At 44.7% G+C, this 72089-nt stretch overlaps 1 protein-coding gene and 2 pseudogenes across 1 annotated transcript; 1 reads left to right on the top strand and 2 right to left on the bottom strand.

Annotated features, from left to right (window-relative positions):
- Positions 1 to 8049: 8049 nt before the first annotated feature.
- On the top strand, positions 8050 to 9016 carry LOC144273831 (olfactory receptor-like protein OLF3; annotated as a pseudogene).
- A 5640-nt stretch (positions 9017 to 14656) lies between these two features.
- On the bottom strand, positions 14657 to 15595 carry LOC144273529 (olfactory receptor 5V1-like). The gene has a single exon (XM_077832159.1). It carries the CDS (start codon positions 15593 to 15595, stop codon positions 14657 to 14659), a length of 939 nt encoding a protein of 312 aa, XP_077688285.1.
- A 21394-nt stretch (positions 15596 to 36989) lies between these two features.
- LOC144273830 (olfactory receptor 11A1-like) lies at positions 36990 to 53164 on the bottom strand (annotated as a pseudogene).
- Positions 53165 to 72089: the final 18925 nt, after the last annotated feature.

The following is a 72089-nucleotide window of genomic DNA, read 5'->3' as shown; positions in this document are numbered from 1 at the left end:
CGTCCCCAGAGGCCCAGCAGAGCTCTGATAAATCTGGGTTTGAAGACTGTAGCCAGGAGAGAGATGCCCAGATGCTGAAGGGGTAAGTCCTTCTGTTTCCTTGAACAACAGATAATGTCTCAAGTTACGATTCATAACAGGTCCCAGCAGAGCATCCCAGTTGGCTGCTTTTTTACTCCCCTAGCTTTGTGCAAGTTGTACCTTTAGGCTTGCTGAGAAGACGAGAAAGAGATCGGTTTACATGCCCCTCTCAACGAGCATTCTTTCTTTCTTTTTCTTTCTTTTCTTGCTCTCAGAGATGGTAGTGCAGTCCCTGGAATTGGGCACTGAACTGGGAGCCATGAGATTGGGATTCTTTCTGTTCCTCCACTATTATTTTGCTGTGAGACTCTGAGCAAGTTACTTTAATTTGGCATGTTTGGTTACCCATCTGTATAATACAACAATCTGTGTGGTGGGATAGGTGGAGGTTCCAGACTGAGACTGTAGCCCCATTGTGCTGGGTGCTGTACATGCACGCTATAGAAAAATGTCAGGCTGGAAGATGCCTTGGAAGATCATCTAGCCCAGGCCCGAGTGCTGAGGCAGGACATGTGCACCTAGACCAGCCTTGACAGGTGTTTGTCCAACCTATTCTTCAAAACCTCCAGTGATGGGGATTCCAAAATCTCCCTTGAAAGCCTGTTCCAGAGCTTAACTATCTTTACAGTAAGAAAGTTTTTTCCTAATATCCAACCTAAATCTCCCTTGCTGCTCATTAAGCCTATTACTTCAGATCCTTTGAAAGTAGGACAAGAAGAACAATTGATCCGCGTCCTCTTTACAACAGCCTCTAATGTATTTGAAGACTGTTATTGGGTCCCTCCTCAGTCTTTTCTCAAGACTAAACATGCCCCGTTTATTTATCCATTTGACATAGGTCAGGGTTTCTAAACCTTTTACAATTTGTGTTGCTCTCCTCTGGACTCTCCCTAACTTACCCGTGTTACCTAAAGTGTGACGCCGAGAACCGCACCCAGTGTTCCAGCTGAGGTCTCATCAGGGCCAAGCAGAGCCAGACAGTTACCTCCTTTTGTCTTCCAGGTAGCACTCCTGTTAACACACCCCAGAACTGTTTGCCATTTTTGCAACGGCATCATAGCAGACAGTAGGAGACAGTCCCCGCTCCAAAAAGCGTACTGTCCAAATAGACAAGACAGACAAAGGATGGCAGGGAGAACAGATGGGAAGTGGCCAAGGTACCAAAGCAGACTATAGGTAAAGCCAAAAATAGAACACGTCTTTGCAGCGTGCCACAGCCATGGGACCATGCACAGATGGCACTAACCCACCATTGTAAAGTGCATTGTTCTTTGTGAGAGAACAGTGCTACAGAGCAGGTAACTGGGGTGCTCCCGGGGGCACCTTGCTGCCACCTGACTCTAGCTTTTGGAAGCCTCATCTGTTCTCGCCAGGGCTTGGTTCCCCATCCCCTCCAGTCATGTGCAATATAAACACTCCCCTCCAGGCCCTTTCTCCCTCACTACAGGTCAGCAATAAGCACACACCACCTCTTCAGCCCTCTGAGCATCCCTGTGCAGTGACCAGCCTCTCTTCCTCTGGATACCCACAGAATTCACAGACCTGCTGCTCCCAGAGAAACAGCAAACCCCAGCTTGCTAGTTTCCCTTCCCCATTCAACACACAGCACTTAGATATAGTTATCGTGAAAACGAGCAAGAACTTATTTAGCAAAGAGTAGAGGTTTAAATGATAGCAAGTAGAAGTCGTGGGAAGGGTTACATGCGCAATAAAATCATAACTTAACTCCTACAACCTAGCCTTACCTATCTAGTTACTGTCAGGTCTTACAGTATTGCTCACCAGCATTTTTCAGTCAGCTAGGTAGTGACCCTTTTTGCCCGAAATAAACCAGGCTCTCCTCTTTTCCCCTCAGTGAAGAATACTGTCTCTCTCTCTCCTTACATCTCCAGATATATCATCACAGTCCTTAGACCTTCATTCCTAAACTAGTTCCCTGCTGCGGTGGCTTCCATTCTGTAGATGTCACAATTTTATGTCAATTTTGCAACCTTGATTATGTGGTGGCTTTGTCTGGAAAAAGACTTCCTCCGTGAGCTAGTGATCTGCTTGTGACCTTGATCATTTTCAATCTGTTCCCCTGTGCCACCATTTGTCTGGCTTCTCTATTTGGACTGCACACCCTTTGGAGCAAGGACTTATCCTAGCATATGCCATGGTACACACCAGACACTCCTACTCCCTGCCTGAACAGAATCTATTCAAGCCCTGTCATCTCCTGGTGACCTGCTTTTAACGTCAAGGCTGAAGAGCATAATTTCCAGAATAGACACAGAACTTCTCAAATATTATCCAGATAACCCAGTAAGCTACTGGATCTCAGTAGAGACTTTACATGTCCCCCTTTGGTTTATTGTTATGGAAATACCAGACCCCCGGGATCCTGTAAACTGCTACACCCCCGTTATGCTATCTGTTTGTTGGAATCCAAAGGTCCCTGGGCCACAGTAACCATTAGTGATGTCCTTCTATAGAAACTGGGGTAACCTCTTAAATTTAACCTAACTATTGGTCTGAATCTTACTGTGTGGCAGACAGTTCCACAAGAAAGTCCCATTAGCAAAATAAAGGCGCCAGACAGTCCTGTTAGCAGAAAGTCTGTCCCGTTAGCAGAAGAAAGGTGCCAGGCAGTGTGATCAAGGGTAGCAGAAGCAGGCTTTGTCCCTGTGTCAGCTAACGACATAGCCAACCTCCATTTCTCTCCCCCCAGATGACGTCTCCCACTTGGACTCCAAGAGCAAATGAGACCAGCCTGATGTACTTCATTTTCCTCAGGTTTTCTCACCACTGGGACATGCAGATTCTCCTCTTCTCTCTGTTTGTCACGATCTACCTTTTGACCATAGTGGGGAACAGTCTCATTCTTCTCTTCATGGTAGTGGACCTGGCCCTCCACACTCCCATGTATTTCTTTATCAGGAACTTGTCCTTCCTGGAGATCTTCTACACCTCAGTCACCAAGATGCTGTCCAACCTCCTCTCGGAGGATCGATCCATCTCCTTTGCCAGCTGTGCAACATAGCTGTATTTCCTTCACTTCTTTGGTACAGTCGAGTGTTTCCTTCTTGTTTCCATGTACTACGACCATTACCTGGCAATCTGCAACCCACTGCACTACACAGCCAAAATGACCAAGGGGGTGTACATTGGGCTGACACTGATCTGCTGGCTGTGTGGCATCTTCATCCCACTGGGAAACACAGCTGGGTTATTCAGCCTGCCATTCTGTGGGTCTAATCAGATTGACTTTTTCTTCTGTGACTTTCCTCCAGTGCTAAAGCTGTATCATAAATATAAAGGGAAGGGTAACCACCTTTCTGTATACATTCTGTATAAAATCCCTCCTGGCCAGAGGCAAAATCCTTTCACCTGTAAAGGGTTAAGAAACTAAGGTAACCCCGCTGGCACCTGATCCAAAATGGCCAATGAGGGGACAAGATTCTTTCAAATCTGGAGGTGGGGGCAAAGAGTTTTGTCTGTCTGTGTGATACCTTTGCCGGGAACAGATCAAGGATGCAAGCCTTCCAACTCCTGTAAAGTTAGTAAGTAATCTAGCTAGAAAATGTGTTAGATTTTCTTTTGTTTTTTGGCTTGTAAAATTCGCTGTACTGGAGGGAATGTATATTCATGTTTTTCTGTCTTTTTGTAACTTAAGGTTTTGCCTAGGGGGATTCTCTATGTTTTGAATCTGATTACCCTGTAAGGTATTTACCATCCTGATTTTACACAGGTGATTCTTTTACCTTTTCTTTAATTAAAATTCTTCTTTTAAGAACCTGATTGAGTTTTCATTGTTCTTAAGATCCAAGGGTTTGGGTCTGTGTTCACCTGTACCAATTGGTGAGGATTTTCTTATCAAGCCTTCCCCAGGAAAGGGGGTGTAGGGCTTGGGGGGATATTTTGGGGAAGACATCTCCAAGTGGTCTCTTTCCCTGTTCTTTGTTTAAATCGCTTGGTGGTGGCAGCATACTGTTCAGCCTATTTAGGCTGAGATTTTTTTTTAATTTCACCTGTGGTTGTCCATATCACAGCCATTTTGATGGAAATTGGGCATTCAAATTGCTTAGGCACCTTTCAAAAGCTGAGCCTTAGATAGCTTTTGGCCAGGGACTGTGTCTGTAGACAATCTGAGACAGTGGAGCTCTGATCCCTTAGCATGGTGGGACCCGTTAAAAGTTCCTGCAACACAAATAATAAATCATAACAATCTGCAGGGTGATGAAATGATTAGTCTGTATTTTCCAAGCATTCCAGGTGTAAAAGGTTTGGGGCTGTGATCAAGGACACTGTCCTCTGTCATTTGATTCCCCCCATATTCGGGGAAACAAGACTTGGTACATTTTTTGGAAATAAACAGGATTGCACCAAAGAGAGCAGACTGCAGCATCAATACCTCCTAACTGAAAGAACCTGCAAGACCCTGAGTTTTTGGCTGTCCACTCAGGACAAAAGGGGTAACATTATAGTGGAGAGCAAGGATCCAGCTTGGAAGCATTCTTTCCAGGAGGGGAGGTGGAGAAGCAGAAAGAGAGAGGGGACAGCTATCTCTCACTCCCACCCCGTCTCTCAAAATGAAAAACAGGTTCAATTTACAGTTCACAAAACATTATCGCTTTTTCACCATTCCTCTGCCCTCTCCTGGCCCCTTCGTACCCAGCTCTGCCTTTCCCATGTCCTTTCCCTTATCTCTGAGCGCTGCACACGCATCACCCCGCACTTCACTCAGACCCTCATTTGCTGACCGACTCAGTTCCCCCTGCCAAACCCAGTAGGTATTGCCCACCCTAAATGCTCTAACAACATGAGTCAGATGGCCTCAAAACTCATGAGGCTGATTTAAAAAAATATGTCTGTGGGTTGATTTTATAACAGCAATAAACACTGGTGCACATTTTTGATCATGTCAACTCTGCATCTTACACCAAACATTCCAGGCACCCGGGAATAAGTCAGTAATTTATTTCTTTGCCTATTCATGCTAAAAGAAGTCTCAAGGGAAGTAGAGCTCCTCGCAGACGGTGTCAGATATAAATTCTCTTGCCCATTTTCTTTGTGCACGGATGCATGTTTGGGAAGCTGATTAACTTGGGGGTTGAGGTTCCAATGTGTTTGTCTGGAGCTCTAGTCCTACAGTATCTGCCCACCATCCCTACAGCAGGGAATATATCTTTTTTTTTTACTAGAACACAATACAGTTCATTCTAACTCAACCTGAAAGACAGGAGGAAGTATATCCCTCTAGATTTCTCCCTAAACATCTGTATCTAAGCCACACATATGACAACTGAGAAATTTGTTTCCATCTCACCATTGCAACAGTCCTCATCAACAAAGATGACCACCAGTGCCAGTTTTATTGCAACCCCAAGAACTGTTTTACTGGGATAAATCCAGATACCAGAGGTAAGAAATATTGACGTCTTCTCTGGGGCAATGGATATTTTGCTGCATTTCCTTAAAATGTGTGCCTTGTATAACTATATTTATTTTATTTCTAGGAGTGGTGATAGGAACCCCGGTCATAGACCAATGCCCTATTGTGCTAGAATTGTATAACAGGGGAAGAATTTTTAAAAAAGCCCGGGGAATTTAGGCACTCATGTTCCATTGAATTTCTTCCAGAGTTGGATGCTTAACTCCCTTCACTTCCTCTGAAAATCACAGCCTACAAACTGAATTTTTAATTGTAATATTTGGAAGCTCAAAGGTTGTGTTAGATGGCAAAAGACTGCCATGATCCTAAAATAATAATTGAGCTAAAACACCCTAAAAATTCCTACAACACAGATTCTGTTCTCTCTTTCATACCTGGAGCTCTGTCAAATTCTTTCTCTCCTTCAGAGGAATTCTTCCCATGCCAGGTCAGTTCCACTGAATACCACTGAGTTCCTGCAGTGAAGGCACCCTCCTTTTCAGATGAGCAGGATGGACTGGGCAGGAGCTAGCCTAGCTAAACAGTGCCTATGAAAATCACTGGTGACATTCTGTCTGGCGAGGGTACTAATAAGGGACTTAGAAAACTTGGGTTCCCGCCTCTGCTCTCCTGTAGATTTGTCAGGTGCTTGGCTAGCTGATTCTTACTTATGTGCTCGGAATCTAACTAATCACCACATTTGGGCCTGAGAAGAAATTTCCCCCTCAGGTCAGATTGACTGTCATTTGGGAATTTCACTTTCCTCTGCAACGTGTGGGTGCAGGTCGTTTACTGGGATCCTCTCGTTATATCTCCTTTAATAGTTCCCTGCCATTTCAGGGGCCTTGGGCATGGGGGCACCTTGGTCCCTCCTTTTTTCTACCTAGTCTCCCAAAGGCTGTGATAAGAACATAAGAATGGCCATACTTGGTCAGACCAAAGGTCCATCTAGCCCAGTATCCTGTCTTCTGACAGTGGCCAATGCCGGGTTCCCCAGGGGGAATGAACAGACTAGGTAATCATCAAGTGATCCACACCCTGCCGACCACTCCCAGTTTCTGGCAAACAAGAGGCTAGGGACACCCTTCCCACCCTGGCTAAGAGCCATTGATGGACCTATCCGCCATGAATTTATCTAGTTCTTTTTTGAACCCTGTTATAGTCTTGGCCTTCACAACATTCTCTGACAAAGAGTTCCACAGGTTGACTGTGCATTGTGTGAAGAAATACTTCCTTTTATTTATTTTAAGCCTGCTGCCTATTAACTTCATTTGGTGACCCCTAGTTCTTGTGTTATGAGAAGGAGTAAATAGCACTTCTTTATTTACTTTCTCCACAGCAATCATGATTTTATAGACCTCTATCATATTCCCCGCCCCCACTAGTCATCTCTTTTCCAAGCTGAAAAGTCCCAGTCTTATTAATCTCCCCTCATACGGAAGCCATTCCATACCCCTAATCATTTTTGTTGTCCTTTTCTGACCTTTTCAATTCCAATATTCTTTTTTGAGATGGGGTGACCACATCCGCAAGCAGTAATCAAAATGTGGGTGCACCATGGATTTATAGACAGGCATTATGATATTTTCTGTCTTATTATCTATCCCTTTCCTAATGATTTCCCTAATGATACTTTGGTCTAATTCTGTCATTGGGTTTAGTGTGTGGGTGCTGGGTGGTGCTGGTGTCCTGTGATCAGCAGGAGGTCAGACCAGATGATCTGGTGGTCCCTTCTGGCCTTAAACTCTATGACCTCATGCCCCTGGACATGTCACTTATCCTCTCTGGGTATGTCTACACTGCACTCTAAGCCCAAGTTCTATTCTGATTTGAGCCCCATCCCAGCTTCCATCCGCTTCCAAACCAGTCTGATTCAGCTCAGTAAGCACTCATAACCTGGGTCCTAGGCATCTGCTAGGGTGGGTGGGTCAGAGCATTAAGTCCTGCCATGACTCAGGACCAAGCCCTGTCATTTTGCAAGGTGAACGCAGCTCAAGCCAAAGTCCCGAGTCAGAAGGTCTATGCAGTGCCCTATGGATGCACTGGCATGGATGTGAGACCCTACTCTGGCCACTGTAAACCCAGGCTTACAATGCAGTGTGTACGCCCAAGCATGAGCTTGGAAACAATGATTCCATGAGATGTGGTCCACAGATCCGGGTTTGCAATGCACTTAGACATACCCTGAGTACCTCAGTTTCCCACCTGTACAATGCGGATAATAGCACTGCCCTGCCTCACAGGTGTGGAGGATCCATTCCTCAAAGATGAAGAGGTGCTCCAATGCTGTGGTAATGGGTGGGGGGTGGGGCTGATCAGTACCTTCGACTTTTTTGCGGTGGTGTTGTAGCTGTGTTGGTCCCAGGAAATGAGAGAGACAAGGTGTGTGAGGTCATTTTTTTTTTAATTGGGCCCACTTCTATTGGAGTAGCTTGAAAGCTTATCTCTCTCACCAACAGGAGCTGGCTCAATAAAAGAGATCAACTCACCCACCTTGTCTCTCGGATAGCTAATTATGTTTATTCGTTTTTTTCCCCTTTACTCCCTCAGACAAAATGAACAGGACTGGAGAAGGCTACCAAACTTCTATACCCCAGGAGTTCATCCTGTTGGGACTCTCCAGTCATCCAGAGGTCCGGCTGGCTCTGTTTGTGGTGTTCCTCGCTCTCTACCTGTTGACCCTGCTTGGGAAGCTCCTCACCATTCTCCTGGTTGGGTCGACCCTCTCCTCCACACCCTCATGTATTTTTTTCTCACCAACCTGTCTCTCCTGGAGGTCAGCTATACTTCGAGCTTCCTGCCCCAGATGCTGGCCCACCTCCTGGCAGAGCACAGAGACATCTCGTTGGCCCGTTGCATGGCCCAGATGTACCTCTTCCTCGCCTTTGGCATAAAGGAGTGCTTCCTCCTCACTGTTATGTCATATGACAGGTACGTCACCGTCTGCCTCCCACTGCACTACCCGCTACTCATGGTCAAGAGGGGTGCATTGCCATGGTGGCCACTTCCTGGGCAGGCGGTTTCCTAGTTTCCGTCATCAACACCGCGTCCACCTTCCAGCTGTCTTTCTGCAGGCAGCGGGAGATAGACCATTTCCTCTGTGAAATGCCAGCCATGGTGAGTTTGGCCTGTGCTGGGAAGGACCAGGCATAAATAATCATGTCCGTGAGCTGTGTATTCACTCTAGACTGCCCACTTTCCTTAGTAGTCCTCTCTTACGCTCGCATCCTTGGCACTGTCTTGAACATCCCCTCCACTGCAGGAAGGCATAAAGCCTTTTTCACCTGCTCTTCCCACTTGGTTGTGGTCAGCCTGTTCTTTGGGACAGCAATTTCGGTGTACCTGAGACCCAGGTCTAGCTTCTCCTTCCTGGGGAAGCTCAAAACAAGCTCTGTCTTCTACATCACTGTCACCCCAGTGCTCAACCCCCTCATATACAGCCTGAGGAACAAGGAGGCGATATGCACCCTGAGGAAAATGGTGGGTAAGGATGTAGGGGTACAGGCCTTGCCTGAACAATGAAAGAAAACAGACGTAAGGAAACAGGTTAACAATGGACAAAGCAGGAATTCACAAGTGGCCTTGTAAATAATATGTACCTCATAGATAAAGAAATAGTAAGAAGAAGAGTAAATGTGTGATCTGCTTGCAGCTGCAGCTTTGCTTACTAGCACATTTTCTAGTGCATAGATAGTTCACGATCCATCCAGGAATCGGTCCACACAATTAGTAAGCCAATCATGAAGTCTGTGATGTAATGTAGAATGTAATGCACATGTGTTAGTCTGTTTTAGAATATGTATATAATCTGATATACAATTATGTCCTTTGGAGTTGTGGTGCACCTAACCCACCCCTATACCTGAACCTGATCACCTCAGGTGTAGCTTTATGAAATGCCACTAAAGACACCTCAATGCTGTGTCCAGATTTGAACCGAGTTTTTTGGATTCTAGAGAACTGGATAAACTGTTCCCCTCCAGAACTGGATAAGATGTTCTGGATAAACTGAGGGAATGGACAAGGAGTTAGAGGGAATCCCAACAGTATGGAGGTAGAGGTCTCTGTTATTCCAGATACTGACAGTGAGTGACAGATAATTGGACCGTCTCGTTTGGAATCCAGACTTCTGCTCTGCTGCATCAGAACAATGGTCCATCCATCCCTGCATCCCTTCTGCACAGGGGACCAGAACAATTGTCCCTCTAGTCCTGTAATCTTTCTATTTTCTGGACCAGATCAATAGTCCATCCATTCCTTTATCCCTTCTACAGTCTGGACCAGAACAATTGTCCATCTAGTCCTGTATCCCATCTACATACTTGATCAGATTAATGGTTGATCCACTCCTTTATGTTTTCTGTTAATAGAAAAAAAAAACATTGATTCATCCTGTCCCTATGCACTGCATCTGATCAATGGTCCATCTGTTCCTATATTCATACTACATACCTGCTTCAGAACCAGTTGTCCATCTAGTCTTGGTTTCTTCCTATGTAACAGATCAGAATGGCCCCAGTCTCTCTGAATCCTTTCTAAATGTGGGGTTAGACAGCTGGTCCCTCTAGTCCTGTATCCCTTCTAGATACTAAATTAGACCAAAGGTCCCTTCTGTTCAGAGATTTTTCTCCAGGCATTCAACATTTACAAGGGTTGTTACACATACAAACAAATCAAAACACATCATTTGAGCCATGCTGGAGGCATGTGTTCGACTAGTTCTTTTCACTGCCAGTTGGGAAGGGGAAAAGGGACAGTAGCAGATGATTCAGAGGAACTGAAAGGCTGGAAAGTCTGCTCAATTGCTGCTATTACATGACTGTGTGTGGACTCAGTTACAATATCTCCAGTGCTCTCCATGCCACAGCTCAGAAAATGTACCAATTCACTGTTTTCAGGAGCTGTCAAGGTTCCTTCCCACTCTGAACTCTAGGGTACAGGTGTGGGAACCTGCATGAAAGACCCCCTAAGCTTATTCTTACCAGCTTAGGTTAAAAACTTCCCTAAGGTACAAACTTTGCCTTGTCCTTGAACCGTATGCTGCCAACACCAAGCGTCTTACACAAAGACCAGGGAAAGAGCCCACTTGGAGACGTTTTCCCCCAAAATATCCCACCAAGTCCTACACTCCCTTTCCTGGGGAAGGCTTGATAATAAGATCCTCATCAATTGGTACAGGTGAACACAGACCCAAACCATTGGATCTTAAGAACAATGAAAAATCAATCAGGTTCTTAAAAGAAGAATTTTAATTAAAGAAAAAGTAAAAGAATCACCTGTGTAAAATCAGGATGGTAAATACCTTACAGGGTAATCAGATTCAAAACATAGAGAATCCCTCTAGGCAAAACCTTAAGTTACAAAAAGACACAAAAACAGGAATATACATTCCCTCCAGCACAGCTTATTTTACCAGCCATTAAACAAAAGAAAATATAATAAATTTTCTAGCTAGATTACTTACTAACTTTACAGGAGTTGGAAGGCTTGCATCCTTGATCTGCAAAAGCATCACACAGACAGACCAAACCCTTTGTTCCCCGCCCCACCTCCAGATCTGAAAGAATCTTGACCCCTCATTGGCCATTTTGGGTCAGGTGCCAGCAGGATTACCTTAGCTTTTTAACCCTTTACAGGTGAAAGGATTTTGCCTCTGGCCAGGAGGGATTTTATACAGAATGTATACAGAAAGGCGGTTACCCTTCCCTTCATATTTATGACAGGAGCCCTTTGTTACTGGAGACAAACTCATATTGCAGGATGTATAGATCTGATATGGGGCACACGGTGGACGTTAAAAACAGTGAGCTACTAGACAGGGCACTAGACTGGAACGTAAATGTAAAACTGCAAAATTGTTCACTCAGCTTTTTTCAAAGAAAATGTAGATTCAGCAACTCTGAATCATTTTTCAAATTTGTGTTGTTGTCACCAAATTGTTTCGGGGGGAAAACACACAAAACAAATGCCAATTTTTTTACTTTCTTGTTTGTTTTATTTTACTTTGATGTCTATTATATTAATTTTATATCATATTTATGTACTCTATTTAATATTATACACAGACAATATTTAAGAGTGTTAAATATTATAACACTATAATCAAAACCAAATTATTTTCCGTATCTAAACTAAACAACTTGGCAAAACTTTTCTATGCTTCTGGATCAATTTGGGTGTCACGATCACTTCACATGCACTGATTAATGAACCAACTATCCTGCCATGGACAGTGCTCTGGGACCCTCTCATGCCTGCTATGGGACCTTTAATGTGTCTGTAGCATCAGGGATTGTTTTTTTCCCCATTTCAAAATGTCTCTTATTCTCTCTGAGATATACATTAATTTTATAGAGCCGTCATTTCTTTAACACCTTTTACATTTAAATCAAAGTTCATCACTGGTTTCTCATTTACATGTATATCTATATTCTTGTCAAAATCTAAACATAGAGATATAAGCCATGTCTCTGCTGCTGCCCGTCTTACCACAGCTAATTAAGCTCACACGAGCTTGATGAGAGCTAGCATAAGCATGTGTACACGAGCAGGGGAAACACACCCCTACCTCATCATGTAGACATATCCAAAAGGGACCCAATAGACCCAAAGCCAAAAGGGATCACTGTGGTCATCTAGCCTGACCTCCAACTTCCCTGAATTAATTTCTCTTTGAACTAGAGCAGAGCTTTTAGAAAAACGTCCTGTCTTGATTTAAAAATTGTCAGTGATGGAGAATCTACCTTAACCCTTGGTAACGTGTTCCAATGGCTAATTACCCTTACTGTTAAAAATGCACACCTCAGTTCCAGTCTGAATTTGTCTAGCTTCAACTTCCAGTCATTGGATCTTGTCTGAACTTTGTAGGCTATATTGAAGGTATTTATAGACTCTCATCAATTCATCCCTTACGGCTCTCTTGGATATGCTAAATAGATTGAGCTATTTGAGTCCATTGCCATAAGGCAGGTATTCTAGACTTTTGTCACCCCCCAATCTCCTCCCTTCAGCACAGCATCCCTAGCGCCATTGTGGAACATTGAGGTCCTCCCTGATAGTGTGCAGAGACAATCCCATTCTGAGTCCACCCCACACACACACACAGTCACTGCAGCACATTGGCTCCTAGTGGCAGGGTGGGACATGACGGTCAGCATTGACTCAAAGGGGAGAGTGCCCTCAAAGGAGTCAACCACACTCTGCACTCTCTCCAGTCCTTGGGTTGTTCTTTGAGTGTTCCCCATTCAAGAACTCACATAGACCATCCTTGCTTGGTGAGATATCTGATGGTAACACTATGAAGAAAGAAAAGGAGTACTTGTGGTACCTTAGAGACTAACAAATTTATTAGAGCATAAGCTTTCGTGAGCTACAGCTCACTTCATCATGAAAGCTTATGCTCTAATAAATTTGTTAGTCTCTAAGGTGCCACAAGTACTCCTTTTCTTTTTACTGATACAGACTACATGGCTGCTACTCTGTAACCTGTCACTGTGAAGAAAGAGATGCTTTGTGAGAATCCATTGCTGTTCTTTTATTGCTTCGTTTTGCCGGTTCTCCGGGATACGCCCCTGGGAAGATTGGAATTAGAATACAAATGGAATAAATATCTCCCAACTTATTCCCAAATACTTGTGCTGATCTTCCTGGTCACACTGTGAGCTTTGCCAGAAGTCATTTCTCTTCTCTGTGCCTGACCCCTTCCTGCCCCCCACCCCTGTATAAAATAGAAGTAATAATACTTATGCATCTCCCAGGAATAACAATATTTATAGTGATCCCATGAGAGAGATCACTGAGCAGGGTCAGCCTGGGTAAGTACTTGGATGGGAGACCATCCAGGTGCAGCTAAAGGATTGTGAAGTTCAATTAGTGTCTGTTAAATTCTTTGAGATCCTAAGACAAAAGCTGCTTTACGAAGCAAAAAGTATTATAATTCTTTTGGGATCTTAACTTTTCTCATTCTGAAAAGTAGGGTTTCTCATGCTCAAACTGTTCCCTTGAGGTGTATAGTGGAATCATATAAAGCTCTAGGATGTCCTAATAACTTTATTCTACAAAAGGGTTTAGGGGCAAAACCACACACTATATTCCAGTGTAAACTGGACACCCAAATCCCTTTAAGCAGCTTTGACAATCTCCCCCAAGGTCTCCATCTTGCTCAGTTATCCTGGTTCTCTCTGCCTTACTTGCAAGATGGTCAGAAGGGAAACATCCATGAATCGCAAAGGGGAAGGTATCGGACTGGTCACCCATATAAGAATTCAGCTGCCAACCTGTGCAGTGTTTGCCTCCATCCCACATCTGCAAAATATGGAAAATAATGCCTCCCTTGTATATTTAGGCTGAGATTTGTAAACTCATTTTAATGGGAATTGACATTCAAGTCTCTCTCTGTTTTTAAAATCTCAGACTCTATCTTGCAAAGGACCTATCACAATGGGTTCCCTTGATCTCAACTAAGGCCAGTAGGATGTAATAATTTGCTAGACAGTGAAATGATTACTTTGTGTTTTCCCAGAGACATTGAATTAGGCGACCCTACAGTATTCTGTGTGGGTAATGCAATGAGAAACCAGCCAGCTCGACAACTGACTGAACTTGGGGACAAAGAGGGGGATCTAACTTACTAGGTAGGAAAGGTAACCATTGGTAAGTGTAGACCCAGGTTCATATTTTGTGTTGCTTTTTAACCATTTGTTTCCACCACTCCCTTCTTTAATCCTTATCCTTTCTTACAATAAACCTCCTTTTGGTTTATTGTAAGCACTCACAAGTGCTGTTTGCAAGAGCACAGGTTTAAGGTAAAATTGGTAAACTGGGATACGTGGCATATTTGGGGGTAGATGATCAGGAATTTCTGTAAGTAGCCAGTGTCAGAGGAATGCTTCAATGGGGATGAGAGACTGGCGTGCACCTGTTGGTAACCTGCAAGTTGAAGTTAGAGCTGATGTAGCCCAGAAGAGAGTGCTTGAGTGGTAGAAAGGCTGGTAGTATCAGACATATCACATGAAAGACTCCCTCTAACCCCCTGCCTTCAGTAATGAGGTGACCAACCATCCTGAGTACCCATAAAACTGTCACAACTCCAGGGAAGACAAGGGAGCGATGTTGCCATTAAACCAGAGTAAACAAGGAGAGGATTGGGCTGTGTTCCTCTATTCACATCTTGAGAAGAAATATATTTGAGGTTATGACCCTCCTCAGGGCTCTATTGATATCTCTGCTTCTCAGGCTGTAGATAATGGGGTTTAATGTGGGTGTCACAACAGAGTAGAGCAGGGCCAGGAATTTGTCACTCTCCGGGGCATAGCTGGACCTGGGGCGCAGGTACATGGCGCTGGCAGAGCCGTAGAACAGAGTGATGACTATGAGGTGAGAGGAGCAGGTGGAGAAGGCTTTGTGTCTGCCCTGGGCCGATGTGATCTTCAGGACGGTGGAGATGATGTGCATATAGGACCCCAGGATCAACAAAGAAGGGATCAGCGCGATTAACATCCCAGCTACAAAGACGGCAATTTCGTTCCTGGCGGTGTCTCCGCAGGCCAGGGTCAAGAGGGGAGGAATGTCACAGAAGAAATGGTTGATCCGGTTGTCCCCACAGAAGGGCAGGGTGAGGACAAATGAGGTCTGACCCAAAGAGAGCAGCAAACCGCTGACCCAGGCGCCAACCAACAGCTGGACACACAGGCTCTTGTTCATGAGGACCACGTACCGCAGAGGGTTACAGATGGCCAAGACGCGGTCGTACGCCATGGCAGCAAGGAGGAAGCATTCGGTGGTCCCTAGAGAAAGAAGGAAGTACAATTGGGCAGCACAGCCTGTGAAAGAGATCGTTCTGTCCTGAGAAAGCAAGTTCTCCAGCATCTTGGGGACAGTGACCGTGGTGTAGCAGATGTCAACCAAGGACAGGTTGGAGATGAAATAGTACATGGGGGTGTGAAGAGCTGGGTCAAGCCAAACTGTGGCACCAATGAGGATATTCCCCAACAACGACACCATGTACATGATGAAAGTCACCATAAAGAGCAAGTTCTGAAGCTCTGGATGAATGGAAAACCCCACCATCACAAACTCTGTAGTTTGGTTTTTAGCTTCCATGTGCCTGGAGAGAGAAACAAAACTGGGAAAAAATAATGAACACAAACTCTCTTATCCAGTACCACACTGAGTGATTGATGATTATCCTGATGATGATGTTGTTTATAGTGTGCATACAACATTCTAGGAACATTTCACCAACATTAAAAAAATTGTTCCAGTTCACAGGTTTTGTAAAGGGAAACCATGACTCATCAATCTATTAGAAATCTTGAGGGTGTCAAAAATATGTGGATAAGGGTGAGCCAATGGATATAGCATACCTGGAATGTCAGAAAGCTTTTGACAATTTCCCACACCAAAGGCTTTTAAGCAAAGTAAGCAGTCATGGGATAAGAGGGAAGGTCCTCTCCTGGATCAGTAACTGGTTAAAAGACAGGAAATAAAAGGGTAGGAATAAATGGTAGGAATAAATCTCTCCTTATATGGAAGCTGTTGCATACCCCTTATCATTTTTGTTGCCCTTCTCTGTACAGTTTGCAATTCTAATATATCTTTTTTTTTTCAGAGGGAGTGACCAGAACTGTGTTAGGGGGCTTATTCCTTCACCCACTTATTTCCCTGGTCCTTCTCTCATGAACAGAGAGCAACAATACCCAAAGTCCAAAGGTGCAAACAATTCGATGTTTTTTGGGGTGAACTTCCAGCAAGCATGATTCCAGTTTCCTTCCTTAGTATCTCCCTTCCCAGCTCCTACACCACAGAGCCTTACACCTGTGTCCCTGTTCCTATTCCTGCCCTTAGCCAAACATGATTCCAATTTCCTTATCCCCATTCCCTGTTCCCATTTCCCCCTTTAGCAAAACATGATTCCAATTTCCCCACCCCCATTCCCTGTTCCCATTGCCCCCCCAGCCACCCACCCACTCTGACTGACTGCAGACTATATAGTAAAACTTGAGTTCTGCTTAGCTATACCTTAACCAATCATTTTCCTGAAATTTAACTAACCAATCCTAACATATTGTAACATGATTATGTAACCAATTATATCCCACCACCTTAATTAGTTTACACCCAGCAAAATTAATTATACAGCAGACAGAAACAATCACAGAACCAGACAGAGATTATACAGACAAACAATAGCAAAGTGGGAACTATAATGACAAAACAATACAGAAGTGAGGATTTCACATCCCAGCTATTGATAAGTGAGTTCTTGCCAGACAGGATGCTATCAAACTAAGTTTCCTTTTACATTTTCCCGGCACTTCCCTTTCTCTGGAGGCGATAGGCATTATCAGGACAGGATTGTATTCCTAACAGCCCAATAGCACCTGATTTCAATGTGACTAGTTTGGAATGTGAGGCTGTGACCTGTCGCTTTCCAGCTTATGGCTGCCTCTGCTGCTTAGCCAAAGGCCTTAGCCTAAGCACAGGGCCTCAGACTGTCACAGTAAGAGAAGGACCTTACACCGGCAGACAGTGATTTTGATTCTTTCTTTTATACCTCTAGAACTAGCTAAGTGGTAAGAATACACCTAAATTCTTAGAGTACAGGCATTTACCGACAGGCCTGAATATCTATATCCTAACAAACTGCACACAGTATTCAAGGATTCTGGATGTACCATGGATTTATGTAGTGGCATTATGATATTTTCTATCCCTTTCCTAATGGTTCCTAACATTCTGTTAGCTTTTTAAACTACCGCTGCACACAGAGTGGATGTTTTCAGAGAACTAGTCACAAGGACACTAAGATCTTTCTTGAGTGGTAACAGCTAATTTAGGTCCCATCATTTTGTATGTAAAGTAGGGATTATGTTTTCCAATGTACTTTGCACTTATCAGCATTGAATTTCATCTGCCATTTTGCTGCCCAGTCACCAAGTTTTGTGAGATCCCTTTGCAACTCTTCCCAGTCACCTTTGCTCTTAACTATCTTGAGCAATTTTTTATTGTCTGCAAACTTTGCTGCCTCACTGTTTCCCCTTTTTCCAGATCACTGATGAATATGTTGAACAAAGTTTCTTCTTCCTGAATCATCCTTCCAGATGTAGAGGCAATTGTCATGGACCCTTAAAGAATTCCTAAAATATTTGTAATGACCACAACCCTGAAGCACTGTTTTGGTACCAGACCTGATTACAATGTACATTTCATTCTGTTAAAAACAATTTGCTTTTCTGTAGCTGTTTCCTTTAACCATCTCAAAGCATTTTATAAACATTAGGCCACCTCACAAAACCTTTCTGGGGTAGGAGAGTCTCTTCTCAAATCTATGCAAAAAGGATCTGGTAAAATCATCTTGCCTCCCTTTCTGTCTAACCATGTCACCCACCTCCCCACCCCTGCAGCTCCATTTTCTATATGGTAGAATGCTGCTTTTAGCCACCTTAATTTAAATGAAAAAAGCATAGAAACAGTTTCCTTACCTTGTCAAATCTTTTTTTAAACTTTCCTTTTATTTTAGTAGTTTACATTTAACACAGTACTGTACTGGATTTGCTGGGGGGGTTGTTTTTTTTTTTTTTTTGTCTGAGGTGTGTGGGTGACTAGTGAGTTTGTAACTCTGGTGTTCATAACTCTGGGTTCTATTGTACTATATCAGGTTCAAGCCTCTGTCTGTGTCAGCTTCCAGCATGCTGGCTCTGTGTCCCTCTGTCCGCTTCCAGCGGAACTTACCATTTCTCTCCTCCCGATCAGCCGGGGACACCTTTATAACCCTACAGCGTCTTTTAATCTCAGCCCTGTCTTTGGGTAGCTAAAAACATCCTAATCTGGATGGTGCTAGCCAGGTAGGTTCATCTCGCAACTGATGTCCCAGCCCATTGTTTGAAGCAGGTACCTGAGAGGGTGATTTATCTGTGTCATTGTTTTACCCTTCCTGGGTTCCTTAACAGCCCCCTTCACAGTCTTTGTTTGATGTAACGCTGTGCATTCCGTCAGGCAGACATATAGAACTGAACAGGGAAAAAACAAATCATACACAATATTTCTAAGAGTAATACAGACATTTCCCCAGTTTGTCACATGTAGATGATATATAATTGCATCATAAAATTTCTGTCTGTCTAGCCCTCCAGTCTAAATCAACCATAAGCAAGATAGGATTGTATAAAGGACTGATTCTTACCTTGTCCTCAGTGTAGGAATCAAATAACACCTCGTTACATGGCTAAAAGAAAGGAAGTCTCACCTCTACCATAATGTCCCATAGAGTAGATTAATTCAAGCACAGAAATTTTCTGTGTTACTTTAGCAATCACATAAAAGAAACGTGCATCCTCCAGAATTGTTCTTGATACACATCTACGTCTATATTGCTATCTCCCTCTAGTCATGGAGAAAGACTGAGATCTCTCTCTTGAGAAAGAAAGAAGCTTTTTATAGTTTTATGCTGCACCATCCATAGCCTCCCAGCTTTCTCCTGAAAATTCTTGCCATGAAGCTATAGGTCCAAAATACCTGGCTAAGGAAACGATCTGCAGAGCCTTGAAATGGACATCACTGATCCTGTTTGCCTATAACTGTGTTTACTGTGTAGTTGTAGCTCTGTCAGTCCCAGGATATTAGAGAGACAGCGTGGGGGAGGGAATATCTTTCATTAGACCAGTCTCTACTGTTGAGAGAGAGACAAGCTTTTGAGTCACACAGAAGAAGAGCTCTGTATGACTCGAAAGCTTGTCTCTCTCACCAACAGATAGTGGTCCAATAATAGATATTACCTCACTCACCTGATCTCGCTCTGTGTTTTGTTTTTATCCAAGACTTCCCTCACCTGCTTTTCCTTTCCTACTGTGGGCAGATATCTGCAGCTCTCTGACACACACAGCTCTTGTGTGTAGCAAGGACATTCTGGTTTCTTTATAACCAGTGGGGTTATCATCCTTTAAAAAGCATGTCTCCAGTTTTTCATTGGAGAATCAGACAATTAATGCTGCTTGTTAACGCACACTAGTCCATAGCACAGATAAAGAGTGGGGTCTAGCCACTGCATCCTCTGTCCTACTGGACAGCATGCAGAGCACTAGCATTGAAGGTGGCACCAAACATATGTTGCCAAATCTGAAGCCAAAGAATTTTTCACCTAATGCTGTTGATCAAGCAAGTCAGACACGTCCCCCACCCCCACCCCCACCTCCACCCCACTCCCTCTTAAGCAGTGAGCATGAGGCAAGGTCAGCGGCAAGAGTCCTGAGACACAAACCAGGAAAAATATCTTCTATGGCAAATCCTCAGCGAAAATACTGAGGACCTTCCTTAACTTCTGGGAGGTCCTTTTTCAAAAGACACCCTGTCAAGGTTCCTTTCCCACTCTGAACTCTAGGGTACAGATATGGGGACCTGCATGAAAACCTCCTAAGCTTACTTTTACCAGCTTAGGTTAAAACTTTCCCAAGGAACAAACTATTTTACCTTTTGCCCTTGGACTTTCGCTGCCACCACCAAATGTCTAACCGGTATTATTAGGAAAGAGTCCGTTTGGAAACGTCTTTCCCCCCAAATCCTCCCAAACATTACACCCCCCTTTCCTGGGGAAGGCTTGATAAAAATCCTCACCAATTTGCATAGGTGACCACAGACCCAAACCCTTGGATCTTAAGAACAATGAAAAAGCATTCAGTTTCTTAAAAGAAGAATTTTAATCGAAGAAATAGTAAAAAGAATCACCTCTGTAAAATCAGGATGGTAAATACCTTACAGGGTAATCAGATTCAAAACATAGAGAATCCCTCTAGGCAAAACCTTAAGTTACAAAAAGACACAAAAACAGGAATCTACATTCCATTCAGCACAACTTATTTTTCTCAGCCATTTAAAGAAATCATAATCTAACGCATACCTAGCTAGATTACTTACTAAGTTCTAAGACTCCATTCCTGTTCTGCCTCTGGCAAAAGCATCACACAGACAGAGAGAGAGGCTTTGTTTCTCCCTCCCCGCAGTTTTTGAAAGTATCTTGTCTCCTCATTGGTCATTTTGGTCAGGTGCCAGAGAGGTTATCCTAGCTTCTTAACCCTTTACAGGTGAAAGGGTTTTTCCTCTGGCCAGGAGGGATTTTAAAGGTGTTTACCCTTCCCTTTATATTTATGACACACCTGTGCTGAGCCGCATCCTAACAAATATTCTGGATTTGCAAGTCCATCTGGATCGATGCCTTCGGGTTTTATATTTCATTCAGCCTTTACCCAGGCAAAGCTTCCATTTCAGTTGGTCCTTATGAGGTCCTTCTTTATTCTGTACTCAAGCAAACCACCTATTGACATCCATGGAGCAAAAATGCCCATTGAAGACATTAGACAAAAACTTCCATTGAAATCAAGGGATCAAAATACCCATTGAAGCCACTGCCCAACTCTCCTATTTAAATGAATGGCTCAAAATGCCCACTGAACTCAATGGACTAAAATCTCCCTTGAGGTCAATGGATCCAAACACCCATTTAATACATTGGGAGATGACTGAAAAAAAGCTAAGAAGGGACTTCAGAATTCAGCCCATTGGATGGCAAGTTCTTGGCACACCTCAGGATTTAGCCCTTTGTCTGGGTCCTCGTCTATGCTACAGAGTTAGGTCTATGAAAGGCAGTTTATGTTGACCTAACCATGGATGGTTTCAGAGTAGCAGCCGTGTTAGTCTGTATTCGCAAAAAGAAAAGGAGTACTTGTGGCACCTTAGAGACTAACCAATTTATTTGAGCATAAGCTTTCGTGAGCTACAGCTCACTTCATTGGATACATACTGAGCTGTAGCTCACGAAAGCTTATGCTCAAATAAATTGGTTAGTCTCTAAGGTGCCACAAGTCCTCCTTTTCTTCTAACCATGGATGTGTCTAAACTTAAATTTCACTGCCTCCAATGTAACTGCCCTTCTATGCCAACTGAGTAACTCCACCTCCATGAGAGGCATAAAGTCAATGTCAATATAATTAGGTTGGTGTGGTGTCTATACAGACACTGTGTTGCTTACATCAACTGTTACTGGCTTTCAGAAGCCATCCCACAATGCCCCACACTGACAGTACAATCGGCACAAGCGCTTCTGGTGAGGATGTGCACCGCCGACACAAGGCGCATAGCATGGACACCCAAAAGCTATTTAATTACTTGTGGCAGCTGTATGCTAACGTTTCACAGACTCACAGGACTCGTTCTCTCTCTCTGCTCCATACAATCCCTGTAGAAACCCCCTTCAGTGTGACAGCCCTTCTCAGGGATTCACTCTCTCTCAGGGGTTAAGCCCCATGCTCCAGTGCCTCCCGGAACTGCACCTCTCTGAGCCTCTCACCATGGATCCCCTCAGGGAGTCCACTTGCTCTGGCTCCCTGGGGCCTCAACACCCAGAGGGAATAATGTAACCCTGATCTCTAGCCTGCAGTGACTCTCAGCCAGAGTAAAACAGGAGGGTTTATTGATTGTCTGAACACAGCATAGGAGCTTCCCAGGACCCTGGAGCCCGGCTAGTCTCAGCACAGTTCAATTGGCTCTCTTCCAGTCCTGATGGGCTCAGGCTACTCTCCCTGTTCCCAGTCCAGCAGCCCCTTCCTTCCAGCAGATCATCCTATAGCATCTCCCTCAACAGCCCCTCCTCTGTCCTCTGTCTTCCCTACAGGTAAATAGGCTGCCTGGGCCTCCTCTCTTCCATCCTTTGTTCCCCCACTTGCTGGAACCAGCTGGTCAGGTCACCAGGGTCCTCTCTCCTCAGCCCTTTGTCCTCCCACTGGACAGAACCAGCTGCCTTCCAAGTTGGTAAGATCTCCCATAATTTTGACATAATTTTGTAGTGTAGACATGGCCTGAGAGAGGTGTGAATACCTTTCGGTACTATCATACACCCCTGTTTTACCCAATGGAAAATTTGACCATGGACCCTTACATTGTTTCATAAGTTCCTATATTTGTCTCCACTTGTCTCAATCTCTGTATTCTTTCAGTAGTGGGTAGTCACAGACCTGTTTCTATTTTCAGCTCACCTAATTGCATGGTGCTGTGTCTAATATGTGGATTTCTCTTTAATATTTCGTAGTTAATATGAACACTAGGTTGCATTCCATCAGCAACTGGGGTAGCACCACCTCCCCACCCTAGCTGTGCTACATTTGGGCCAGGGGTAGAGTTACTAATTCCAGTTGGGATCATTTGGTCCAGGAGAGTCATCATACCTCCACACTTATTAAGGAAATGGTTATTTTTAATATTCAAATTGAAAGCCACATGCAGGTCTAGAAAACATGACCTCTGAGGAAAGATTGAAGAAAATGGGTTTGTTTAGTGAGGAGAAGAGAAGCATTAGGGGGAACATGATAACAGTTTTCAAGTACATAAAAGGTTGCTACAAAGGTGGGGGGGAATTGTTCTTGTTAACGTCTGAGGATAGGACAAGAAGCAATGGGCTTAAATTGTAGCAAGGACGGTTTAGGCTGGACATTAGGAAAAACTTCTTGTCAGGGTGGTTAAGCACTGGAATAAATTGCTTAGGGAAGTTGTGGAATCTGCATCATTGGAAGTTTTTAAGAACAGGTTGGACAGACATCTGTCAGTGATGGTCTAGATCAGGGGTGGCCAACCTGGGGCTCGGGAGCCACCTGCGGCTCTTCAGAAGTTTACTGTGCGGCTCCTTGTCTAGACACCGACTCCGGGGCTGGAGCTACAGGCGCCAACTTTCCAGTGTGCCGGGGGGGGCTCACTGCTCAGCCCCTGGCTCTGCCTCAGGCCCTGCCCCCACTCCACCCCTTCCCGCCCCCTCCCCGAGCCTGCCGTGACATCACTCCTCCCACTTCCCCCACAGAGCCTCCTGCATGCCACGAAACAGCTGATCAGGAGGTGTGGGGAGGGAGGGGGAGGCTCTGACTGGTGGGGCTGCCAGTAGGTGGAAGGCACGGTGGGGGGAAGGCTGATGGGCTGTTGCTGACCTATTACTGTGGCTCTTTGGCAATGTACGCTGGTAAATTCTGGCTCCTTCTCAGGCTCAGGTTGGCCACCCCTGGTCTAGAAAATACTTAATCTTGCCATAAGTGCAGGGGACTGGACCAGATGACCTCTCAAGGTCCCTTCCAGTCCTATGATTCTATGCATGAGGAAATTTTTCTTCAAAGTTCGTAGGCTGGAACAGGTGCTGGGGTAGAGTTTGTGGTAGAAAATTTGGAGTCATGTGATCCAGAGGTTCCCAGTATGCAGCTCTCTACAATATGAGCATCTTTTCAATGTTCTGACAGCTCTAAAATCTGCAGGCATAGTGAGATTATCTGGGAGAGTGCTATGCCACAACAGGGGCAAGGGTATAAGTCCTGATGCAAATTTTGGGTCATTTGGTCAAGGGGTTCATCAGATACATCCTCCCCTCCCCCCAGTGAACTGATCTTAATACTCATGTTGTTCTAAACATGACACACATTGCAATAGCACAGTGGTCTTGAAAACTGGTATTCCATCATATGGGCTGTTGCAGACTTTGAAAAGGAGAACACGTGTTGAGATGAATGAGTCACTTTACATCTCCCAGAGCCACTGTGTGTTCTGAATGGGCTGAGAACATCCCATTGAGATGAATGGGCCACTTCACACCTCTGTGATCCTTCTATGCTGCAGAGGGGTGGGCAGAGCCCCTACCATCCACATGAGATCCTGAAGTGGAGTATGGAGTCTGGTTCCCCTCCCTTCCCCCTTGCTAAATCCAGCTGGTAGATGTGCTACTCATAGCCCATTGCTTACCATCTTCTTTCCTCCCATCGTGATCATAGAATCATAGAATATCAGGGTTGGAAGGGACCTCAGGAGGTCATCTAGTCCAACCCCCTGCTCAAAGCAGGACCAATCGCCAACTAAATCATCCCAACCAGGGCTTTGTCAAGCCTGACCTTAAAAATATCTAAGGAAGGTGTCAAGGTTCCTTCCCCACTCTGAACTCTAGGGTACAGATGTGGGGACCTGCATGAAAACCTCCTAAGCTTACTTTCACCAGCTTAGGTTAAAACTTCCCCAAGGTACAAATTAATTTTACCCTTTTCCCCTGGATTTCCACTGCCACCACCAAACTTTATCTGGGTTTACTGGAAAACGTAGTTTGGACACGTCTTTCCCCCCAAAATCCTCCCAACCCTTGCACCCCACTTCCTGGAGAAGGTTTGGTAAAAATCCTCACCAATTTGGATAGGTGAACACAGACCCAAACCCTTGGATCTTAGAACAATGAAAAAGCATTCAGTTTTCTTACAAGAAGACTTTTAATAGAAGTAAAGGAATCACCTCTGTACAATCAGGATGGTAGATACCTTACAGGGTAATTAGATTCAAAACACAGAGAATCCCTCTAGGCAAAACCTTAAGTTACAAAAAAGACACACAGACAGGGATAGTCATTCTATTCAGCACAGCTCTTTTCTCAGCCATTTAAAGAAATCATAATCTAACACATACCTAGCTAGATTACTTACTAAAAGTTCCAAGACTCCATTCCTGTTCTCTCCCCGGCAAAAGCAGCATACAGACAGACACAGACTCTTTGTTTTTCTCCCTCCTCCCAGCTTTTTGAAAGTATCTTGTCTCCTCATTGGTCATTTTGGTCAGGTGCCAGCGAGATTACCTTTAGCTTCTTAATCCTTTACAGGTGAGAGGATTTTTCTTCTGGCCAGGAGGGATTTTAAAGGGGTTTACCCTTCCCTTTATATTTATGACAGAAGGAGATTCCACCACCTCCCTAGGTAACGCATTCCAGTGTTTCACCACCCTCTTAGTGAAAAAGTTTTTCCTAATATCCAACCTAAACCTCCTCCACTGCAACTTGAGACCATTACTACTCATTATGTCATCTGCTACCACTGAGAACAGTCTAGAGCCATCCTCTTTGGAACCCCCTTTCAGGTAGTTCAAAGCAGCTATCAAATCCCCCCCTCATTCTTCCCTTCCGCACACTAAACAATACCAGTTCCCTCAGCCTCTCCTCATAACTCATGTGTTCCAGTCCCCTCATCATTTTTGTTGCCCTTCGCTGGACTCTTTCCAATTTTTCCACATCCTTCTTGTAGTGTGGGGCCCAAAACTGGACACAGTACTCCAGATGAGGCCTCACCAATGTCGAATAGAGGGGGACAATCAAGTCCTTCCATCTGCTGGCAATGCCCCTACTTATACATCCCAAAATGCCATTGGCCTTCTTGGCAACAAGAGCACACTGTTGACTCATATCCAGCTTCTCGTCCACTGTAACGCCTACGTCCTTTTCTGCAGAACTGCTGCCGAGCCATTTGGTCCCTAGTCTGTAGTGGTGCATGGGATTCTTCCGTCCTAAGTGCAGGACTCTGCACTTGTCCTTGTTGAACCTCATCAGATTTCTTTTGGCCCAATCCTCCAATTTGTCTAGGTTCCTCTGTATCCTATCCCTACCCTCCAGCATATCTACCACTCCTCCCAGGTTAGTGTCATCTGCAAACTTGCTGAGGGTGCAATCCACACCATCCTTCAGATCATTTATGAAGATATTGAACAAAACCGGCCCGAGGACCAACCCTTGGGGCACTCCACTTGATACCGGCTGCCAACTAGACATGGAGCCATTGATCACTACCCGTTGAGCCCGACAATCAAGCCAACTTTCTATCCACCTTATAGTCCATTCATCCAGCCCATACTTCTTTAATTGCTGGCAAAAATACTGTTGGAGACAGTGTCAAAAGCTTTGCTAAAGTCAAGGAACAACACGTCCACAGCTTTCCACTCATCCACAGAGCCAGTTATCTCATCATAGAAGGCAATTAGATTAGTCAGGCATGACTTGCCCTTGGTGAATCCATGCTGACTGTTCCTGATCACTTTCCTCTCCTCTAAGTGCTTCAGAATGGATTCCTTGAGGACCTGCTCCATGATTTTTCCAGGGACTCAGGTGAGGCTGACTAGCCTGTAGTTCCCAGGATCCTCCTTCTTTCCTTTTTTAAAGATGGGCACTACATTAGCCTTTTTCCAGTTGTCCGGGACCTCCCCCCGATCAACATGAGTTTTCAAAGACAATGGCCAATGGCTCTGCAATCACAGCCGCCAACTCCTTTAGCACTCTCGGATGCAGCGCATCCGGCCCCATGGACTTGTGCTCGTCTAGCTTTTCTAAATAGTCCTGAACCACTTCTTTCTCCACAGAGGGCTGGTCACCTCCTCCCCATGCTGTGCTGGCCAGTGCAGTCGTCTGGGAGCTGACCTTGTTCATGAAGACATAGGCAAAAAAAGCATTGAGTACATTAGCTTTTTCCACATCCTATGTCACTAGGTTGCCTCCCTCATTCAGTAAGGGGCCCACACTTTCCTTGACTTTCTTCTTGTTGCTAACATACCTGAAGAAACCCTGCTTGTTACTCTTAACATCTCTTGCTAGCTGCAACTCCAGGTGTGATTTAGCATTCCTGATTTCACTCCTGCATGCTCGAGCAATATTTTTATACTCTTCCCTGGTCATTTGTCCAATCTTCCACTTTTTGTAAGCTTCTTATTTCTGTTTAAGATCAGCAAGGATTTCACTGTTAAGCCAAGCTGGTCGCCTGCCATATTTACTATTCTTTCTACACATCGGGAAGGTTTGTCCCTGTAACTTCAATAAGGATTCTTTAAAATATAGCCAGCTCTCCTGGACTCCCATCAGTTCCCTGAGGGAGTCTAAGTCTGCTTTTCTGAAGTCCAGGGTCTGTATTCTGCTGCTCTCCTTTCTTCCTTGTGTTAGGATCCTGAACAAGACCATCTCATGGTCACTGCCTCCCAGATTCCCATCCACTTTTGCTTCCCCTACTAATTCTTCCCGGTTTGTGAGCAGCAGGTCAAGAGCTCTGTCCCTAGTTGGTTCCTCCAGCACTTGCACAAGGAAATTGTCCCGTACGCTTTCCAAAAAATTCCTGGATTGTCTGTGCACCGCTGTATTGCTCTCCCAGCAGATATCAGGGTGATTGAAGTCTCCCATGAGAACCAGGGCCTGTGATCTAGTAACTTCCGTTAATTGCCGGAAGAAAGCCTTGTCCACCTCATCCACCTGGTCCGGTGGTCTATAGCAGACTGCCACCATGTTGCTCACACTTCTAAACTTAATCCAGAGACACTCAGGTTTTTCTGCAGTTTCATACTGGAGTTCTTCATACTGCTCCCTTACATACAGTGCAACTCCCCCGCCTTTTCTGCCCTGCCTGTCCTTCCTGAACAGTTTATATCCATCCATGACAGTGCTCCAGTCATGTGAGTTATCCCACCAAGTTTCTGTTATTCCAGTCACATCATAATTCCTTGACTGTGCCACGACTTCCAGTTCTCCCTGCTTGTTTCCCAGGCTTCTTGCATTTGTGTATAGGCACTTGAGATAACTCTCTGATCATCCCTCTTTCTCAGTATGAGGCAGGAACCCTGCCCTCTCGCGCGCTCCTGCTCGTGCTTCCTCCCTGTATCCCACTTCCCCACTTACCTCAGGGCTTTCGTCTCCTTCCCCCAGTGAACCTAATTTAAAGCCCTCCTCACTAGGTTAGCCAGCCTGCTTGTGAAGATGCTCTTCCCTCTCTTTGTTAGGTGCTTGATGGCACTAGACCCACAGAATGGCACCTTAGCTATCAGAGCAGTTTGTATCAGTGCCACAATGACCCCACCCAGCCATGAGCCAGCCACCAGACACCCACACACCCTCCTGTTCATCGCAAGCACGTAACAGAAGGGGTGGCATATGGCCATGAACTGGTCATGTGCCATGGCAGCCAGGAGCAAGCACTCAGCAGTTCCGAGAAGGAAAAAGAAGCACCTCTGTGCAATGCATCCCGAGTAGGAGATGGTTCTCAGCTCCATCAGCAAATTCATCAGCATCTTGGGGATGGTGACCAATGTGTAGCAGATCTCTAGGAAGGACAGGTTCCTGAGGAAAAAATACATGGGGTGTGGAGAGGAGGGTAAGCCAATATGAGCATAATGATGAGGCTGTTTCCCATTATAGTGACTATGTACATAATTAACACTACAGCATACAGCAGGATGACCAGTAGTTCCTGGAGATCTGAAAATCCCTGGAGTATAAATTCAGTCACCACAGTGTGATTTTTTCCATATCAATTATTCAGCATCTTCCATCTCTGAAGGAAAGAGAGAGAGAGTTTTGCAAATAATTGAAAGATAAAGTTCACAGATTTTGGATTTGCCCACTGTCAAGGGCAGGCCCATCTGCAAAACTTCTCTTCTCAGTTCCAGGGGGGTTTGAATTTGGGGTGTTGGTTGGAGCCATGTCTAAGATTTGCATTTAGCTGAAAGAAAACTAGCACTGGCCAGCCAACGAGGAAGACTTTGCTCAGCCCTGAACTGGGTGGATGGGATGTACAGACCTAAAAGTAAAGGTCCAGTTGGTGCCAACTGACAAAGGACGTAGGGGTCTGGTCACACAGATCCCCTGGTCTGGTGTCTACATACTAGGTCACCAAAGGCACCATATAAGGAATGTACTGAAAATCTGTCACATTGGTCATCATAATCACTGTGAAATGTATGTATGGGAAATATGTAAGGAGCTCTGGATAGATACTGAAAACTACCCTTTTAAGATCTGACACTTGAGACTGATTTCCAAAAGGTTTCTTCCCAGCAAGGGATGTTTATTTATCTGTCTGTCTGCATGTAAACTGGGTATTACATGGTGCACAATGGTCACCTATTTACAGTCTGAGCCAAATGCTGATCAGCTGATTGCAAAGCCTCCAGTGGTGATTCTAGCCAGGCAAACATGAGCAGTGGGGAGGTACCCTGTTTGCAAGTGCAGACAATGGGTTTTTTGGACCATAACTGTAGGGACAGAGACAAACTCTGCATCTTTCCTGGATGGCAAAAAGACAGTGTCATGTGTCTCATGAATGGAAGACCAGTGCCACGCTGGAAGGATTTGGGGTGAGCTTTTGCTCTATGTGACACAGCAATAGCTGGATAGTTCAATTTAGGCTCAAGTTTGAGTGTTATTATTTTGTTTGATATGTAATCCTTTTGGTTCCACTCTTTCTGCTGGCTGTCCTTTGAATCTCTGTTCATCTGTTAAATAAACTTATACTTGCTTTCTCTATAAACAAACCCAAGGGCGGGTGTGCTGAGTGGAACTGTATTCTTTGGTGTGACTGGTAAGCTGGGGTGTTCTTTTGAGAGTGTCCAGTGAATCTGGGGGCTGGACATTGCACAGAGATGCTCAGAGGACACAGAGGTTGGAGTGTGCCAATTGTTAAGAGAGAGTGGGGCCTGCAGAAGCCTGGACATTAGTGATTGTGTTTCCAGAGGTTGGTGATGTTGGGGAACTGACCCCTGGCAGGCACAGATAAGATTTCCTCACTCTAAGGGTGCGTGGTTGTGAGATGCCTCATGACTGTGGGCATCCCTGAGAAATTTCACAAGGGATTGATATATTTTGCACAAAAATAATTCCTACCATGAAGTGTAGCTTAGTCAACGGGGACATTTTCCATGGGGAGATGTTGATTTCCACACCTTGTTTGATTTTTCTGATCAAAACCCTGTTGACAAGTTGACATTTCAAAATGAAACACCAAAATGTCGATTCTAATAAAAGAAACTCCAGCATCTCAATTTGTCAAATCATTTCAATTCAATTTTCTTTTTGCATTTTGACATTTCCCATTCAGAACTTTGGTATGAAGGAATTTGATAGTTCAGCTTTCCCTTCAAATTCAGAAAAGAAACTAATTTGCAAAGGTCAAAACTTCCCATGGAATGAAAATTAAGTTTTCTGACCAGCTCTAACCAAGAAAAAAATCTTAGTCTGGGGACTCACATGCTGAACTACTTACGTCAGAAGAGAGTCCTGATTCTGCAGTCCTTGCTCATGCCCTACTCCGGTGGATTCCTGATCAGCCTCTGAAGATGCTGTGAAGTAGGGGACATGCAGAAATCACGCAAGTAATTTTGAACAGTGTTTTCAAAAGAGGTTAAGGAATGGGAGTTCCATGCCTAAATCTTTTTGGCTCCTCTGACAATCCCACCCTTTAAAATTCACTTGGTTTTCTTTTCCCAGCACAGAAAAGGAGAGGAAATTACTTTGCCCATTTCCTGGTTGATTGCTACATAGTTTGGGTTGGTATTTTCAAAGGTACCTAGCACAGAAATCTGTTCAGCTCCCATTGAATATCAAGGGAAAGTTAGGTACCTAACCTGCTTAGAAATGTCTGAAAATCCCACTAGGTGCCTATCTGAGCCTTTAGGCACCTAAACCCCTTTGAAGATTTGGTGTTAAATTCCCAAGTCACTTTTTAAAATGGGACTTAGGTTCCCAAGTACTTAGGTGCTTTTAAAAAATTTACCCATTGATTGCTTCTTATTCCCTTAGGACCCTTTAAAAATTCCAGGCTTAATGCAAAAAAGAAATGTCACATGAGTTGATTTTCCCTTCTGTGTTCATCCATCTTTATTTTCTCAGCTGTCAATAATGACCTTATTAAATTCTTCTTCCAATAGCATGTACACAGATGAGTTGATACAATCTGTCTAACACTCCATAGATGTAAAAACCTGTGAATTAGAGATAGGTAGTTCTTAGTGTGATAACTCATCTTGTCAGCTGTTGCATGAGATTTCAGTTTTACAAGGCACGGTGTAAACCAAGTGGCCCCCAGTTCTGCTGTCCGCAGCACAAGTATTTACATTGATGTATTCTGCTCCTGTAAATGAATTTATATCATATCAACACTGGAGTAAATGAAATATCAATGTGGCCAAAAACTGGGAATAAAACGGGTCAGGAAACCTTCAGCAAAACGGAAAAATGTGAATGCTGAACTTTCTCAAGGGAACGTATCTTGGCAAAATTTTCATGGGAAAAGCTTTCTTGGGTCCAGAAAAGAATTTCTCATTAAAACCAGAGAGAGAGAGAGACCAGCCAACCAACCTGCTCCTGGATATCAGTAGCCTGATGATGAGAGCACCAGGTTCAAGTCTGTATTCTGCCTGATTCAGACCAGGGAAGCTTACATCCCACCTGTGTGTGGGATCTCAGTTTCTCCTGTTGGAGCTGCTCCACTTTGTATAAATAATTAAATATACACTGGCCCAGAGAGGATGAAACAGAAGCTGACTCTGTAGCCCGGGAGACAGGGGGAGGGGGTTGGTCATAAATCTTTGAAAGGTTTCAGCTTGGTCCTGATCTGGAACAGGACATTTTTTGAAACTCAAAATTGTCACAGGATGGTAATACCATTTTCTGCCCACCTGCAGTTGGGGATCCAGCTAGCTAGCTAGCTCTGCTCTTGTACCTTACCAATCTGTTCAAATGAGAACTCTCCACATGTATTGTAAAGAAAACACAAGATGATCTTGGTATCCTCTCTCTTCTTCCCACTTTCACCCATTTTTAGAGAGTTTGAGCAGCAATTAAGCCCCCAAATCCCATAGAAATTCAAAGGGTGTTAGGCACCTAACTTCCTTTGGCTCCTTTGAAAAATCCCAACCTAATTCAATTCAAATTGTTTCCTTGCCTTTGGTTTAAATTATTGTGTTCACCAGCAAGTGAGTGGGTCCAAGGCAGGACACACTGGCTAAGAGTCTCTGGCCTGTGTTAGGGGCAAATTCCTATTAGATGATCATAATGGTCCCTTCTGGCCTTAACATCCATGAATCTATTAATTTGCAATATCAATTTTAGATCTTGGCAATCTATCTGGCCTACCTTGGACAGAAGGGACAGACTCATCTCTGGCAGCAAAGAATAAATGTGTACGACAACCACCACAGATATTTATGTCTCCTGTATGACCACTGGGACCTAATCCCTGGTTCTGCTCATACTCAGGGATTCTGAGCCACAAGTTATTTTTAATTTCCGTAGGAAACTCTCCTGTTTTAATTGAGATTAGATAGATTGATAGAAGGTGTGACGGGTTGGATCACAAAAAACCCCTTGGGACTGCCATCTGATGTGCTGAGACTACTTGTAACCCGTTTTCCCAGCCACCTTGGGACTCCAGAACCTTGTCTTGTTTGAGCCAGACATGCTTGCCTGCTGCGAACACAGACCCAGGTCTGAACTACATCCCACAAACTGCAGGCTTAACTGAAAACAGCTTAAGAAGTGTTCTTGTCTCCAACACTCAGGTACCCAGCTCCCAATGGGGTCCAAATCCCAAATAAATCCATTTTACCCTGTATAAAGCTTACACAGGGTAAACTCATAAATTGTTCACCCTCTATAACACTGATAGAGAGATATTGGTGAGGCCTCATCTGGAGTACTGTGACCAGTTTTGGGCCCCACACTACAAGAAGGATGTAGATAAATTGGAGAGAGTCCAGCGAAGGGCAACAAAAATGATTAGGGGTCTAGAACACATGACTTATGAGGAGAGGCTGAGGGAACTGGGATTGTTTAGTCTGCAGAAGAGAAGAATGAGGGGCGATTTGATAGCTGCTTTCAACTACCTGAGAGGTGGTTCCAGAGAGGATGGTTCTAGACTATTCTCAGTGGTAGAAGAGGACAGGACAAAGAGTAATGGTCTCAAGTTGCAGTGGGGGAGGTTTAGGTTGGATATTAGGGAAAACTTTTTCACTAGGAGGGTGGTGAAACATTGGAATGCGTTACCTAGGGAGGTGGTAGAATCTCCTTCCTTAGAAGTTTTTAAGGTCAGGCTTGACAAAGCCCTGGCTGGGATGATATAATTGGGGATTGGTCCTGCTTTGAGCAGGGGGTTGGACTAGATGACCTCCTGAGGTCCCTTCCAACCCTGATAGTCTATGATTCTATGATTAGCATATTTTCATAAAATCATATAGAGTGCAAGCTCACAGAGGGGTGTCCATGGGGACAGACAGGCAGACAGATAGTTTAAATGGGTGTCATGGGAATAGATAGATGGAAGGGTATGGAAACAGATGGGTCGTATATATGGGAATAGATAGATAGATGGAAGGGTATGGAAACAGATGGGTGGGTATATATGGGAATAGATAGATAGATGGAAGGGTATGGAAACAGATGGGTGGGTATATATGGGAATAGATAGATGGATGGAAGGGTATGGAAACAGATGGGTGGGTATATATGGGAATAGATAGATAGATGGAAGGGTATGGAAACAGATGGGTGGGTATATATGGGAATAGATAGATGGATGGAAGGGTATGGAAACAGATGGGTGGGTATATATGGGAATAGATAGATGGATGGAAGGGTATGGAAACAGATGGGTGGGTATATATGGGAATAGATAGATAGATGGAAGGGTATGGAAACAGATGGGTGGGTATATATGGGAATAGATAGATAGATGGAAGGGTATGGAAACAGATGGGTGGGTATATATGGGAATAGAGAGATGGAAGGGTATGGAAACAGATGGGTGGGTATATATGGGAATAGAGAGATGGAAGGGTATGGAAACAGATGGGTCGTATATATGGGAATAGAGAGATAGACTGATAGGAGTGTCTGCACTGCACTGTAAACCTGGGTTGCTGGAATCAGGTCTCACAGCCACACTAAGGTGCCCATACTGCTCTGCACAGACCTTCTGATTTGGGTCTGCAGCTTGAGCTATGTCCACACCACAAAATGACAAGGATTGAACCTGAACCTCAGTGGGATTTGGGGTCAGACCCTGCCCCTGTCCCAGGAGGGTCTTAGGGCCTGAGTCAGACAGATTGAGTGTGGACAGCAGGGGGAGGCAGGGCTGGGTCCAAACCCGTGCCTGGGTTTAACGGCGCAGTGTAGACGTGGTCTGGCTGCCTTCTCTCTGCAGTGTTCCCCCAAGGCCACAGATGAGCACTGCCTGGGCCCTACTTCCCAGGATTGAGGTCTCCCCTGCACAGCTCTGGGTCCCGGGAGAGGCTGCCGCGGGGAGCTATCCCTTTTTGTTCCACACGCACTTCATGCGAAGAAGAACTAAAAGGCAGATGACACCTTCCCTCCAGTTGTGTACACCCCACACTTCTCCCATCCAGTGTGAGTTCTGCCCGCCTTAGCAGGCCCCTCTCAGCTCTTCCTAGATGGAGCAATTCCTCCAGTCCCAGGGTTTTCCCTCATTTACTCTCTGAACTTTCACTTCAGCCTCCTGGGTCTGCCTCTTCCCCCATCCCCCTTCTGCCCTTTATTGGATATTGCCTGATTCCCCCCAGGTGGGGACCCTTCTCTAACAAGGGCTGGCTTGGCTCCAACTCTCCAGCCCACGGGAACGTGGCCCTGTAATAGGCAGATCATCATCATCAGGTTTCTATTATGCCTCTGGCATTTAGGGCAGTGATGAAGCTCCTCCATTCCTGTCCGTTGCTGGCAACTCTTTCAATGGTTCCCCAGCTGTGCCCCAAGTTTTTCAGCTCAGCTTCCACGGCTCTTCACCATGTTGTTTTCTGGCGGTTTTCTCTTGCCTTCAGGTGTCCATTGTATTGCAACTCTCATGATGGAATCAGTTTCCATCCGAAGCACATGACTGATCCATCTCTATCGCCTCCTTGCAATGATGGTGCTCAGATCCTCTTAGCTGCACTGTGTCAATAGATCTTGGTTTGACATTGTTCTGAGCCAAAAGATACAGAGGATTTTTCTGAGGCAGGTTGTATGGAATGAAGGCAGTTTGGATGTGTCATACTTTCTCTGTCCATTTAATGCCTCTTGGCATGTCTTCTGTTGTATGCCACTTTACCCAGTTGACGGCAATGTTGAAGAGGATTGCAGACATGACACACCCCTGACGTACTCCTGTTTTGTCTTCAAAACTGAGCTCACTGTGATCAAGACTGCACATAAAGTTGCAATAGAAGCTTTTGATGATGTTGATAATATGGAAAAGAATTCCATATGCCCGCATAATACACCATAGGCTGGTCTGTGAATGCTATCAAAAGCCTTGTCAAAGTCTATGAAATTTATGTAGAGTTGCCATTGCCATTCTAAGCACTCTTCTATTATGTTTCATAGAGTGACGTTCTGGCCTGTGCATCCACGCCCTTTCCAAAAACCAGCTTGCTATTTTCTGAGAATGCTAACAAAAGCCTCTGATATAAGCTGGACTATGATCTTACACAATACTTTCCTTGGCACAGATAAAAGTGTGATACCATGCCAGTTATTACAATCACTGAGAGTTCCTTTCTTTGTTATCTTCACTATAACCCCATTGGTCTACTCATCTGGCACTTTTCTCCTTTCCCAGACTGATGTAAATAGAGGTGCTAGGATAAATGCTGCTAAGTTAGGATTTACCTTGAACAATTCTGCATTCAAGTTATCCTTGCCAGGAGCTTTCCCATTTCTTAAGGATTTGGTGGCTTGAATGATCTCTTCCTTAGTTGGGATGTTTCTGTTGATATCAAGATCTTCTTCTGCTTCCTAGACATTTGCTTCCTCTTTAGTTGGCTCCCTGTTCAGCAATTATTTGAAATGCTCTGTCCAGTGCATTTCTTTGTTTTTTCTCTTGGTATTGAGCACTTCAATCTTCATGCCAGTAGCTTCCTTTCAGCTTTCATCACTGGCAGTCATATGGGTCATTGACTCCTGAAGGCCATCACACACAGTAATGGTTGATTTCGCTGGCGTTGTTTCCGTAACATATTTTGTTTTTTACAGGACAGGGTTGTTTGCCCTGTGCCTAACCCCCAAATTGGAGGACCAGGGTATCTGTTCGGTCCACACAGACCAATCCGGAATCGTTGAACCGACCAGGAGCAAAAAGCCCCCGCCAACACAGACTCTGGGGATCATTAGAACATGCAAGCTGTCCCACCACAACAAGGCACGGATACCAGAGGACAGGCAGAGATAGGGCAATATAGTTCAAGTGGGTGCAATTTCTATGTGTAGACAAACCTTGACACATTTATTCCTCACACCTGCCACGACGGGGACAGATAATGGGAGGTGTGACAAGAGAGATGACAGAAAGAGAAGACTCAGTTTATTTCTTTTATTGCACGATACTCTTGGTGACAGATACACAGTTATTAGGGTCACTGAGAAAATAGAGAAACACTAGAAGGAACTGGTGGAAAGCATCCCCTGGGAAAGGTCTCAGGATAGTGGTTTGGCTATAAATGTACAGGGTTTTCCCATAAAAGGCCAATGTTAGGCACCCAAATCCTATGGGCAGTGAATGGGAGTTGGGCAACTCACACCCTTTGGTCCCATTGTCAAATATAACGGACATGGTGGAGCAGATCGGGCACTGGACTGGGACGCTGGATAGTTGGTTTCCTTGCTCGAGCACACAGTGATTCCAGCCTTCTGGGAATCACAAACCCAGCTTGGCTGCAGCAAACCCTGCAGTAGTGCTCACCTGTAGCATCTTATATAGGTCCTAAAAAGGCTGGGGTCACAGGTTTTAAGAGGTCTCTTAATCTCCAATTTCTCCCACACGTGTGACTCTGTAAGACCATGACTTGAAGGCCAATGAAGCTCAGGGAAACGCGACCTGGGACTATAGTCAGCTTTGGTTCAGGCCCTACCCAAGCCCATGTTATATCTGTTTTAACCCAAGGAAACTGACCAATTAGCATGGTCCAAACATGAATATCTGCAATCTTTCCTCAGGGTCTCCTGGGCCTCTTTGTTTCTCAGGCTGTAGATGAGGAGATTGACCAGGGGAGTAAGGATGGTATAGATTTCCAGCAGATCGAGAGACGTGATCGTTCCCCTCTATTCGACATTGGTGAGGCCTCATCTGGAGTACTGTGTCCAGTTTTGGGCCCCACACTACAAGAAGGATGTGAAAAAATTGGAAAACATCCAGCGGTGGGCAACAAAAATGATTAGGGGACTGGAACACGTGAGTTATGAGGAGAGGCTGAGGGAACTGTGATTGTTTAGTCTGAGGAAGAGAAGAATGAGGGGGGATTTGATAGCTGCTTTCAACTACGTGAAAGGAGGTTCCAAAGAGGATGAATCTAGACTGTTCTCAGTGGTAGCAGATGACAGAACAAGGAGTAATGGTCTCAAGTTGCAGTGGGGGAGGTTTAGGTTGGATATTAGGAAAAACTTTTTCACTATGAGGGTGGTGAAACACTGGAATGCGTTACCTAGCGGGGGGTGGAATCTCCTTCCCTAGAAGTTTTTAAGGTCAGGCTTGACAAAGCCCTGGCTGGGATGATTTAGTTGGGGGTTGGTCCTGCTTTGGGCAGAGGTTGGACAAGATGACCTCCTGAGGTCCCTTCCAACCCTGATATTCTATGATTCTATGATTCTATGACAGACAGATCTTTCTTGATGCTGCTCAGGATGTCGGTGGTTGAGAACATATAGACAGTCAGCAGATTTGCATAATAAATGCTCACCACAATGAGGTGGGAGGAACAGGTAGAAAAGGCCTTTTGCCTACCAGCAGTGGATGGGATCCTCAGGATGGTGGCGATGATGCCGACGTAGGACATCAAGGTAAGAAGGAAAGGGACCAGTGAGAAAATCAAGTTGAGTGCAACAGCCAACATTTCCATCTGCTGAGGGTCATTGCAGGAGACTTTTACACAGGGGATAAAATCACAAAAGAAATGGTCAATAACGTTGGGGTCACAGAATGTTAACTGAGATATTGACAACATTGTTATGCTACCACTTAGGAATCCACTTATCCAAGAGCCACCTATGAGCTGCAGGCAAGACCTGTCACTCATACAGACTAGATAATGCATTGGATTGCATATAGGTAAATACCTATCGTGAGACATCACCGAAAAGAAGACATTGTGTACCTGCTAGACAAGCGAAGAAATATAATTGTGTGAGAAACCCATTGAATGACAGTGTCCTGTCCCCTGTCAGGAGACCGGCCAGCACCTTGGGCAGGACGGTGGATGTGTAGCAGGTCTCCAGGCAGGACAAGTTCCCCAGGAGGAAGTATATGGGGAGGTGAAGGTGCTGATCAGACACTACTAGCACAATGATGAGGATGTTCCCAGCCATAATCACAATATAGATCACTCGAAACAGCAGGAAGAGAAGGATCTGCAGTTCTGGGACATTCCCAAATCCCAGGAGGATTAATTCTGTGATGGACATTCCATTTCCCTGTTCTTGGTTCGCCAAGCGGTGTGTCTATGGGAAAGAAATGAACTCTGACACATAAATAAGGATTCACTCAATAAATTCACTCAATAAAACATCAGCATTATTTTCATTTTCTCACTCTGCTGGCTACCACAAAGATGGGTGAGTGGAGAATGGAGGCCAGGGGAGGGGAAAAGCCAACTCTTAATCTTTGGGGTAGATTATATATCTGACCAGGCTTCCAGTTCAACAAAACATTAATCTCTCTGGAAACAGATGGCACCAAGCACTCAAATACTATGGTGATGGAGCTTATCGGTACAACAGTACAGAAATGTGTTGGTTCAAATAATCACATGTTTCATTACCTGGTGTATGAGAGCAGAGCAATGGCCTTTCTAGATTGGAGATCCATGTGCAAAATGGGACAAGATTTGATATTTTAGAGGAACCCCCAACAGAGAAAAAAATCAATCAACTAAAGCTGGGATTTGCAGTGTGTGGGGAACCAGCTCCAAGTGAATTGCAGTGGAAATGGGCTTCCTAGCTCTAGAAGAGCCATTTGAAAGTTTTTATCATCAGACAAATGCCTCTCCTTTCCTAGGACAATACTTCATTGTCCTGCAGTCGGACACTGTACACAGAGAGAACTGAGTAGTAAAGTACTCAATAGCACTCATCACCATGCATTTTTTGACATGCCCACACCCCTCTAGGGCTTATGTCTCACCTTCCCAACCAGTTTCCATTGGCGCCAAAGTTTGGTGCCATCGGCCATTTTGAAAAAAAAATTGTGCATGTTTGAATGGGGGAAATGTTATGTTTGGCTACATTGAGAGCAGTTTAAAGTTTGGGTAAGGTTTATTGAAGAAAGGTGATTGTATAAGGAGAGCTGTTGTTAAAGGGCAGGTTATTAAAGAAAAGAGAGATGATGGTATGCTATGAAAGAATAAAAATGTGATAGATTGAAAGATTAGAGTGAGAGACGTTTGGGTAAGGTTATTGGATGTGATTGAATAAGGAGATCCGTTATTAAAGAATAGAGTGTTTGTGTTATTGAACGCATGCAGAGCGAAACATCCTACCCCTCTGATTGTGAATAGGGGAAGTGTTGTGCTTGGATACATTGAGAGAAAAACGGTTATTAGATGTGATTGAGTAAGGAGAGCTCTTAGAGTGTTTGTGTTACTGAACACATGCAGAGCAAAACATCCTACCCCACCGACTGTTGGTAGTGAAATGACAGCTGTTCTGGGCAGCGCTCCTGGGAGCTAGCCCCTCCTTTTGGTGGACCAATCAGCGGTTGTTTTACAGCTAGGTCACAGAATGCGCTTGTGGAACCGATCCTGTAGTCCCAAGCTTTAGAGAGGATCTTTACCTTATATTAAAAGCTATAAAAAGAGGATTAAAAAGGAAATTTAGGAAGTACCTGATAAAAAGGTGAATAAAAAAAGCATTAAACAATATTAAAAACTAAGGCAAGACATGTTGAGCAAGCACATGGCCAAAAACTGGCTTAAAAAAACATTAAAAGCTAGGGTTAAAAAGGAAATTTAGGAAGCGCCTGATAAAAAAGTGAATAAAAAAGCATTAAACAATATTAAAACCTGTTTAGTAAACACACGGCCAAATGTTGGCTAAAAAACCCATTGAAAGCTATAAAAGGGAAATTTGCTAAGCACGTGATAAAAAAAAGTGTTTAAAAAAGCCTTCAGGATCAGGGTAGATTAAAAGCAAGAACAGAGAAAAGATAGAGAGCACATGGTTGAATTAAAGAGAGAGAGAGAGAGAGAGATTTTTTACCTTGCGTGTCTATCTGTAACATGAGGCAGCTGCACAGTTTAGAAATGTTCAGACTTGCTCTCCTCGCCTTTGGATCGGGCCAGTCAGAGGTTGTTTTACAAGGGCGGCGTTGTAGAATTTATTTTTTGGAACCGATTTTACAGGCCTATGATCCCGCGCCCCCTCCCTCTTTAACGGCCTTATTCTAATCTAAATAAAGAGACCCCCAGCGTTTTCTCCGCCTTGTATATTTTTAGAAGGGAGTTTCCGTAAAAGTTAAAACCATACGCTTTTAGCAACAAGCGATTTTTAAAAGTTTTTTTTCTAGGGTTTAGGCTAGCACTGGTTATGATGTTTTCTAGTAAGCCCAGTATAAAAGAACAGGCTTGTGCAGCGGATTGCTGTGATTGGAAGAAAGAAGGCTGCTTTTTAACAAACACAAGGTAGTTACGTTAAGTTTTGTAATGGAGCAAAGCTCTGCTTTATGTTGACTGGGAAAGGCCCAGCCCTTTACTTACAGGGGTGTTTCAATAAAATGGAGCAGGCAGAATTACCCCAGGATTTTAGTAACAGGCAGTTTATATTTTTCTTATTTTGTTAACCCCTGAATCAGAGAGAAGAAGCTTGTTTTTTTTGTTTTGTTTTGTTTTTTTTTACTTTTTAACAAAGAGGTGAAAGTTTTGTAAAGGAATAAACCCTTCAAATAACACACACCTGTATTTAGCCCCATGAGCATAAGGGTTTTGATAAAAGGTAAGCCTGCAGAAACAGTTTAGGGTTTAAAAACACAAAAAAGTTTTAGACTAACATGGTCAGTAAAAACAGTGTGAAAAAAGAAGCCATTGTGATCAGAAATAAGAAAGCCCAAGGCCTGTTTTTAAAACAAAAGGATACCAAAGACTTGTACTGAAAAGAACAGTAACTTTAACTGTAAATAAGCTCACTGTATAAAATAAAACCTTTTGAACCATGGAAGCTAAAGAATGTAGCCCAGGATTCCTGCCTTTTTTTTTTTTTTCCTTTAGAGGCCGCTTGCTCTGCTCTTATCGAAACAAACAGACCCCTGTAACAAATGCTGACCAGCACACATTATAAACAATTAAATAAATTGAAGTAAAGAATAAAGGCTGTAGCTTTTAAAGACTTTTGGTTACAGATACGTTAATGGGCATATCCCCATTTACAGTGTCTTTCTGTTAACTGTTTAAACACACTTACTATAGAAAATACGAACTTTTTAACCATTAAAGCTAAAGTATGTAGCCCCTTTGTTCCCCCGTCTTTTTTTCTATAAAAAAATGACCCTTACACCCCATGGTTTTAAATTTTAGGGGCCCCACGTCCTTTTTTCAACAGGTTTAAACCTATAAATAGGGACAGAAAACTGGACAAGGATGTTAAAGACACACCACTGACACGAGACTTTTGGTGTCATGGGAAGCAACGACATGGTAAGAAAAAGGACTACGGTGTGTGTTACCCCTGTTCTATACCTGTGTTGTGCTCAGTTAAAAGTTAATATACGTATTTTTTTCAACTAGGACGAGGCCTTTTTTCTTGACATACCAGATTCTGCACTAGAAGTTTTAAATTTCGGGAAGCTGCTTAATATGTTACATGTTTATGGTTTATGTTTAAAAGAAATGGTTTTAAGGAGTTTATTTTTTTAAATTTAGAACAAGATGGAAGTCAAAACCAGCAGATAGGTTTTCCTGAAATGACAGAAGACGGTACGGTTTGTTTTTAAATATGTGTTTGAAATAGTGTTCGTTTTTTCTAGGGTTTGTTGTTGTTAGTAAAAAAAAGAAATTACCTTTGCCCCAAAGGTTTGACTGTAAAAGCGTTTTCCTGAGCCTCCTTGCGAATTGTGGAGCTGTGCTGCCACCGTGTGGCGTAAGAGGGAATAGCGCTTTAGTTTTTTACAAGGTATTTAGTGTAAAGGGGTGGGTTGTGTGGAATATATGTACAGGGCAGATGTTTGTGGCTGTTAGTAGAAAGAACATACAGGTTTATGCGCTAAAAACATTTTGTTTATGTGTATTGACAGACTTATCAAGTGTTATCCCTCAAGAAGAAACGTTGAAGGGGACCAAGAAATTTCCCTCTGAATCCGTGACAGTTGGAAACAAGGGTATTAGACACTTTGATTTTGAGCAGCCCAGCACATCCAAATCCCTCGTTACACAGAGCCAGCTGCCTTTAAGGAGGGGCAAAAAATATCCCTCTGAGGCAAGTGCCATTGGAAGCAAAGGTATTAGACCCCCGGATTTTGAGCAGCCCAGTACATCCAAAGCCCCCGTTACACAGAACCAGCCGTCCTTAAAAAGGGCCAAAAAATCTACCACTAAAACAGAAGCATATGGGAGCAAGGGGGTTAACCTGCCCCCCCACAATTTTGATCTGCCCTTCACCACCAGGGCCAAAATATCTACCTCTGCAGCTGCCAGGGCCACTGGCAAGTGATCCAAAGGGATTAAACCCCCTAGTTCTCAACAGTCCGAAGCCTTTACAGCCCCGAAGGAACCAGCTTTGAAAAGGGTAAAGGCAAACAATCCTGTAGCAGCCTCTGTGTCCATCTTTGAAGAGTTTAATAAACAAAAAGTTTTCAAAGCTAATTGTTGAGGTGTTTCAAAAGCAAAATGCTCCAGAAGAAAGGATGGTTTTAGACCAAAAGATAACAGAGATCCGTGCACTGCTTGAAAAGTTGGAAAGTGTGTTGAAGGTGGAAGGGAGGGTGTGACTAAACAGGGTCCCAAAACCCCAGCTCCTGATGGACATGTCTGGCCCCCTCTAATAGTTGGGCATTTTAGCCAAAAGCCACCTCAATTTTTTAGATCTCTTCCATTTTTTTCCTCCAACCCCTCTTTATGTTTTTAGGTTTCATGTTTAGTCACACCCTGTTGAGAACTAGGGGGTTTAATCCCTTTGGATCGCTTGCCAGTGTCCCTGACAGCTGCAGAGGTAGATTTTTTGGCCCTGGTGGTGCAGGGCAGATCAAAATTGGGGGAGGGGGGTTAACCACCTTGCTCCCATATGCTTCTGTTTTAGTGGTAGATTTTTTGGCCCTTTTTAAGGACGGCTGGTTCTGTGTAACGGGGGCTTTGGATGTACTGGGCTGCTCAAAATAATGGAGTCTAATACCTTTGCTTCCAATGGCACTTGCCTCAGAGGGATATTTTTTGCCCCTCCTTAAAGGCAGCTGGCTCTGTGTAACGAGGGATTTGGATGTGCTGGGCTGCTCAAAATCAAAGTGTCTAATACCCTTGTTTCCAACTGTCACGGATTCAGAGGGAAATTTCTTGGTCCCCTTCAACGTTCCTTCTTGAGGGATAACACTTGATAAGTCTGTCAATACACATAAACAAAATGTTTTTAGCGCATAAACCTGTATGTTCTTTCTACTAACAGCCACAAACATCTGCCCTGTACATATATTCCACACAACCCACCCCTTTACACTAAATACCTTGTAAAAAACTAAAGCGCTATTCCCTCTTACGCCACACGGTGGCAGCACAGCTCCACAATTCGCAAGGAGGCTCAGGAAAACGCTTTTACAGTCAAACCTTTGGGGCAAAGGTAATTTCTTTTTTTTACTAACAACAACAAACCCTAGAAAAAACGAACACTATTTCAAACACATATTTAAAAACAAACCGTACCGTCTTCTGTCATTTCAGGAAAACCTATCTGCTGGTTTTGACTTCCATCTTGTTCTAAATTTAAAAAAATAAACTCCTTAAAACCATTTCTTTTAAACATAAACCATAAACATGTAACATATTAAGCAGCTTCCCGAAATTTAAAACTTCTAGTGCAGAATCTGGTATGTCAAGAAAAAAGGCCTCGTCCTAGTTGAAAAAAATACGTATATTAACTTTTAACTGAGCACAACACAGGTATAGAACAGGGTAACATACACCGTAGTCCTTTTTCTTACCATGTCGTTGCTTCCCATGACACCAAAAGTCTCGTGTCAGTGGTGTGTCTTTAACATCCTTGTCCAGTTTTCTGTCCCTATTTATAGGTTTAAACCTGTTGAAAAAAGGACGTGGGGCCCCTAAAATTTAAAACCATGGGGTGTAAGGGTCATTTTTTTATAGAAAAAAAGACGGGGGAACAAAGGGGCTACATACTTTAGCTTTAATGGTTAAAAAGTTCGTATTTTCTATAGTAAGTGTGTTTACACAGTTAATAGAAAGACACTGTAAATGGGGATATGCCCATTAACGTATCTGTAACCAAAAGTCTTTAAAAGCTACAGCCTTTATTCTTTACTTCAATTTATTTAATTGTTTATAGTGTGTGCTGGTCAGCATTTGTTACAGGGGTCTGTTTGTTTCGATAAGAGCAGAGCAAGTGGCCTCTAAAGGAAAAAAAAAAAAAGGCAGGAATCCTGGGCTACATTCTTTAGCTTCCATGGTTCAAAAGGTTTTATTTTATACAGTGAGCTTATTTACAGTTAAAGTTACTGTTCTTTTCAGTACAAGTCTTTGGTATCCTTTTGTTTTAAAAACAGGCCTTGGGCTTTCTTATTTCTGATCACAATGGCTTCTTTTTTCACATTGTTTTTACTGACCATGTTAGTCTAAAACATTTTTGTGTTTTTAAACCCTAAACTGTTTCTGCAGGCTTACCTTTTATCAAAACCCTTATGCCCATGGGGCTAAATACAGGTGTGTGTTATTTGAAGGGTTTATTCCTTTACAAAACTTTCACCTCTCTTTGTTAAAAAGTAAAAAAAACCAAAAAAACAAAAAACAAAAAAACAAGCTTCTTCTCTCTGATTCAGGGGTTAACAAAATAAGAAAAATATAAACTGCCTGTTACTAAAATCCTGGGGTAATTCTGCCTGCTCCATTTTATTGAAACACCCCTGTAAGTAAAGGGCTGGGCCTTTCCCAGTCAACATAAAGCAGAGCTTTGCTCCATTACAAAACTTAACGTAACTACCTTGTGTTTGTTAAAAAGCAGCCTTCTTTCTTCCAATCACAGCAATCCGCTGCACAAGCCTGTTCTTTTATACTGGGCTTACTAGAAAACATCATAACCAGTGCTAGCCTAAACCCTAGAAAAAAACTTTTAAAAATCGCTTGTTGCTAAAAGCGTGTGGTTTTAACTTTTACGAAAACTCCTTTCTAAAAAAATACAAGGCGGAGAAAACGCTGGGAGTCTCTTTCTTTAGATAAGAATAAGGCCGTTAAAGAGGGAGGGGGCACGGGATCATAGGCCTGTAAAATTGGTTCCAAAAAATAAACTCTATAACGCTGCCCTTGTAAAACAACCTCTGACTGGCCCGATCCACAGGCGGGGAGAACAAGTCTGAACATTTCTAAACTGTGCAGCTGCCTCATGTTACAGATAGACACTCAAGGTAAAAAATCTCTCTCTCTCTCTCTCTCTCTTTAATTCAACCATGTGCTCTCTATCTTTTCTCTGTTCTTGCTTTTAATCTACCCTGATCCTGAAGGCTTTTTTATTCACTTTTTTTTATCACGTGCTTAGCAAATTTCCCTTTTATAGCTTTCAATGGGTTTTTAGCCAACATTTGGCTGTGTGTTTACTAAACAGGTTTTAATATTGTTTAATGCTTTTTTATTCACTTTTTTATCAGGCGCTTCCTAAATATCCTTTTTAACCCTAGCTTTTAATGTTTTTTTAAGCCAGTTTTTGGCCATGTGCTTGCTCAACATGTCTTGCCTTAGTTTTTAATATTGTTTAATGCTTTTTTTATTCACCTTTTTATCAGGTACTTCCTAAATTTCCTTTTTAATCCTCTTTTTATAGCTTTTAATGTAAGGTAAAGATCCTCTCTAAAGCTTGGGACTACAGGATTGGTTCCACAAGTGCATTCTGTGACCTAGCTGTAAAACAACCGCTGATTGGTCCACCAAAAAGAGGGGCTAGCTCCCAGGAGCGCTGCCCAGAACAGCTGTCATTTCACTACCAACAGTCGGTGGGGTAGGATGTTTTGCTCTGCATGTGTTCAGTAACACAAACACTCTATTCTTTAATAACAGATCTCCTTATTCAATCACATCCAAAACCTTACCCAAATGTCTCTCCCTCTAATCTTTCAATGTATCATATTTTCTATTCTTTTACAGCATACCATCGTCTCTCTTTTCTTTAATAACCTTCCCTTTAACAACAGCTCTCCTTATACAATCACCTTTTTTCAATAAACCTTACCCAAACTTTAAACTGCTCTCAATGTAGCCAAACACAACACTTCCCCCATTCAAAGACGCACAATTTTTTTTCAAAATGGCCGACAGCACTAAACTTCGGCGCCAATGGAAACGGGGTGGGAAGGCGGGACATAAGCCCTAGAGGGGTGTGGAAACCTGTTAAAAAATGCATGGTGATGAGTGCTATTGAGTCCTTTACTACTCACTTCTCTCTGTGTACAATGTCTGACTGCAGGACAATGAAGTATTGTCCAAGGGAAGGAGAGGAATTTGTCTGATGATAAAAAACTTTCAAATGCCTCTTCTAGAGATAGGCAGCCCCTTTCCACTGCAATTCACTTGGAGTTGGTTCCCCACACACTGAAAATCCCAGCCTTAGTTGATTGATTTTTTTCTCTGTTGTGGGATCCTCTAAAATATCAAATCTTGTCCCATTTTGCACATGGATCTCCAATCTAGAAAGGCCATTGCTCTGCTCTCATACACCAGGTAATGAAACATGTGATTATTTGAACCAACACATTTCTGTACTGTTGTACCGATAAGCTCCATCACCATAGTATTTGAGTGCTTGGTGCCATCTGTTTCCAGAGAGATTAATGTTTTGTTGAACCGGAAGCCTGGTCAGATATATAATCTACCCCAAAGGTTAAGAGTTGGCTTTTCCCCTCCCCTGGCCTCCATTCTCCACTTACCCATCTTTGTGGTAGCCAGCAGAGTGAGAAAATGAAAATAATGCTGATGTTTTATTGAGTGAATTTATTGAGTGAATCCTTATTTATGTGTCAGAGTTCATTTCTTTCCCATAGACACACCACTTGGCGAACCAAGAACAGGGAAATGGAATGTCCATCACAGAATTAATCCTCCTGGGATTTGGGAATGTCCCAGAACTGCAGATCCTTCTCTTCCTGCTGTTTCGAGTGATCTATATTGTGATTATGGCTGGGATCATCCTCATCATTGTGCTAGTAGTGTCTGATCAGCACCTTCACACACCCATATACTTCCTCCTGGGGAACTGGAGACCTGCTACACATCCACCGTCCTGCCCAAGGTGCTGGCCGGTCTCCTGACAGGGGACAGGACACTGTCATTCAATGGGTTTCTCACACAATTATATTTCTTTGCTTGTCTAGCAGGTGCACAATGTCTTCTTTTCGGTGATGTCTCACGATAGGTATTTACCTATATGCAATCCAATGCACTATCTAGTCTGTATGAGTGACAGGTCTTGCCTGCAGCTCACAAGTGGCTGTTGGATAGGTGGATTCCTAGGTGGTAGCATAACAATGTTGTCAATATCTCAGTTAACATTCTGTGACCCCAACGTTATTGACCATTTCTTTTGCGATTTTATCCCCCTCGTAAAAGTTTGCTGCAATGACCCTCAGCAGATGGAAATGTTGGCTGTTGCACTCAACTTGATTTTCTCACTGGTCCCTTTCCTTCTTACCTTGATGTCCTACGTCGGCATCATCGCCACCATCCTGAGGATCCCATCCATTGCTGGTAGGCAAAAGGCCTTTTCCACCTGTTCCTCCCACCTCATTGTGGTGAGCATTTATTATGCAAATCTGCTGACTGTCTATATGTTCTCAACCACCGATATCCTGAGCAGCCTCAAGAAAGATCTGTCTGTCATCTACACCATCCTTACTCCCCTGGTCAATCTCCTCTTCTACAGCCTGAGAAACAAAGAGGCCCAGGAGACCCTGAGGAAAGCTTGCAGGATATTCATGTTTGGACCATGCTAATTGGTCAGTTTCCTTGGGTTAAAACAGATATAACATGGGCTTGGGTAGGGCCTGAACCAAAGCTGACTGTAGTCCCAGGTCACATTTCCCTGAACTTCATTGGCCTTCAAGTCATGCTCTTACAGAGTCACACATGTGGGAGAAATTGGAGATTAAGAGACCTCTTAAAACCTGTGACCCCAGCCTTTTTAGGACCTATATAAGATGCCACAGATGAGCACTACTGCAGGGTTTGCTGCAGCCAAGCTGGGTTTGTGATTCCCAGAAGGCTGGAATCACTGTGTGCTCGAGCAAGGAAACCAACTATCCAGCGTCCCAGTCCAGTGCCCGATCTGCTCCACAATGTCCGTTATATTTGACAATGGGACCAAAGGGTGTGAGTTGCCCAACTCCCATTCACTGCCCATAGGATTTGGGTGCCTAACATTGGCCTTTTATGGGAAAACCCTGTACATTTATAGCCAAACCACTATCCTGAGACCTTTCCCAGGGGATGCTTTCCACCAGTTCCTTCTAGTGTTTCTCTATTTTCCCAGTGACCCTAATAACTGTGTATCTGTCACCAAGAGTATCGTGCAATAAAAGAAATAAACTGAGTCTTCTCTTTCTGTCATCTCTCTTGTCACACCTCCCATTATCTGTCCCCTTCGTGGCAGGTGTGAGGAATAAATGTGTCAAGGTTTGTCTACACATAGAAATTGCACCACTTGAACTATATTGCCCTATCTCTGCCTGTCCTCTGGTATCCGTGCCTTGTTGTGGTGGGACAGCTTGCGTGTTCTAATGATCCCCACAGTCTGTGCTGGCGGGGGCTTTTTGCTCCTGGTTGGTTTAACCATTCCGGATTGGTCTGTGTGGACCAAACCGATACCCTGGTCCTCCAATTTGGGGGTTAGGCACAGGGCTAACAACCCTGTCCCATAAAAAACAAAATATGTTACGGAAACAACCGTTGCCAGAAACAGACAGAAATGGAGGATCTTCATCACTGCCCTAAATGCCAGAGGCATAATAGAAACCTGATGATGATGATCTGCTTATTATAGGGCTACGTGCCCATGGGCTGGAGAGTTGGGGCCAAGCCAGCCCTTGTTAGAGAAGGGTCCCCACCTGGGGGGAATCAGGCAATATCCAATAAAGGGCAGAAGGGGGATGGGGGAAGAGGCAGACCCAGGAGGCTGAAGTGAAAGTTCAGAGAGTGAATGAGGGAAAACCCTGGGACTGGAGGAATTGCTCCATCTAGGAAGAGCTGAGAGGGGCCAGCTAAGGCGGGCAGGACTCACAGTGGATGGGGGGAGTGGGGTTGTACGCGACTGGAGGGAAGGTGTCATCTGCCTTTTAGTTTTGAATGTTAAGTTAATAAATGAAACCTAAATGGGGGCTGCTGTGATTGGACTGGAAAAAACCCGTGTGGAGTTTAGTTGGGGAACGAAGAAGGGAAACTGAGGTGAAGGGCTTCATTCTGGCCTTCCCTGAGGCCTCCGGTACTCGCCTTGAGGGGGCCACTCATCTAATATGACTGGATGCAACTACACTGAGGTAAAACTGCTTGTATCAGGATAGTTCATTCCGAAGGGGAAGAAGCTATACCAGTCCAAGGGACCTCGATATTGGGTCGCTGTGTCCGCGCTAGAGGTTGTACTGGTAGAACGATTTCCAAAACAGAAGTCACACCACTAACCCGAAGAGTGATCCTGGTGCAAAATCTGTGTGGAGACCTTGCGTAAGTGAGTCTCTGTGAGTCTACGTTAGCACGTTCGTGGCTTCGAAAAGATCTGCAGGAACCCAAGGAACCTGTCTGTCTTCCGCATTAAAATGGCGTTCAGAGAAGTGACGCTGATTTGCCAGGTCAAAAACAGCTGACTGACGGGAAGAGGCCTGACTGAATAATTCAGTTTACATAGGTGGGGTGCGTCTACACTGCAGCCAGGGGTGTGAATGGCATCTCCTGTAGCCGCTCTAGCTGTGCTCTAGCTCACTGACTAAAAACAGAAACCGCGGTACCAGCTTCAGGGCCAGCTGCACAAGCAAGAATGTACCCAGGGCCAAGGGGCATTGGGGGCTGCAGAGATCAGAAAGGGGCAGTTGTACTGTATCATGGAGTCTAGGGAGAGCAGAGGGTGAAGTTTGGTAAAGGTGTGGCCATGGTGTACAATGGGCATTAGGAGGAAACCAATGTTTTCTGTATCTTTTCTATAGATCTCTACACGGCAGCAAATCACAGTGAATGGTAAATAGCCAGTAATAATGATTAAACCCCTGATTTCAGTTAAAAAAATATTCCTTAAGGTATGGAGTCAATCAACTTGGAATTTACAATTTAAGCCACAGTCTGAGAAGATTTTGGTTTGTCTCTGTATTCTAGCCAGTTTCAGATTAGACGTCCTTCGAAGAGTTAAGCAATGGGATTGCATCCCTGACTGCAATATGAAATGAAAATTCTGGTCCTGAATAGCTCTAATAATGAGAAAATCACCCCCACATTTCTTACAAATTTCATAAAGACTTGTTTGAACAAAAAAGTTCATAAAGACCTAAAAGTGGCAAATTCTTCAATAAAAAAACTTCAGAAACAGACTCCAATGAGAGACTGCTGAATTGGAATTAATTTGCAAACTGGACACCATTAAATTAGGCTTGAATAAAGACTGGGAGTCGATGTGTCATTACACAAAGTAAAACTATTTCCCTATGTTTATTTCCGCCCCTCCCGCGGTTCCTCAGACCTTCTTGTTAACTGCTGGAAAGGGCCAAACTTGGCTGTAATCAATATAAATGAGACTCAGTGTTGAGGCTGCCGGACGTCTTTGAAGCCTCTGGTGCTTGCTGATGCTGGAGACAGCTCGAGCTTGACAGTCCCGGTGCTTGGAGCTCCTGCAGAGCGGTGCGGGGCATGCGGGACACCCAGGGTCCTGCAAACAGGTGAGGGACTGGTACAGCACAGCATTGTAGCAAGATTGCAAGCCCCTTAAGGCAGAGACCATCTTTTTGTCCAGTGCCTGGGGTCCTGGTCTGAGGCCGGGTGCTCCGGTGATACAAACAAACACACAGTAACACGGCTCCCCACAGCGGAGTCAGTACAAGTCCTACTGACTGCACTGCCAGAACTGCCACCCCATGGCCCTACTGCAGGCCAGAACCAGAATCCGGCACCGGTCTCTCAGGCCTTTAGTTGCTCAGCTAAAATGGACCCTGGATCCAAGAATTCCCTGGGATGGTGCTTTCCTTTAGCCAGACTCAGATCTGCTGGGTGAGGTTTGGTGAACAGTAAAATTAAAATGTGTCCTCTTAGGAGTAACCCTGAATGCTCCATCAGTAACACCAGTTTAACATGCTTGTAAACTCCATTGAGGCAGTGTTGCCTAGTGGTGAGCGTTGTGGATGGGGACTAAAGAGTCCTGGGCTCTGTTCCTGGTGGGTGGCCCTGAGCAAGTCACTTCCCTGTTATGTGCCTCAGTTTCCCCATGGGTACAAGGGGGATCATGATAAAGCACTTTGAGATCTATTGGAGAAAATGCTAACTAAGACTTAGAGGATTTTATGTATTACCTTTGATTTACAATTTTGTAAGTATGAAGAGATTCAGTTCTACTGACCAGAGTACACCTAGAAATGAGAGAAGAATCAGATTCATATTTTAAATTTCCAAAGTTTAGCATTCATGTACTTGAGTGTGTTCACTAAGATATAACGCACACATAGAATCATAGAATATCAGGGTTGGAAGGGACCTCAGGAGGTCATCTAGTCCAACCCTCTGCTCAAAGCAGGACCAACCACCAATTTTTGCCCCAGATCCCTAAATGGCCCCCTCAACGATTTAACTCACAACCCTGGGTTTAGCAGGCCAATGCTTAAACCACTGAGCTGTCCCTCCCCCTGGTAATTACATAAAACAGTAATTTATTTAAAAAAAACAGACTAATTCTTTTTATTAAAAAATGTCTTTTTGGCTGGGATTTGCAAAGGTGCATAAAAGAGTTAGGCACCCAAATTCTATTGACTACCAATGGGATTTGGGAACCGAACACCTTCAATTCTTTTGAAAATCTGACCTGAGCATCAAATCAGTCTGTGAAAGGGGAAAATATTGTTTTCCTCATCTGCAAAATGTGGCTACTGAGACATAAGCTGGTTCAATGCCAGAGCTGAGAATAAACCCCACTTTGACTCACCAGCAGACATTCACCCAATCTATAGTCAGAATAGGCACCTTCAAATGTATACGCAAAAAGAAAAGGAGTACTTGTGGCACCTTAGAGACTAACCAATTTATTTGAGCATGAGCTTTCGTGAGCTCATGCTCAAATAAATTGGTTAGTCTCTAAGGTGCCACAAGTACTCCTTTTCTTTTTGCGAATACAGACTAACACGGCTGTTACCCTGAAACCTTCAAATGTATGTGACAATCATCTCTAATGACTAAAAGGTGTGTCAATTGTTTGACTACACTTGGGGTTCAGTCTTAAAAAGACCAAGAGACCAAATAACCAAACCTAGCCAAATGTATTGTCTAAAGATAAAGCAATACAATACAAAAAGGAGACATACCTACCCTTCCAGGAAGCAAATTCTCGCAGGGTGTTCATGTTACTCAAAAGGTGTGCATCAAAAATATGCATTTCAGCTAGCAATATTTATGTTATGATTTTACAACTTACAAAGCCCTTTACTGGTCACTAGAAATCCAACCCACCAGTGTATAATAGTTCCTAAACTTACGGTTTTGCTCTGTACTTTGCTTATCTCTGCTTTTGGGTACTATGTGCCAAACCAACCAGGTATAGAGGTTCACCCCAGTCTGTGCTAGGACATACCATTCATGCATCATGTCTTTGACAGGCGTCCTATTTCCTAATGCCAAAGCTGGCTTCAGCTTTGCAAAGTATTGGGGGATCCTCCACATGAGTGAACCGAATTGTGGGGAGACCATAACGTATTCAGTTAACATAACTTCCCAACACATATATATATACATCAGTCAAAGTTCCCCTGAGCCAATGCTTCATAGATACAACGTATATTATAGCAATATCATCTGCATAATACCCAGTGATGTGATGAATTATTCACCAACATGTATGTATTGGCTAACACCTCTGTTGGGAACTACTCCCACTAAAGTCACTGGAAAGACAGTCGTTCAGTGACCGTTAGATGAAGCCTGTGGCCTGAGATTTTCAAAGAAATCTAAGGGAGTCAGGGCCAGATTTGCACCTAAAAATGTAGCTAGATGACTACTGGATTTACATAAGCACATGAGACGGTTAGGTGTCTAACTTCATTGCAGGTCAATAGTTGGGGCTATATTGTTAAAGTTATTCAGGCACTTAGCTTCCATTAAATACCTTTAAAAATCTGGTGCTAGGAACCTAACCTATTTAAGCAATTTTCTAAATCCCACTAGGAGCTTTAAGGTGCACAAATACCTTTGGAAATGTTAGATCCCTGATGGCCACTGACTTTCAATAGGAGTTGGGTACCTAAATCCATTAGGCCACTTTGAAAATCTTAACCTGGATGTCTTGTTCATTCTCTGTTGTTCGTTATAAATGCTAGTTACATAGTGTACACAGGAAATACAGAGACTCCAATACCACTAGTTTGGGCCTAGTCAAAGAGAGAAACCTACAGGATCTAACCCCAGGCCATTGTGTTATCACGCTATTAGATGTTCCAGGAGACGCAGCAGGTTCTGGAAGCCACAGCATTGTTGTTTTTTTATAAACCAGTTGATATTGCATAGAATAGAACCCACCCCAAAGAAATGTCCAGGAATTGACAGAGCATTCTGCAATATGGGAGGAATGCAAGTGGCCCTGATTTTACCAAGACAATGTATGACTAATAGGCCTCCTGGCCCTGAAGGCTCTGACAGCTGTGTGACCAGTGATCCTTGTATCATGTGTGCTGCTGTTCTGTAAAGGGACATTGTAGTGGGGCAGTTACCCTGCTCCTGGGGAAAAAAAAAAAGGTTAAAGGCTGAATGGGGAGGCAGCCACAGTTGTGGCTGCACCCAATCAGGCCACACCTGGCTCTGTTATAAGGGTTCAGGGAGGAGCTGGGTCACAGTCTCTCTCTAGCTTTGGAGAGAGATGGGCCTTGCTGTCTGGAGGAACAAGGGTACCTGAAGCTGGGCAGTGCTGGGGAAGGGCAAAAGGAGTGGGGGATCTCCAGCCTGGCAATGGGCTAAGCAGGTACTGGAGCTGCAGAGGTGCAGCCTGGGGATAGGCAGATGCAGCTGGTCCTATTCCCTTGCCAGTGATGGGTGGCCATTACAGATTGCAGTCTGCCCCAGAGAATAGGGGCTAGATGATGACTGGCAATACCCACTGAGGAAAGGTGGGTATAGAGGGTTGGGGGTTCCCCTGGGAGGGGAGACCCAGATTGTGGGGGTACTGCTGGGGCAGAGCCCTGAGGTAAAGGCCACTGGGGTCTGGGAGGGACATGGGGGACTGAGGCAGGTGAGACACTGGCCAGCAGAGGTTGCTCCGAGAGCTGGAATTGAGCTAATTCCCAAGGCAACCAGCAGGAGGTGCTGCACCAGTGAGTCTGTGAACTGCTATAGACATGCTCCAGCATTATGAAGAGAGAGTGTGGCCCAGTGCAGAGGGCCTAGGCATGCTGGTGAGGTAACCTGATTTTGGTCCCATGTTGAATTGTTGTGTGACAGTGGGGAAGTCTGTTGATCTTGTCCGCCTAAATACACCCTTCAGGACAAGTGTGCCTGCCTTGCACACTGTAGCCACTAGGTGGTGCTGTTGTAATATTAATAATAAACCCACCAAGACAAATGGAGGTTTTACAGCAGGGGTCTCAAACTCAATTTTCCCCAGGGCCAGTCTTCAAATCCTCCCAGTGGGCCAGTAATGTCACTGAAGATGGTGTTCAGCAAAGAAAATGTTTATATTGTATTTTTTATTTCAAATTTCTTAGAAATAATAAAACTGTCATACAACGTTATACAATTCTTCGCCTGCCAGAGAGTTCTTAGAGTTTGCCAGACTGCAACACTTCTGTTCTGTCAGTTTGTTGATGTTTGGCCTCAGTGACTGAGCAGTTGAAACCTTCAGCACTGCAGCAAGGTGTGCGTCAGATAGTTGTGTTTGATATTTTGACTTATTTATATTCATTGTGGGGGGGGGGGGGGGAAATGATGCTGCCTCCATGGCTGACTCTGCCCAGCGACTAGTGATGCTATCTCTGTCCCTCTCCTCCAGCCAATGGGAGCTGGGGGCGGCGCCTGCAGCAAACATTGCTGGCAGCATGTCTGCCTGTGTCTCTCCTCCACAGGCCAAAGTGGGGAGGTTTTCAGGCTGCAGATGGCCCGTGGGCTGGGACTTTGAGACCCCTGTTTTACAGCCTGTCAGGTCTTATGTCCAGTGGGCTCCCCTTCACTGATTGTACATATAATGCCCAGCACACTGTTGCTCTGGCAACTTTTGCATGCTACTGCACAATAAATCTGGGGATTAAAGCTGGAGTGACTTGCAGAAAACTGCATTGCTGCAAGGACAGGAATGATAATTACAGCCATTGACTCACCACCATTCCTTAATTCCAGATGTCCACTGAGTTCAGGGCTGCCACACAGATGTATGGCTCACAGGGCCATGCCCTCACTGGAACTAAACTAACAGAGTTTGTCAAGGTTCCTTCCCCACTCTGAACTCTAGGGTACAGATGTGTGGACCTGCATGAAAACCCCCTAAGCTTATTTTTACCAATTTAGGTTCAAACTTCCCCAAGGTACAAGCTATTTTACCTCTTGCCCTTGGACTTTATTGCTGCCACCACCAAGCGTCTAACAAATATAACAGGGAAAGAGCCCACTTGGAAATGTCTTTCACCCAAAAATCCCCCCAAGCCCTACACCCCCTTTCCTGGGGAAGGCTTGATAAAAATCCTCACCAATTTGCGTAGGTGAACACCGACCCAAACCCTTGGATCTTAAGAACAATGAAAAAGCAATCAGGTTCTTAAAAGAAGAATTTTAATTGAAGGAAAAAGTAAAAGAATCACTTCTGTAAAATCAGGATGGTAAATACCTTATAGGGTAATCTGATTCAAAACATAGAGAATCCCTCTAGGCAAAACCTTACATTACAAAAAGACACAAAAACAGGAATATACATTCCATTCAGCACAACTTATTTTATCGGCCATTTGAACAAAACAGAATCTAACGCATATCTAACTAGATTGCTTAGTAACCCTTTACAGGAGTTCTGACCTGCATTCCTGCTCTGGTCCCAGCAAAGGCAAAAACACAGACTGAAAGAACCCTTTGTTTCTCTTTCCCCCCCCGCCCCCGCTTTGAAAGTATCTTGTCTCCTCATTGGTCATTTTGGTCAGGTGCCAGCAAGGTTATCCTAGCTTCTTAACCCTTTACAGGTGAAAGGGTTTTTTTCCTCTGGCCAGGAGGGATTTAAAGGTGATTAACCTTCCCTTTATATTTGTGACAGAGCTCCATTGGCTTGTGCATATTTAAATGGCATGGAATTAGCTAGCGTGCTGGCCCAGATCCTCTGCTGGAGGTAGTGATTTGGGCTGGATGAATGCACTATAAGGTGGGTAGAAAGCTGGCTAGATTGTCGGGCTCAACGGGTAGTGATCAATGGCTCCATGTCTAGTTGGCAGCCGGTGTCAAGTGGAGTGCCCCAGGGGTCGGTCCTGGGGCCGGTTTTGTTCAATATCTTCATAAATGATCTGGAGGATGGTGTAGATTGCACTCTCAGCAAATTTGCAGATGATACTAAACTGGGAGGAGTGGTAGATACGCTGGAGGGGAGGGATAGGATACAGAAGGACCTAGACAAATTGGAGGATTGGGCCAAAAGAAATCTGATGAGGTTCAATAAGGATAAGTGCAGGGTCCTGCACTTAGGACGGAAGAATCCAATGCACCGCTACAGACTAGGGGCCGAATGGCTCGGCAGCAGTTCTGCAGAAAAGGACCTAGGGGTGACAGTGGATGAGAAGCTGGATATGAGTCAGCAGTGTGCCCTTGTTGCCAAGAAGGCCAATGGCATTTTGGGATGTATAAGTAAGGGCATAGCGAGCAGATCGAGGGACGTGATCGTTCCCCTCTATTCGACATTGGTGAGGCCTCATCTGGAGTACTGTGTCCAGTTTTGGGCCCCACACTACAAGAAGGATGTGGATAAATTGGAGAGAGTCCAGCGAAGGGCATCAAAAATGATTAGGGGTCTAGAACACATGACTTATGAGGAGAGGCTGAGGGAGCTGGGATTGTTTAGTCTGCAGAAGAGAAGAATGAGGGGGGATTTGATAGCTGCTTTCAACTACCTGAAAGGGGGTTCCAAAGAGGATGGCTCTAGACTGTTCTCAATGGTAGCAGATGACAGAACGAGGAGTAATGGTCTCAAGTTGCAGGGGGGGAGGTTTAGATTGGATATTAGGAAAAACTTTTTCACTAGGAGGGTGGTGAAGCACTGGAATGGGTTATCTAGGGAGGTGGTAGAATCTCCTTCCTTAGAGGTTTTTAAGGTCAGGCTTGACAAAGCCCTGGCTGGGATGATTTAACTGGGAATTGGTCCTGCTTTGAGCAGGGGGTTGGACTAGATGACCTTCTGGGGTCCCTTCCAACCCTGATATTCTATGATTCTATGATTCTAAGGTCTAAATCAGGAGCAATTTCATTGATATGACTACCACTTTGATGCTGCACATTAATTTGAATGGAGAATGAAATAATAAGGACAGCTACATGAATGAACCTGACTGTATGGTTGGGAAAATGACTGAGTGCACGTGTCTGAGTGAAAGGACGGGTGACATAAGGTGACATACCTGGAAGTGATGGATTTATTTAGTTTGTGTTAGAGTAGTTTTGTATGTGTGATTACACCTTAATATGGGTGTGTATTCACGTCTGAGTTTGTGTGTGAGTTCATCTCTGGGTGTGGATCTAGATGTGTGTACCTTCACATGTGTGTCTGTGGTGTGTGATTTCTCCCCGTACCACTGATGTCCAGGCAGAACTGTGCTCCCCAGTGCAGTCGCTGCTGCTGGCTGATGCTAAATGTACCACTGCCTGATAGATCAGTGGGAGCATTTGCATCACTGGCAGCAACTGGATATTGTGTCTCATCTTACAGCTCTGTCCTGGCCTCTCTTGGTGCCACCAATCTAATTCATAGCAGCAATGGGCCTGAACTGAGCTGCTTAGACTGAGACAGAAACCTCAGATCTGAACACCCCCAATTATCTTTGTGAGACTCAAGATCCAGAGGTGAATTTCACAGGCTGGGACAGTCATTAGTTATAAGTGGATCTGTAGCCATATGAAAATCACAGCACTGGGTAGGATGCCAATTGGTCTCTTTACTGGCAGGCTCGGAAGACAGGTAAAGGGAAGACAGTCACAGTGTAGGTACCAACTTCTGAGTTCTGACCTAGAGAAATCATCTCCTTTGGTCAGGTTTGAAGCATATTGTCTCACTGAACAGTGGTGGGTTTGTGTGTGTGTGCGCTAACTTGTATTCCCACTGCTCTATCTAATTATCTATCTAATGGTCCATCTGGCCATTACCTAATTGACCATCTGTATAGCCATCTGTCCATACACCTAATTGTCTACCCTGCCCGCTCTGCCCATCAAGATGTCTGTCCATTTTCTTCCTTTTATCCATCTCATTGATCCAGCCATCTGTATTTCCAATTGCCCATCTACACTTCTGTCAGTCTGCCATGTCATCTGTTCATCTGTCTAATCAGCTTTCTGTCCACCTGCCTAATAGTGTTTACATTTGCCCTCCCCTCCCTTACTATCTATCACTAAGGGGCCCATCCCTGTGGAAAGTGGACTTCAGTGGGCAGGGGCTCCTAAGTGGATGTATTCACAGTCGTGGGCACTAAAATCTCTTTAAAAATACATCATGATTTTTGGTAATTAAAGGATATTCCTTCTGACTCTGAGTGCAACTAATTTCACAGGCAAAGCAGGTGGCAATTGAAGCTGACAAGCAGCTTGCTGTAACACTCTGCTAAGGGCAGCAGCGACAAAGGGATAGACAAGAGCTACCTCAGTCTCTGGTGGCTGATCAGAGAAGAGGCAATGAACAGTTTGTCCATAGACTGTAAAGTGCTTGACCTTCAGGCTGCTGTTTGTATAGGTCTGATCACAGACTTGCTGTGACAGATCCCCAGTGTGAAGGAAGCCTAATCAATTTCATTTGAAACATGTTAATTTCATTGACTCTTGCCTAAGATAAAAGTAATAATCAGTAAAAATTGCTTCATTGCATGCTCATTAAAATCATCCCCGCTAGCAACAGTGCTACTAAAAAGAAAACTCTCAAATTAGCCATGCAGCACCTGTGGCTCTATAGGGATTTATAGGAGGACACACAGGTTGTTATAATTTCACGTCTTAACCAGCACTCTGAGAAATGCTAAACCCAGCTGAGACCTGAGCACTGCCTGGAGATTTAACAAACCTCTCAAGGAACTAAGAGCAAGTGGAAGAAACAAAAAGTTACTTTTTGTTTTAATGGGTCCCCTAGAGGGCCATTAGAATGGAAACATTGTCGGGAAATGCAGGTCCCAGCAGCAGTCCCATCAGGGCTGATTAGCAAGGAAAGTCGGAGGCATTGATTAATGTTAGACAAAGGAAGGGGAGGGTTTGTTCCTATGTCAAGTAGCCCCCTAATGTGTAAAGTGAAAGGGGTCAAGCCGGTTATGCCAGTTCCTGTGAAAGGTGATCCCTTCTTTCATACATTCCACCAGAGTCCCATCTAGTGAGGGGATGTAATGGGATGTGTGGATTGCAAGGAAACTGACATAAACAAATGGGAGATTCCCACGGGGGTTAGCAGAGGCAGCAGAGCCCAGGTGCAGTGAGTGAAAGGCAATTCCAGGATTCTAGGCCTCAGTGACAGAGATCAGCCAACATACGTAGATTGTGACAGGCTTTGCTGTCCTGCCCTCGACCCCCAGTTCTGCCGCTGTCCTCAATGTCTTATCCACAGACCCCTACCCACAAGGCTGCTCCATCTCTGGGTTCACAGACACACGGGTCTGGTGCTTTTGACAGTGTTGTCAACCCCACTGTCTCTTGATTTTTAAGTTTTTCTCTTGATTTATGAGATTTGGTATATAAATCAAGAGTTGCTATTTTTTTTGAAACATAGATCAGTATAGATATAGTGACCGCTTACAAACCTCATTAGAGGCCTATGTACAATTTTTGACAGGTCAGAGCTCTTTACAAAAACTCTGTTGCTGCACTTTATAGCAGACTTTTAAAAACTCCTCCTTGTTAGCACCATGTTGCTGTGCGGCTCAGTTTAAGGTGATGGTGACAGATTCTCAATTAACAATGATGCTACATTCTAATTAGTCAGAGCCCAAGTGCTGGAGGTCACTGGACACCTTAACTGAAGGTGATATAGTGATATCTTGTGCAAGCAAACCTTGGTTACCTGAAAAGGGGGGAGGGGGGAAGAGGAAGGGGTTAGGCCCTGAGATGGGGGGGGCAAACCCAATCTGAGGTAGGGGGGTGAGGTTAGGCCCTGAGTTTGGCCCTGGAGGGAAGGGGGAGGGGGCCAGGCCCTGGTTTGTGGGTGTGGGGGTCAGGCCAGGCCTTGGGTTGTGGGGGTTTTGCCCCGCAGAGGGGGTGAAGGGAGTAGGCCTGGGATGTGGGGGGGGGGGGCGAGTGCAGACCCAGGGTGGGGGGTGTTAGGCCCCACAGACGGGGGTGTAGAAGGTAGTCCTAGTCTGGATGGGGGGGTTAAGCCTTGGGGTAGGAAGGCTAAGGCCAGAGCCAGGCCCAGTCTGGGGTGTGGTCGGAAGCAGGCCTGGCCCATGGAGGAAGCTGCAGGACAAACTGGCCGGCTAGGCTCACTGAGGCCTCCTGGTCTGCAGGGAGCAATGGTGGTGGCGGGGCCCGGAGTCTCCTCTCTGGGCTGGGCCGGGGAGGCGGCGTGGACCCACCCAGAGCAAACCAAATGGCAGCCGCGGGCAGGATGCTGGCATTGTTCACCAAGCTGCTGGACTGGTTCCAGGCACTGTACCAGAGGGAGGAGATGGAGCTTTCTCTGGTGGAGCTGCTGTACTCGGGCAAAATGAGAAACTTCATGCAAATCACACCAGCAGGAAAAAAATCCTGAGAGTTGAGAGTTCTACCATGAGATCCTGAGTGAGGCTTAAAGAAAAGGAGTACTTGTGGCACCTTAGAGACTAACCAATTTATTCGAGCATGAGCTTTCGTGAGCTACAGCTCACTTCATCAGATACATACCGTGGAAGGCTTAATTTTACTTAGAAATCGTGTCTATCAACAGTAAATTCATGAGAAATGGCATGTCTGTCTTGAACGGCTCTGTGACAGTTTGTGGGAAGATTCCTTCAGTATGTCAGCCCCCTTAGGGTCACACGCTCCCTAGGATAAGCCACTTGACTTCACCATCCCCTGGGCCTGAATCTCGGAGCCTTCAGCACCCCCACGTCACGCTGTGAGCTCCCTGCAGTGAGTCCACCTGAGTTGAACACCTAAGGGAGACTTGCACACCCAAAGGGAGCCATGAACCCTCACCTCCCTTAGTCTGCAGTGACTCTCAGCCAGCCGTGTAAAATGTCTGGAGCACAGCGTAGAAAGTCCTTAGTTAATATGGAATACAGAAAGATGGTCAGCCCCAGAGCCCAGACCCCTCTCGCCCTCCTTTAGTCTTATTCCAGAAGCATCTCCATGTCTCCATCAGCCCACAGTTAACAACACCTCCCTCCCCCCAGCTCCTCCTCAATTCTTTGTTCTCCACTGATTACACCCGCCTGGCCTCCTAAGGAGGGTGGGACATCTATGTCACTTGTTGCTAGGTGCCAAATGTTCGGGCAATTGGAGTGGCCATTGACTTCTCCATGGGCATAGGGACCCAGGCCACACACCTGTGTCTCTGCAAAGAGTAAACAACCATTTCCCACCACCTAGTTAACTGTGCACCACATACGGGAAACTGAGGCAACACAATATTAATCCAAAATATGAAAAATTCCTGCTCCATCACACACACGTGTGAGCGCACACACACACACAGAGCTCGGCCAGTGCCCCTCAATCCTGAGTTGCAGTCCCCTTCTATCTCCGTCCTGGGCTCCCCCCGCCCCACAGCTCTGCCAATGACCCAGAGTCCTAACCTGCAGCCCCCTGCTGTTCCATTTCTAGGCTTGCTCACTCTCTCATTCACACAGTTCTGCTGATGACCTCAATGCCAAAACACAGACCCCGCTGCTACCCCAGCCCTGGGCTCCCCACAACCCTCACCTCTGCCAATGCCTGTTAATTCTAACCTGCAGCCACCTGTTATTTCACCTCTGGACATTCACATACACAGTTCTGCAGATGCACTGCAATCCAGATCCACGGCCTCTGGTCTCCCAGCCCTGTTCCTCTCACAGCTATGCCAGTGACCCTCAATCCCAACCTGCAGCCCCCTGCTATTCCAGCCCTGGCTCCCTTCACAGGTCTGCTGATGTACCTCAGTCCTGACCCACAATACCCCTACTATTCCTGACCCCAAATACTTCCCCGCTCCGCCAGTGCATGACAATAATGAGTTGCAACCTGCTCTGTCCTGGCTGTCCTGCCCCAAACACACAACGCTGGCAATTCCCCTGGATCCTGACCCTCTGCTTGTCAAGTTTAGCCCCGTCCTCTCCCCACACAGAGCTCTCTCAATGCCCCACCGCTGTGACCTGCAGCTCTGCCCGCCCCAATGTTCCAGTCCTGGGTGCACATGCACACAGTCCTGACAGCAAACCAGCCTGCAGCATGGGCCGAGCAGGGTACGTCACGCTGCGTGTTAACACCCACAGCAGCCAGTCTCCAGGCCTGGTTTGCAGACTCAGGCTCAAGGGGCTTGAGCTACATACAGCTGCCAATTTTGGTTGGACATATTCCTGGAAGTTTCAACCCATGACATAACCTTTAATTAAAGATTAATCTTTAATTCCTGGAGACTCCAGAACAATCCGGGAGGGTTGGCAACCCTAGCACAATGGCACTAAAAACAGCTTGGCAGAAGTTGCATCTCAGAGTGGAGATTGGGCTCTGTAGCCTAGGGAAGGGGTGGGCTTCAGATCCTTAGTTTGAATGTCTGCATGGCTGTTTTCAGCTCCATAGCACGAACCCAAGTCTGCATATCCGGGCTCTGAAACTAGATGCTGAGGGTTTCAGTCAGGGACAACAGCGAAACATGTGTGTACACACATACACACACACACACACACACATTCCTTCCATCAGGCCGCAGCAGTCACACATATAGTAAGCAGGTCTCATTCCTTTCAGCAGAGGCTGGCAGTGAAACGCTCGCATACGCTGACAACGTCTCATTCCCTCCAGCAGGGCGCAGCAGTGAAGCACACTCTGGGGACGTGTCACAGAAGAGCTAAATCTGGCATTTTGAAAGGAGATTATAAAAGTTAGAGGCCCAAACTCCTTTGACATTCAGTAAGATTCAGGTGTCTAATCCCTTTGGCTCTATTGAAAATCCCAGCCTCACTATTATTTTAGCTTTAGTCACCCAAGTTTGGAAATGTTGGCCATGAATCCATCTCCCAATTGAATTAGCATGGATAAAAACCCTTCCTAAATCTGGTCGTTTAAGGAAAGGAGGGTTCCAATTTTCATTTACACACAGGGTGCTTAATGATAAAGAATGTTTTGAACATTTATTTATCACAATTTCTCTAAGGCCTGGTCTTCAGCGAACACACCCCAAATAGCTACGCTGACAATACCCTCAGTCTGGGACAGCTGTTGGCATAGGCTCTGTGGTGTAGACCTAGGGCCAGATTTGTAAAAATGTTTAGGCACCTAGTGGGATTTTCCAAAGTACCTATGCCCAGGTGCTTTAGAATTTCTCCCAGGTCCCTAAACATCTTTAAAATCTGGCCCTGTCTGTACAGAGTGCATAATACAAGCTAAAAGAAAAGGAGGACTTGTGGCACCTTAGAGACTAACCAATTTATTTGAGCATAAAAGCTTATGCTCAAATAAATTGGTTAGTCTCTAAGGTGCCACAAGTCCTCCTTTTCTTTTTGCGAATACAGACTAACACGGCTGTTACTCTGAAACCTGCTAATATAGGCTAGAGACCCTCACCCAGCAGTTCCAGCATGGAGATGAAGCCAATCTCATGTTTCAGGCACTGGGCTGGCACTCAGAAATCTCAGCTCAGTTCCTGGCTTTGCCTCAGAGTCCCTGCATGACAATGAGCAGGCCACTTAGGCTGATGATTTCAAACAAAAATTAATCGGCATAGTGTGTCCAAATCCCCTAGGCAGGGTTGGGAAATCTCAGCCACCTTCATTCCTGTAGGCCTTTTCCCCAGCTGGTGTAAATCAGCCTTTGTTCCACTGGAGTCATCAAGGTCAGATCCCCAGCTGGTGTAAATCGGCGGTTGCTACATTGGAATGAATGGGCCGGATGCCAGCTGGTATAAATCGGCCATATGGGAGCCAATGGGCCAGATCCTCATCTGGTATAAATTATCCATAGTTCCATTGGAGTCAATGGGCCAGAATCTCAGACAGTGTAAATAGGCCACCGCTTCACTGAAGTCCAGGGGTCAGATACTCAGCTGATGTCAATTGGCCAAAGCTTTGCTGGAGTCAATGGGCCAGATTCCCTGCTGGTGTAAATGAGCCATAGATTCATTGGAGTTAATGGGCCAGATCCCCACGGGCTGTCTGTGTGACTACACAAGTCACTTAAACTGCCCTTTACCTCAGTTTCCCCAGGTGTAAAATAGGCATAATGACACTTCCCTTCCTCCCAGAGGTGCTGTGACAGTAAATTGTTAATATTAATGACTTCGAGGCACTGAGATACCCCTTGCAGAGGCCTCCCTAAATGCCTAGGAAGGTGGATTTGCAGCATCTGAGGATACAGCCATCTGTGCCTTAGTTCCCCTCCCTTTGGTATGAGGATAAAGCTCCTTCCCTACCTCATGTGAACAATAAGAGGTGACGTTTGTTATTGGCGGTGGAGTGTTCAGTGCCCAAAAGCCTTTAGCTACCTGCACAGACATTGTAATCACAAACAATGGGCCCCAAACCTGACCCCACGACGATCAAAGCCAATCTCCCATTGGCCTCAGGGTTACCAGGACTGGGGCCTACAAGCCGTGCTTGCTGATGGATTAACAATAAAAAGGCCAATCTCTGTGGGGACCCACAACACCAACATCCAATCCAAATTCAGAGTGCCCCAAGGAGACTGGTGTTTTGGAATTCTGACTGACCAATGCAGTAGCATAATATAACGGTAAAGAGAAAAGATGACGCATGCAGGTGATAGCAAAGAAATTCGGTTTGCATTATGTGATCACTAGAGAGCAGCAGAGGAGAAGGAATGAGACAGAAGAGGAACTGGATAGAAGGAGATAATCATTCATAGATGTATGAATTTTTAAGCCCAGAAATGACCACAGTGATCACAGCCCTATATATCACAGCCCTGATTTAATTTGTGCTTTAAGTCCAATAGATGTGTCCAACTCATGCAGATCAGTTAGAGAAACAAATTCAGACAGGGGCAGCTACTCTGTGAAATAAGAATGATGAATATGAATAAAATACGTTGACATTATTATTATTATTATTTTATTTTATTATTAATACTAATAATACTAATATAGCACCTACAGGCCCGACCCAACATCAGGGTTCTTTTGTACTGTACATGGTACAGAAACATAATAAGAGCCCCTCCAGCAAAGAGCTTACAATACAAATAGAGAAGACAGACAAAGGATGGGAGGGGAAACTGAGGCACTGAGTGGGAAAGTGATTTGCTCAAGTTCACCCAGCAGGTCAATGGCAGAGCCAGGAACAAGAAAAGGAGTACTTGTGGCACCTTAGAGACTAACCAATTTATTTGAGCATAAGCTTTCATGAGCTACAGCTCACTTCATCGGATGCATACTGAGCTGTAGCTCACAAAAGCTTATGCTCAAATAAATTGGTTAGTCTCTAAGGTGCCACAAGTACTCCTTTTCTTTTTGCAAATACAGACTAACACGGCTGTTACTCTGAAAAGAGCCAGGAACAAAACCCAGAGCTCCCTGTTTACCATTTAGGAGAAGGGAAAACTTCAGAGTTTGATGGTACCCTGGAATGAAAATTAACCAGCATGTTTACATCATCCAACATCGTTATCATGCATTACTATAACAACTGGAGGTCCCAATCAAGATCAAGGCTCCAATATGCTCTGCACTATAGGAACACACAGTGAGAAACAGTCCATGCCCCCAAGTGTAGGAAGACAACACAGACAAAGCATTGGAGGCATAGAGAAGTTAGCAATGCTCCTCTGAGTATGATGGAGTCATTTAAATACAGGAGGAGTGATGGCAAAATTCCTAGATTCCTAGATTCGTGGGCCAGTAGGAACCATTAGATCATCCAGGCTGAGCTCCTGTATCTCACGGGCCATTAAACTTCACCCAGATGACCCTCTACTGAGATGTTAGTTACACTAATACTTAACAGTCCTCATGAGACTGTGATGCTTCCCAGAGGTACCAAGGACTGTGAGGCACCTTGCTACCACCTGTCCTGAGCATGAGGAAGACTGGCTGTGCCATGGGTCAACTCCCTGACGGCACTGGCTATGGGCATCACAAGCGCTGCCTGATCAGCCTACAGAGGCTCTGCTGTCCCTCTACCAGTTAGTAATAGACACACTCCAGCCCTAAAGCCCTCCAAGTGTCCCCCCAGAGTGTGCAGCTCCTGGTGCACTGGGCACTTGTAGTATTCACAGGGTCACTGCTCCCAAACGAACAATACACTAAGGCTTCCTAGTTACTCTGTATATCAACAACTTTGCTTAACATGCAGCACTGAGATATGTTTATAGTGAAAACAAATAAAAGTATATTTAACAACGTGGTGAGATGTAAGTGATAGCAGGTAGAAATATTGGGAAAAATGTTTACATATAAAATAATATCATAACGCACATTCCAGGCTCTAGACTTACTTATCTAATTTCATTGGGTGACCCCTAATTCTTGTGTTATGTGAAGGAGTAAATAAATTTCCTTCTTGACTTTCTCCACACCAGTCATGATTTTATTGATAAAAAGAAAAGGAGTACTTGTGGCACCTTAGAGACTAACCAATTTATTTGAGCATAAGCTTTCGTGAGCTACAGCTCACTTCATCGGATGCATACTGTGGAAACCGCAGAAGACATTATATACACAGAGACCATGAAACAATACCTCCTCCCACCCCACTCTCCTGCTGGTAATAGCTTATCTAAAGAGCTCACTCTCCTTACAATGTGTATGATAATCAAGTTGGCCCATTTCCAGCACAAATCCAGGTTTTCTCACCTTCTGCCCCCCAAACACAAACTCACTCTCCTGCTGGTAATAGCCCATCCAAAGTGACCACTCTCTTTACAATGTGAAGAAACCCTGGATTTGTGCTGGATATGGCCCACCTTGATTATCATACACATTGTAAAGAGAGTGGTCACTTTGGACCACTTGCCAAAGAAGACCAGAAGCCAAAGAAAAGACATTGATTTGCACCAGCTGTGGATCCGGTCCACAGACTTCAATGAAGCTATGTCAGTTTATGCCAGCAGGGTTCTGGCTAATTGATTTCAATATCGTAAACCAATTCATAACAGCTGAACAGCTGGCCCATTGACTTTGAAGGACCTGGTATAAATCTTCCAGTGAAATTAATGTGAAATTAGCCTAGGGGAGATAAGACAGAGGCACATTACACCACACATTTTAAAAGTATCCACATCACAACAAAGGGACAAAGGCCAGAAGAATCCAGTGAGATCATTTAGTCCAATCTCTTGTGTAACACAGGCCATAGAACTTCCCCAAAATAATTCACCCTTCACAGTAACATGGGGTGTGATTTTCCTCTCACTCTCCCTGGTGTAAATCACGAATTACTCCACGCAGAAGTGAATGGAGACCACTGGTTTAAAACAGAAAAAAAAGGTGTAATTTTTTAGCAATGAGGGTAATAACCACAGGGACAATTTGCCAAGAGTCGGAGTTGATTCTCCATAACTGGCAAGTTTTAAATCAAGATTTTCTTTTCAAAATGGTACTGCCCCTTGACTTAGATAGTTCAGTCTCCTTAGCTCTACTAGTCTCTCAAGCAGTTTGAAATCACCACAGCTGGGTAGAGCTTTCTTGTTCTTCTATTAGGCTGATGGCTGGAAATAAATATTTGTCTTTACTGATGTCACAGCCCTTTCATAGATTCAAAGATTCCAAGGCCAGAGGAACCATTACAATCATCTAGTCTGCATAACACAGGCCAGAGAACATCTCCAAAATTACCATGATCACTTCATGAGTTTCATCAATGAATAATCAGTGTCACAATGCTTCTTAAATAGTCTCTCAGTGCTACTGGGGAAGGACACCTTATATCTCCTTTAGAAGTTAATTATCTAAAGGAGGCACTGGTCTTGTGTTTTAATTGCTTATGTTACCATTGGTGTCATGAACAAAATACCAAAGTCCTTGGAGAGATACTGCAATAATGATAGATAGATAGATAGATAGATAGATAGATAGATAGATAGATAGATAGATAGATAGATAGATACAGGGTGTATGGGGGTAGATCAGTGGTGGGCAACTTGCGGCCCGTGGGCCACACATGGCCCATCAGGGTAATTTGCTAGTGGGCCGTTTGCATTTGCACAGTCACCTGCAACTTGCAGTGGCCGCGGTTCACCGTTCCTGGCCAATGGGAGCTGTGGGAAGTGGAGCAATCTTCCAGACTAGCAGCCAGTCTGGACTGGAAGACATCAAGACATATAGAATCCACCACTTGGCTGGCTAGTTTGTTCCAATGATTAGTTGCCATCCCTGTGTTCAGTGCCTAAGGAAGTCGAAGGAGCTGGTCTGATTTACTTAAAGATATGGATCTGCCTCTTACCTGGAAGCTCATAGCAGCCGTCTGCAGCGAGCCCAGTGTGATGCCAGCGCAGAGTAAGGCAGCTGCAATCCCATAAGGGCACCCTGTGCATGGGGCAATGCGCCAGCAGCTCACTGGGTTAGGATGGAGAAATAGGGGTGACACCAGTGGTACCATTTGATACTCCAGCCATCACGTGCTTTAACATTCCTGACTCTGTGAAAATTCCCAGAAGGCAGCCTGGCAACTCAAGCTTGGAGCTGGGAATGGAGTTATAAAAGATAAAGTCTCAAAAGTGGCCTCTAACTTTGGGTGACTCCCTTTTGGGCTTCCCAACTTGAGACATGTCAAAGGCCAATTTTCAGCAACTCCCACTGGCTTAAGTGACAGGATTCCATCCTAAAAGATCCGTAATATGTAGTGAGACCTCCAAGGCCTTACCCAGTTGTTACTCCTGGACCTCTCCAACTGAGGTCTGTGGGAAAACTCTGAGGGCCTTCCTCAGGTCTCATGCAACACTTCATCAGGGTCCACTTGGGTCAAACCCTCATGAAGAGGCTTCAGGTTGATGATTTTTATCCAAGTTAAAGCACTCGTGGAACCCAAAATTATAATTATAAGTATCTTTGTGGTTTCTATTCTAATCAATGTGTGGTTACATTATAATTATGCCATCAACTTCCATGGAGAAAATACTGCATACTAATCTAGCAAAGGCAAAATAAGAGCTAACAGCTGGAAGCTGAAGCTGGGTAAATTCCAGTTAGATATGAATTGTTAACAGTCCGGGTGATTAAGCTTTGGAATAAACTGCCACGGGAAGTGATGGATTCTCTTGATGTCTTCAAACCAAGGGCTGGTCTTCACTACCGGGAGATTGATGCTGCTGCAATCAATGAAGCAGGGATCAATTTAGCAGGTCTAGTGAAGACCCGCTAAATCAGGGGAGGGAAAACTACGGCCTGCAGGCCGGATCCAGCCCATCAGGGCTTTTAATCTGGCCCATGGGATTGTGCACCCTGTGGAGCAACAGGGCTAAGGCAGGCTCCCTGCCTGCCCTGGCCCCGTGCTGCTCCAGGAAGCGGCCGGCATCACGTCCCTCCAGCCCCTGGGGAGGGGGTGGGGGGCAGAGGGTTCCATGCACTGCCCTCGCCTGCAGGCACTGCTCCCCTCAGCTCCCATTGGCCAGGAACAGGGAACCGTGGCCAATGGGAGCTTCAGGGGTGGTACCCACAGGCGAGGGCAGAGCCGCCTGCCCCACTCCACCCCCAGGAGCCACTGCCAGACATGCTGGCCACTTCCGGGAGTAGTGCAGGGCCAGGGCTGGCAGGGAGCCTGCCTTAGTCCCACTGCATGCTGCTGCCACTCAAGGTAAGTGGTGCCAGGCCAGAGTCTGCACCCCAAAACCCTCCTGCACCCCACACCCCAACCTCCTGCCCTGAGCCCCCTAGCCCCCTGTCTTGAGCCCCCTGCCACACCCCTCCTGAACCCCAACCCCCTGCCCTGATCCCCCTCCTGCTCCCTAACCCTTTGCCCTGAGTGCCTTCCTACACACCGCACCCCGTCCTACACCCTGCACTCCCTCCCACACACCAAGCCCCTACCCCAGCCCTACATTTGTGGTCCTGCATACAATTTTCCCACCCAGATGTGGCCCTCGGGCCAAAAAATTTGCCCACCCCTGTGCTAAATGGATGGCAGAGGGCTCTCCGGTCGACCCTGGTACTCTTTAAGAAGAGTAAAGGAAGTCACCTGGAAAGCATCTCCCATCAACGCAGCACAATGGGTAAGTCAACTCCAGCTATGTTATTCATTAATTTGATTTACCCCCATAGTGAAGACAAGCCCCAAGACAAATGCCTTTCTGAAGGATATGTTTTAGCCAATCACAGGCTATGCTTTAGTGAAAGAAATGTTACTGGGCTTGACTGGGTGAAATTTAATGGACCATGCTAAACAGGAAGTCAGAGTTGATATTCTGATTATCCCTTCTGGACTTAAACTCTATGAGTCTATGAAAACTTTAAAAGTATCATGTTTTGTATGCAGTTTTAGGGATGGGGTCTGAAACAGGTTGTCCAGATTGTGGCCCAGTGGACAGCGTATTAGGCTGTGGTTCAGAGCCTCTGGCTTCCTTTTGGAGATCTGCCAATGGCCTACTGGTCACCTTGGATAAGTTGTTTCACTTCTCCATGCCTCAGTTTCCTCCTCTGTAAAATGGGGTTAGCTGCTTTATCAAGTACTTTGAGATCTACTGATGCAAAGGGCTACACCAGAGGCAGACATTACTATTAATGAGAAGACACACCTGGAACAGAGCACTGAGGAACTGGAATCAATCATCCTTAAGGTTGGAAATCCATCACAAAGTGTGAAAAGTTAGGGATGGGGGGAGGGAACTTACTCATACATTGTTACTTTTACCAGTTGCAAAACAGCAACAAATTGTTGCAAGTGCTACTTTCTAGGGTTAAATAGATCTAACACTGCTAAATTTGACCTAAACTCATAGCGTAGACCAGGGCAAAGAGAAAAAGTTAGCACTTAACAGTGTTGAAGTGCAGAAAGTGTTACTTTATTTTAGTGCTGAGTAAAAATTGGAATTTACATCCCATGGAAAATTCCATTATTTTAAGATTTGTTTTCATGCAAAATTGAGATAAACGTAAGAACATAAGAATGGCCATACTGGGTCAGACCAGTGGTCCATCTAGCTCAGTATCCTGTCTTGTGAAAGTGGCCAATGCCAGGTGCTTCAGAAGGAATGAAGAGAATAGGTAATGATCAAGTGATCCATCCCCTGTCATCCACTCCCAGCTTCAGGCAAACAGAAGCTAGGGACACTCAGAGCATGGGGTTGCATCCCTGCCCATCCTGGCTAGCAGCCGTTGATGGACCTATCTTCCATGAAATTATCTAGTTCC

This window comes from Eretmochelys imbricata, chromosome 13 (genome assembly GCF_965152235.1).
Source record: "Eretmochelys imbricata isolate rEreImb1 chromosome 13, rEreImb1.hap1, whole genome shotgun sequence".
NCBI lineage: Eukaryota > Metazoa > Chordata > Testudines > Cheloniidae > Eretmochelys > Eretmochelys imbricata.
The sequence above is the reverse complement of the archived record's forward strand: the minus strand, read 5'-3'. Positions and strand labels throughout refer to the sequence as shown.

Bases quoted from the DNA above. Each gene is read 5' to 3' on its own strand.
- LOC144273529 (XM_077832159.1), bottom strand. From the start codon at position 15,595: ATGGAAGCTAAAAACCAAACTACAGAGTTTGTGATGGTGGGGTTTTCC.